Source organism: Diorhabda carinulata, chromosome 9, assembly GCF_026250575.1.
Source record: "Diorhabda carinulata isolate Delta chromosome 9, icDioCari1.1, whole genome shotgun sequence".
NCBI lineage: Eukaryota > Metazoa > Arthropoda > Insecta > Coleoptera > Chrysomelidae > Diorhabda > Diorhabda carinulata.
In genome coordinates this window covers 10704085-10761908 of record NC_079468.1, presented here as the reverse complement: position 1 = coordinate 10761908, position 57824 = coordinate 10704085, and the positions used below count along the sequence as shown (strand labels likewise).

At 30.1% G+C, this 57824-nt stretch overlaps 1 protein-coding gene across 6 annotated transcripts; it reads right to left on the bottom strand.

Annotated features, from left to right (window-relative positions):
* Positions 1-24728: 24728 nt before the first annotated feature.
* Positions 24729-55410, bottom strand: LOC130898245 (E3 ubiquitin-protein ligase TRIM71). 6 transcript variants are annotated; one of them, XM_057807376.1, is made up of 14 exons: positions 55133-55405; positions 51080-51133; positions 48752-48805; positions 47861-47914; positions 45306-45362; positions 42850-42906; positions 42735-42791; positions 42623-42679; positions 40536-40592; positions 36601-36666; positions 36154-36201; positions 35483-35539; positions 33410-33717; positions 24729-26463 (listed from the first exon to the last, which is right to left on the bottom strand). In XM_057807376.1, exons 1-14 carry the CDS (start codon positions 55235-55237, stop codon positions 25149-25151), a joined length of 2346 nt encoding a protein of 781 aa, XP_057663359.1. In that variant the 5' UTR covers positions 55238-55405; the 3' UTR covers positions 24729-25148. The 6 variants fall into 6 exon arrangements, with proteins under 6 accessions (XP_057663359.1, XP_057663362.1, XP_057663361.1 ...); XM_057807379.1 differs by lacking the exon at positions 40536-40592 and having other exon boundaries at positions 55133-55410; XM_057807378.1 differs by lacking the exon at positions 48752-48805 and having other exon boundaries at positions 55133-55404.
* Positions 55411-57824: the final 2414 nt, after the last annotated feature.

Sequence of the window (57824 nt, the reverse complement as noted above, 5' to 3'; positions counted from 1 at the left end):
TGTAGTTCGCCATAACCGGTTTATTGAGGCGTATGCCTACCAATTTCCGTTATTATATTGATCTGGTTTTTCAAGTGATGTGATAGCGCTTTCATCTCTTTCGGCGTCGTCTTGATCCAAATTTCCTGATTTTTTTTGATAACGCTTTCCAAACCCTTGATTAACCCTCTTTCTATTTTATATTGTGGGTAAATATTGTGGAGTTTTATGTGCACTTCTTCTTCTGGGTTAGGATGATCGACTATCAGGAGGTATTCGATATCTGTATTCTTGATGAATAATTTGGGCCGTTAGTAGATGGTAGTCGAGTAAATGGAATTCTGAGCTTTTAATTGGATTTGTTAGTGTTATTTGTATCGGGTCGTCTGTAGAATTGATAAGTTCTGTTCATGCTAGGCCATTAGCCACTGTAGTTAAACGAGTACTCTGATTTGTGTAATGGTTCGTGGTTCGATTTAGATACAGTGTAATTGTGTATTGTTACTATCGTAATATTGACTATAGATACGACGGAATAGGGAAAATTGAGTTTGGCATTGAAAAGTTTATGATTATCGAGGCCTATTAAATCATAGAAGGTTTTTTGGAATTTGAAAATACCTTTCTTTTATAAAATCGGGGAATATAGATATGTATAATTTTAAGAGTGATTTTGAAAAATGGAGGTTACAATGAAGGATTTGTATTTGATATTATTAGGGAAATACATAGAAGCGATATTGGGATTAAGGAAAAATTTGGTAGCACCAGTGTTTATAAGGAGTTTAAGGGGAGGGTTTGAGATAGTATGTAGGGAAGCTCTCTTCTATCTTGGTAGAGTGCAGCTCTATTACGTCGCGTCGTTGTTTTCGGAGTTTTCCTGAATATTTTCTGTTCCCATTTCACATATCGATCGTCCTCATACAATTCGTAGAATAGGTTTTCTAGATAGTGATCGTTGTAAGTGTTTCATCTTCGAGTCCGTTGATGTCATAATCATAGCTTTTGTTGGTATATTAAATGTTGAATAATTCTTCGAATGCAAATCTTGGTGGGTTTTGTTGTTGTTGAGTTCTCCAAAATTTCGGTGCTTGGTTTTGGTTCTGAGTTGTAGCTCTGGTACTAATACTCATCAGTGTCGGTTTGTATGCTTGGGTTGCTCCAGGTCAATTTTGTTGTTGAGGTCTACTGACTTGTTGGTTATTGACGGGGAATCTTGATGGTCCAGAGAATACTTTCTGATCTTTTGAGGAGAAATGGTTGACCTGGCTGGTGGTCTGGAATTAAGCTGCTGGTGATGAGCCTGCCATTGCGGTCCGAAGATTGGCGGTTGCCATTGTGGAGCCATAAGGTGTTGGTGTCTTGTGTTTTTGATTGTTATTTGGGTGTCTGCTGGTCGTTGGTTGGGTATTTATCGTTCTCTGGAGGAATCTTATATTATTTTTCTCCTGGATATTCTGCATTGCCGTTGATAAGTCGTCAGGTCGCATTGCTCTGATAATGTATCCTAAGGTTTCCCGAAGTCCTGCTAGGAAAGTTGCTAATCGTTGATTATGTAAAAAGCTTTTCATACTTGCCTTTATATTATAGTTGCTGTTGTGAAGTTCTATATAGCTGGAAATTGTATTCAGCAGACCCATCACTTCGTCATAATATCGCTGTGGGGATTCATTGGGTCATTGACGCAGCTTTACTAAGTCTCGTATGAGAGAGCTTTCATTAAGTTAGTTTTGTATCAGTATATGTTTTGTATGTTTCTATTGTATACATCCATAGATTGAGTTGACTTCTTTAAATCTTCCTGTCAGTTTAGTCCTTGGAATAGGAGATGATTTTGGAAGCTTTGAATGTTGTTGCTGTCCCAAAAACGGCTTTGCAGAAGGGTGGATGTATTTATGAAATTGTAAAACTCATTGTGCTTTCCATCGTAAGGGGAAAGGATATTGTTTGGTGTTTGGTATTGAATTTAGGCATTCTATAGGTTTCAGAAGTTGTGAGTCTGGGTACGTCAAAATTTAGGATTGGTGGTCTTAGTTTTGAGGGGTTCGAGGAGTATGTGCTTGAGATGCATCGGACATATAGGTACAAAAAAGATATATGGAAAGTTATAATTGCTTATAGGCTAACGATGGTGCTGAAGTGCATTCCGGTTATAACTATTACTATTTTCTATCTTCTCCTCCTCTCAGAACTTCTGGATTGAGTATTAATCGGTTATCCAAATTTTTTTCCGCTTATACTTTCGTATCTTGTAGTACTTTAAATTAATTTCAAAGTTTTCCAAAGGTTTCTATTTTATTTTTATTAACTTCTAACAAATTAAATTTGATTTCCACTTACTTATTGTTTCTTCTTTTTTTGATGGACTTTAATGTTATCCAAAGGTTCGTTATAGTGGTCAAACGTCTAATAACGAATAGGATTACTAACAGCTTCTTTCAAAAAAAAACTTTATTTGATCAGCAAAACGACACTAATAATAATTACAGTTTACAATATTAATTATTAATCGTTCTTATATACAAAGAAAAAATAAATGAAATTATAAACTAAAAATATTTAATTCAGAAAGATCATCAGTTTAATAAAGTATTTGTTGAATTGCGGATCAGAAACTTATGGTTTGTTATGACGGCTCGAAGTTCAATACTATAAATGAACCGTAGGTCAGAGAACTGTAACTGGTGTTAGAATTAAATATATGTTAATGGTTATGTATGGGGCTCCTTTTATGGGATTTTCTGTATTAGTGTGTATAGTCTCTAATTCATCTCGTTGATTCTCGATGTTTTTATTGGGGTCTTTAGCTTTGTCGGGTTTAATTGTTATATCTGATAAAATTTTGATTTTTATATTGTCGTCATCAGCATTTGTATTGTTTTTAACTTTTTTATATATAGTTTCATAATCATACTCTTCGAGTTTTAATCGCCATCTAATTAATTTAGAGTTTGGTTCTTTTATAGAAAATAACCACTGGAGAGTTTTATGATCGGAAACGATTTTAAATTTCTTTCCAAATAAATAAGATCAGAAATATTTTGTAGCCCACACTATGGCTAATATCTCTTTTTCTATTACGCTATAATTAACTTCTGCTGGGTTTAAGGTACGTGAAGCGTAAGCAACTGGGAGGTCTTTGCCAATAGGTCCTTGTGACAATATGGCACCTACAGCAAAATTGTCAGCATCTATAATGAGAACGAATGGTTTAGAAAAGTCGGGGTATTGCAGAATTGGATCGTTTGTTAATATTTTCTTACAGGTTTCAAAAAAATTTATAAACTCTTGGTTATGTGCTACAGTTTTACCTTTCTTTAAGCAATTACTCTTAGGTTTCGTTAGTTGAGCAAAGTTTTTAATGAATTTTCTATAATAATCTATGAGATCTAGGAATGATTTGATTTCTTTAGAATTTTTCGGAATTGGAAAATTTTTTATAGCTTCAATTTTCTTGGGGTTAGGTTTTATGCCGTGTGTTGTTATAACATGTCCTAAAAATTCAACAGATTTACGTAGAAATTCACACTTGTTTAGTTGGATTTTCAGATTATTTTCTTTGAGTTTTTTAAACACTTGCTTAAGATTATCAATATGTTCTTGTAAGGAAGTTGAGAATATTATTATATCGTTCATATAAACAAGACATATTTTGTTTTGTATATCTTTCAGTACGTTATCCATCACACGTTGGAAGGTGCGGGGGCGTTTTTTAAACCAAATGGCATTCGTACACACTCGTAATGTCCATTTTCCATATTGAAAGCGCTTTTTTGAATGGAGTTTGGATGTATTTCAATCTGGTGGAATCCAGAAGCCAAGTCTAGCGTTGTGAAATACTGACTTCTTCCTAATTTGTCTAAGATATCTGAGATGTTTGGATCTGTCATTTATAGTATTTTTATTTAGTTTTCTTTAATCCGTTAATATCGGCCATTTTGGTTTTCCACACGCGTCCATTTTCTCTGAAACGATCCAGACAGGGGCAGACCAAGGACTTGATGAAGGTCTTATTATTCCGTCATCTAACATTTGTGTTATTTGTCTTTGTACCTCGGCTTTGTAGGGATACCATCTTTTGTTTTTATTTCATGTTTCACACTATAAGTGAAAGTTAATTTTTCGTTAGGTCTATGTAATACTTCTGGAAATTGAAAAATAGGTTTTTTCAATTCAATTTTTTCTTCCTGATTAAGATGATCTGATCTGATTAAAGAGAAGTCATATTTATAATTGATATTGGCAGAATTTATGTTATTTGAATCGAATTCTGGTTCTATTTTTTCATTCAATATTTGTTCTATGTTGAATATTTCGAGATCTTCGGTTCGAAATAATTCAGCTTTTTTTCTTATGGAGTCAGGATAAAAAGGTACTATTACGCATTCGTTTATAAGGTTTCTTATTTCTAAAAGTATTGCTTTATTTATATATAAGGCATAAAGAATTCGGTATTTTCTTCTAAATCGGTATAGATTCTTCTTAAAACTAAGGAGTTAGCGGGAATTTCAATTTTTTGTATAGTAAAGAGGTATTGTGATAGTAGGGCTAATTAAATAACAATTGTTTAGGTCTATATTAAGTTTTAATTTTCTTAAATCGCGTAATCCTAAGGTTCCGTCAAAATATTCGTGGAAATTATAAAGAATGAATTCTGGTTTTTCTAGTAAATTAAATTCTTTTAGCAAGGGTATTTTTGCTTTTTTTATTACAAAATTCGCATCGACCGTATACTGGTTATTAGCGATTTAGTAAAGATTAAGTATTTTATGTATGAATAATTGTTAAATTAAATTTATGATAGAGATCTGTTTAAGGTAAGTAATATTGTATTTTAGTCCTAAAATTTCATGTATTGTTCCGAGTGGTAGATTTGATGATGATCTTTCTGAGTTAAGATATGGACATTCTGCGATTATGTGTTTTATAGTCAATTTGCAATTGCAGTTGCTACATTTTGGTTCAGGTTTCGCATCAAATAAGTAGCTGTGCGTCAGTCGCGTATGGCCTAGACGCAGACGTGTTAGAAGAACTTCATCTCTGCAATTTTTCGTTAGTATTGACCATGGTTTTATTGAGTCTTTCACTTCACGAAGTTTGTGTGTGGATGTTGACCATTTGATCTCCCATTCATTAAACACTTTACGCTTTAGGATTGTTTTAATATCGGTAGTAGTTAAAAAGTTTACGCACTCCGCACTATCACTAATTACAGCTTCCTTAGCCGTCAGGTCTGCCTCTTCGTTTCCTTTTATTCCAATGTGTGAGGGGATCCAATAGAATACTATTTTTTTGTTGATGGGAAGATTTGGGAATTTCTTGGAGAAGCAGTTTTGGAGGGTTCGATTGGAAGGATTGGATTTTAGTTTGGCTGCATATGTAAGGCTCAAATATATTCTTCTATCTCCCAAGGATAGTTCCCCTGATTCGCAGTACAGATTTTCCACTGGTGTTGTTTTGAATGCACCTGTTATCAAACGTAAGGCTGAGTTGTAAAAGCTGTCGAGTTTTTTCAGAAGCGATTTGTTTGCTGTTGAATATACAATTGATCCATAATCTAGTTTTGATCGAATAAGTGTTCGATCTGCGAGTCTTTGTAGTTGAAAAATTAAAACCAGTTTTTTGTGACCACAGTTCTAAGTTATGGATAAAAGCCTGACTTTGTGAGAAGAGGTTTTTAATATTTTTTCCTTTACAGTAAACAACCAAGTCAACTGCGTATAGTCGAGCTTTTACTGATAACTTTAAATTTTTCAGGATGTCGTTGATTGCGATGATAAAGAGCGTGGGACTTATGATTGATCCTTGGGGTACACCATTATCAAAATATGTTTTTTCAGAGGTGGTGCCGTTGGTTTTAACTTTAAATGTTCGATTTCTCAGGAAGCTTTTGATAAAATCCAGGCAGTGACCATGTATGTTGAATTCGTATAATTTTTTTATGATGTAGTCATGCCCTGCAGTGTGAAAAGCTCGGTTAATGTCAAAGAAAATAGCTAGACAGCTGTTTTTTAGGGCAAATACTTCGTTGATTTCACTTTCCAAGTCTATTATGTTATCCAGGGCAGATCTATGCTGTCTAAATCCGGTACAATAGGGTTTTTTTTTTCTAGAGTCCAGAGCAGTCTGTTGTTTATAATTTTTTCCATTAGTTTGCACATAGCACATGTGAGTGATATGGGTCTATAGGATTCAGGATGGGTTCTAATGGTTTGTGGTTTCAGTATAGGAATTATTATGGATTCATGCCACTTTTCAGGAAAGTTATGCTGCAACCAGATGGTATTGAACAGGTTAAGGATGTATTCGTGAGCAATTAAGGGAAGATGTTTCAAGAAGACAACTGGTATTTCATCTGGTCCTGGTGACGTTTCTTTCAGGCTTGAAAGAGCTTCATCATATTCTTGGGTGGTAATGGGTAAATTGATGGGTTCGTTTTCATCGAATTGTATCATTATCTCATCCTTTTCTTCTCTCTCATGGGTAATAACGGTACCATCGTAATTGCGTGTGATGGAGCGGTTTTTGTAAGTGGTAGTATTGAGACTATTTTGAAGTTATCTGTGGTTCTGCGTCCGTCTTTCTCTAGTATTTGTATATTATGGTGCTTGTAAAGTCTTGATATTTTTCTCACTCTTTCCCATACATCCGTCATGGGTGTTTCAGAATTTATTGTAGAGACGTATTCTGTCCAGGATTTGAGTTTAGCAGTTTTTATTGTACGTCTAGCTTCGGCTTGGGTTTTCAAGAATTCGATTTTGTTTGCTGATGTATTATGTCTTTTATATCTATTGAAAGCTTTTTTGTTGCTCTTAATTGCTGATTCGCAGTCGTTATTCCACCACGGCACAGGATTGCGTCGCTTCAGACGTGTAGTTCTTCCGATTGAAATGTTTGCTGCTCACTGACAAATACTAATAAGGTTTTCTAAAGCTTCGTCTATATCTGTTGTAATTGTGTAAGTTGTTAAACTTTCTGAGATAATTGTTTTGAAAAGAGCCCAGTTTGCATTTTTTAAGTTCCTCTTTGGATATAAGTCGTGATTGTGATTTGGTTTTCTATTGTTATGAATGACGATTGGATAGTGGTCACTGTTGTAGGTATAGTCCAGCTGATCCCAGGAAAGAGCTGGAGTCAAAGTTGGATAGTGAGGTCAATACATGAACCCTGTGCTGATTGTATGTTAAATCTAGTTGGCTTTCCATCATTTAAGATGGAGAGATTTTCGTCATCAAGAATATGTCCTAGTAAGCGACCTCTATGGTTTATTGATGTTGATCCCCACATGGTGTTATGGGCATTGAAGTCCCCGATTATTATTCTAGGCTGAGGAATTTGTTCCAATAACTCATTTAATTCTTTAGCATCTACTTGATATGCTGGAGGGATATATATATATATATATATATATATATATATATATATATATATATATATATATATTTACTTTTGGATTAGTGTGTATTTCGATAGCTGCGGCTTCAAGGGTTGAAAGGATCGTGATTTCTGCAGTGCGGAGAGATTTTTCCACAAATATTTCTACTCCTCCGCTAGCTATTTCAGTATTTATTCGGTTCTTGTAGAAGTTGTTAAATTGCCTGAGCGGTTCGTTGTTATTGTATTTGAAATTGGTTTCTTGAAGACAAATAACTTCACATTTCTGTTTGGATAGGATGGTTTGCAATATTGGTAACTTGTTATAAAAGCCATTGATATTCCATTGTAGTATAGATGTAAAGTCCATGAGAATACGGGAAGAAAAATATTAAAGTAAATTATTGGCTCAGTTAGTTAATATTTGTGTGAGATGATTCACTTTCTGTTTCTTAGAGGTCTGTTTCTGGTATGTTTATTTGTAGGTGAGAAAACAGTTTCTTCTTTAGTTTAGTGTAAGAAAGGGTAAATTTTTGTTAGCATGTCTATTAATCCAGTAAAATCATTTATGTAGTTCTTTATTATAATAATTGGATCAAATAAACCGTAGACATTTTCAAAAAGGTCAGATATCTAGTTGTGGTCCAATATAAAAGGAGGATTCTGTTCTGAAATGACTTTTCTAATTGGTTCCATGAGAATTTCTGTAGAGATGTCTGGTTTATTTTTAGGCTTTTTACTTGGCCTATTTGGTTTGGGGAAAGAAGGTTTCTTAGGGTTCTCTGGTTTAATTCCTTCTGTTTGAGGGGGAGGCGTAATTATTTGCTCGTAGTTGCGTTTGGTGCTGTTTTGCGGAATTTCTTTTATGTTTATGGGGGTACATTCTGGAAATGAGGTGTTATAGGGGTTTCTGATGGGATCTTGGTGTGTGCTTGTGGAGTATTGGCTTTGGAATTTTGGGGCTGCTGAGAAGGTTGGGTGGGATTTTGTGGTAGTTCAGTTATTTGGGGTTCTTCATAAGTTTGTAATTGGGAGTTTCTACAGTTTGCTGCAGTATGACCTGGTTTTTTGCATGTAAAACATAGTAGACGTTCTTGGGATAGGTAAATTCTGTAGCTGGTGTTCTCGTGTGTAATCATTAGACAGTCGAGTATTTGGATTGTGGATGGTGAAATAAAGATTTGTCTTCTGAAGCTGTAGATGTGGTTATATTCCGGAATTGTGGAGTTAATTTTGTGGAAAGACATTGGTGAGAGTGTATTGAGACCTATTTTGTTAAGTTCATCGATTAGAGCTGAATGTGGTATGGTGGGGCATACATTTGAGAGTATAAATCTTTCGGAAGGTGTTATAAGCTTTCGGGCTTGGATCGAAGTGTTGTTGATAATGATCAGCCCTTTATGAAAGGTCATGAAGCTGCTATAGTATCTTCATTTGCGAGGTACATGCATATTCTATTGTTTGACAGCCTCGATGTGAATAGTATATTTTTTGGACCGATTAGTTCTCCAAGTAATATCAGGTAATCTTGAATTTTCAGGTTATCAACAACTGGAAAAACAATTGCTTGTTTTGTAGGAAATTGTGGTTGACTAAGTATAGATGAGTATGTTTTTGTAGGGTTTATATTCTGAGAGCTTCTGTAGTCAGAAGTCCCAACATTTGTATTTTGCATCATTAATGTTAGAAATATTTCCGCTTTGATTCGAGAGTGCGGACCTGTTATGGCACAGGCCACTTCATATCAAGTTGATAAGAGCTGGTTTGTTTTTTTTTGCGATTTCTTCTTCCAAACCGATGCGGTGTAAAATTGATAACACAGTGTGTAAATTTTTCGTTAGGTCTATGTAATACTTCTGAAAATTGAAAAATAAGTTTTTTCAATTCAATTTTTTCTTCCTGATTAAGATGATCTGATCTGATTAAAAAGGAGTCATAATTATAATTGATATTGGCAGAATTTATGTTATTTAAATCGAATTCTGGTTCTATTTTTTCATTCAATATTTGTTCTATGCTGAATATTTCGAAATCTTCGGCTAGAAATAATTCAGCTTTTTGTCTTATGGAGTCAGGATAAAAAGGTACTATTACGCATTCGTTTATAAGGTTTCTTATTTCTAAAAGTACTGCTTTATTTTTTACTTGTAATAAGCTAGGTAAGATTTCAATAATTTGATTGTTTATATAAGGCATAAAGAATTCGGTATTTTCTTCTAAATCGGTATAGATTCTTCTTAAAACTAAGGAGTTAGCGGGAATTTCAATTTTTTGTATAGTAAAGAGGTATTGTGATAGTAGGGCTAATTAAATAACAATTGTTTAGGTCTATATTAAGTTTTAATTTTCTTAAATCGCGTAATCCTAAGGTTCCGTCAAAATATTCGTGGAAATTATAAAGAATGAATTCTGGTTTTTCTAGTAAATTAAATTCTTTTAGCAAGGGTATTTTTGCTTTGTTTTTTGTTTTTTTATTATCAGTACATGTTATTGAGGTATGGTTCCAGTGAAATATTTTATTTGGGAAACTTTGTTCAGCTATATGTTGTCGTAAGATGGAACTGTGGAATCCGATATCTAAAGTAATTTTAAAGGTGGGTTTGATATTTGAATGTAAGGTAATAGATTCATTTGAAAGCTATTTATGTTTGATACTGATTTTTTTCAGAGGCTGGTATAGGAGAATTTTCGTTATAGTTGGAATATAATTCGGTATTTCGTTTGAATTATCGAAATATTGGTAATTGTAATTATCTTCTGGAAAATAAGAATTCGGATCGTAAATAGAATTTTCATAAGAGTTTTCTTCTAAGTTGTGACCATCGTTGACATTGGTAATTTCAGTATATGTGAATTGATGTTTACGGGGGTTAGCGAAAAATGGATTTTGTCTAGGGAAGATTTTGTCTGAAGAGAAGGTATTCTACTGGTTGTAGACATTGGTATAGGTTTACTAGTAGGTTTTCTGGGAATTTTCTAGAGAAAATACATTTTTTGGTCTTCCGAAAACTTGTTTATTTGTAAGGAAATGCTGGTTTACGGGTCTTGACTTTATTGGTTGGCTTGAGAATCTTGAAGGTGTTTCTAGATTAGTATTGTGGTTTGGTTGACTGAAATAATTGGGTTTGTTATGCAATTGAGTGCGAGGATAGGGAACATTTGCCAGCAAAACAGTGAGGGCTGTTGATTCGGCTTGCTCCATTGAAGCAATTTTGGTTTGGAGTGCTAACGTATTATCGGCCTGTGTTTTAATAGAAATTTTAGATATAATATTAATCTATCAATAAATTCTAGTGATGTTTCGTTTTTATTTCTGCACAAAAAATTAAGTTGCTGCAAAAGTTCATTTCTATCTGTTTTCTTATATCTACCCATATTTTTAAATCGTGTCTACATAGAAGAAAATCACCGGCTTCATCTACTAATTTGGAAGTTATAGATGCAAATACAAACTCTTTCAGACTTTCAGCAATTTCTTTAGCTACTGTAATACTCATTTTTCTAACTTTTGGAACTTCTTCTATATTTAATTTAGACAATGTATCTATTAATGATTTGATATTTGACATTCAAACCTAATCTACTCTTGATCAAATTTTACTGCGAGACACGAAAGTAATTTTTGTAAAAGTTGAAAAAAATTATTTTTCGATATATATAAATACAATTTCACAAAAATAAAGAGTTGGAAAGAAATGTATCACTTACAGTTTTCTTCTGTGTTGCGAATCTTCCTGCCAATTGGATGTAGTTCGGATCTCAGGTAAACAGCTGAAACTGAGGACTTGCACAGGTTTCAGGTACAATTTTCTTTTCCAAACACTGGTACTAGTCTTCTGGGATCTTACTGAGACTGTGCCAATCCAATAACTCAATTCACCAACTTGCTTTTTTAAAAACAACTTATTTAGCAAACTGAGAATTTAATAATTTAAAGTTACAAATAGTTACACTAATCTGACTAACGTACTAGACGAATATTAAATTAATGAACTAAGAATTTAAAGTTATAAATGGTTACACCAATCTGACTGCTGTACTAGACGAATATCAGTTGAATGAACAAAATATTAGTTTCACAGGCTTCTTTATAATATTAGTTCTTATACCATAATAATTATAAAATTAGATAAATATACTTATGGTTGAAACTTCAATGGGGTTGAAGTGGAATCTATAAACATATTCAAAATTTATAGCAAGATAACTTAATGAGGTTAGAGTTCATAATAATAAATAAGTAATTGATAATGATGCGCCGCTGTGAAGAGGGTTGTTTTGGATAACTTAATTTTAGCGAATGAATGAAAATATAAATAAATAGGCTGGCCTTGAAAATTTATTTCGGGATTGTTACAATCAATTACATTATTTCCAGGATTATCTATATGTGTATTATAGGGATCTGAATTGGAATTTTGAGGATAAAAATCAATATTCTGACATTCTACATTGAATAATTCTTCAGATAGAAAGTTTCTTCTAGATTGATTGTGGTTAGAATAATTTGCGAAATTTGTACCGTTCCTGGTATAAGTACTCGTTGGTGCTCTTTGGAATGTATTACGTGTAGAAACGGACATTGGCGTTGGATTCGGTAAATTTTGGTTTGGTATTTGATTAGGTTTAAATACGTTAACATTTCTATTTTGATTGAAAGTTTGAGAGTTGGATGTAAAATTTTGGTTACTTAAGGGCTGTGATTGAATATCTTAGGGACTCATCGGGAAAGAGTTTTGGGCTCGAAAGGAATTAGTATTTGAGAAAAATTATTATTATTTGGAGTTTGTACATTGAAATTATCTCGATTATTGAAATTGTTCCTATTCTTAAAGTAATTTGGGTTTGTTTATTTACATTGTTATTTTGAAAGTTTTGAAAATATTATCTTCAACCAAAACATATTGTAAGGATTGGTTTAGAGTCAGGCTTCATACAACGTATTGTTGTTCCAAGCGGCTCTCTGAGACCTGACAAGAAAGTTTTCAAAGCTAAATTTATAGAAGTCCTTCTTTAACAATTTATTATGATGTGTTGTTTCATATAATTCAACGTAACTGCAAATTTAAAATTTGTAGAATTCTGTCTTAGAAATGTTGAGGTCGCTAGTTATTTTCTTGTCTCATCATAACAAGATCACGATTTAAGCAGGCCTCGCCTCTTTGATCTGCAAAATTGCTAGAAAGGGTCCTTAAGTGATGTCCAAGAAGTAAAGTTTTGAATATTTACGACCAGTTTAGCATTACCACGAAGTTTAGAAATTAAGGAATTATTCATTCTGAGAATGATTTGGTTGTTCTCTATTATAAAAATTATTAATTCGCATACAGATAAGTACCTATTGAGTTCATTAGGGTTATCGTCGAACTCTGGTACGTAGTTTAAATACTCTGGTTTGAAGCTGCCACATTGTTACAATTATATTTGGATTTAATATTTCTGTTTTTTAATCTATTATTGAATCTAGAACAGCTTACTTTCTCTGGTATAGAAAGATCGATTAAGTTATCAAAGTCAAAATTTGAGCATTTCCCTATCTAAAATAGGGTGAACAGTATCTTTTTTTGGGTGTGCACTCGTTGCAAGGCTGAGCAATGTTTTTCTCAGCTTTCGACGTTAGACGTTGTGAAAAGTCGCAGTCGTCCTCAATTGATGAGATTCTCGATTTTTTGGGAACTACTCCACTGCGAACGCCTTCACTCACGAATTGCGACACCGGGTTCGATTTGCAATCAATAGTTAAAACGAAATTGTTATGTTCGATACGCGGCAATTGTGGAACTCCAATCTGACTGCGCCATTTAAATAACTTAATTCACAACTTTGATAAACTATTTATTAACATAAAATATAAATAAAGTAAGTGATTTCAATTTCTCTTGAATATACTCGTAAAGTACTAATTCCATTGTATATAAAAGCTGTATGTATTTATATTTATGGTCGTCACGTTACACAATATAAAAATAATGATAAGTTAATGGTACAAATGTCTAAGGGACTTTTAGAACCACTTAAATAAGATGTTGAGTCTACAATAAATCTTAACGAAAACAATAATAAGTAGAATTTGAAAAGGTAGATTAATGATTATTCACAGTCACATTAATATGACAGAAATTAGGTAATCCGAGATAACTCGCCCCGCTCGTTTTGTGAATAGAAACTGTTTAATAACGAAGAGAATCACGAAAGGCTCTTCCTCTAGCGTAGTGATTGCTTCAATTAAAAGTTACTTTTTAAACAGAAACTTTATTTGAGCAGCAAAATGACACTATTAACAATTAAAATACATTATACAAAAATAAATAAATGCAATTATGTACTCAAAATATGTAATTCAGAAAGATCATCAATTTGATAAAGTATTTGTTGAATTGCGGATCAGCAACTTATGTTTGTTATGACGACTGGAAGTTCAATACCGTATATGAATCATGAGTCAGCGAACTGTAACTGGTGTTAGTGAATATTTAGTATATAAGTAGTACTGGGAAGTAGCGGCTTTTATCCAGAAACATTTCTATTCAAAGACAAGGCTCCGACTTATTCTTGTTGATTTCTGACATGGTTGAGAAGATTTCGACCATGAGGATAGTATTTCGACTATGAAGAACGATATATCTGCTGATAGTCTATTATTGAAAATTAATATTACCCCTGATATCGACAATAAAATTTAATCTCTAAAATTGTATATCGAAAATAAATTGAGAATGAAAACTATATAGATATTATGAAAATAAGTTATCATAAAACCAAGTCAACTATCTAGGTCTCACAGAAAAAGCAAAAACTCTTCACTGGGATGAATATTGTCAACTGGTGTTTGAGATCTTGAGAAGACATTTAACCAAAGTGCCCATATTAGAGTATCCAATACCAGAGAGGCATTTTATTCTTGTCACCAACACAAGTAACGTGGGAATTGGAGAAGTGCTCACAGATCCCAGAGGGGCAAGAGAGAGTGATATGATACTTCTGTAAAGTTCTTACGGAACCAGAACAAGAAAAAACCTTTTAGCCTGTGGAGCAATTTTACCAATATTCCTATTTAAGGAACTTCTTAATCTAGACTGATAATTCAGCACTTAAGTGGTTGATGCAGTTCAAGAATCGAGATCGTTAGATGGATTTGACGACGTATAATTTCAAGATCGAACTTCGAGCTGGTATGAGTCACCAAAATGCTGAACTGCCAGACTTTTTTCACTTCAACAAGGTGGAATCTGCAGTTTCAAAAATTACAGTAGTCAACAAAAAAAGATCAGGAAAATGATTCTTACTAAACATGATTGGGCAATGGAAAGAAGAACATCGACGATCTACATGAAAAGAAGTATCAAGATTTTCACTAGCACTCAAGGCATATTTGGCCTTTGAAAATTCTAGAAAAATATGGTTCTGATAAGAGATCAAGGATTGCTAATGAAGTGAGAGTAGAAGAAGCCTTTCAGCGAATTCATATGGGATTTTATTGTAAGAAGACTTTCGACGATGTGAAGGACTGGTGTAAGAAATGTAAGACTTGTGCTACGGGTAATGGACCGCTTTGCTAGAGAATGAAACCCATGAAACAGTGTAATGTGGAAACTCACTCACACACGCCTACGCCTATATGTGGGAAGCACTGAATATTCACTTATTTACAAGTTTATGTTTTTGTGACCTGTTTTTATAGAGACACTTGGGTTATGAAGTATGACAAACGATTTAATAGAATGAGAATAGTTTGTAATTTTAACTGGAGAGTGGATTCAATTGTATTTTTAATATTATTCAAAATAGATTACAGTAATATGAACCAGAGACAAAGACTAAAAAAATTGGATTAAGATTGTCACTGGTGGCTTTTTGGAGACTTTATTCATTACAATGCTGTGAAGCTGAAATTCAAGCGTAAGAATATAGAAGAAATTATTCAAAACCATCAACTATAACAAAATCAGTTCATTGCAAATACACCCTCTACGGTTGACTACATAAATCAACAGTAACTCGCAAAAAAGCAATAATAGCATTGTCTTCAATACAGAAACTTTAACACTTCCATGGATATACTACAAGATTAGTTATAGGGTATGTTTTAAAAAGATGAAAACTCAGTTGACCCATATATAGACGGCTTTAAAATCGCCCAATACTACGTTTAGAAAAATACGGTAATTTGTGCCGACTAACAAGTTTACCACAAACAATTATAATGCATTATAACCAAGAAACTGAATTTATTTCTATTATCTATACAAACTCATTATGATATTAAATATGTTGAAATAGCTGACAAAACATAGAAAAATGCTACTTTGGCATGATATAGTAAAGCAATATGTGGGGAATAAAATCATAGAATAGAATGTAACCAAATCGAACTCCTACTAAATTTGATAACTAACCTTCCTTTTTTACCACATACTATCGATTATCTGAATTATGAAAATAAAAGAAAAAACAAGTAACTTTCAATTAACTTCAGCTATTTTACAGATTATCATAAAAAAAATGTACTAAACTTTTTAAACAGGGTAATATTATAACAATAGAAGAATAGAAATTGCTATATACGAACAACGTAAATAATATATAAAATTCAAATACACTTTATAGTTATCTATTATCTCTTTGCTTATTAATTAATCATTACTCTCAGAAATCAGAAATGCAGAAGTATGGCGTGACTAATCTTATAATAAAATCCAATAGAATACAAAATTTGTAGAGTAATAATAGAAGGAATAATAAAATAAACTCGGGAACAGTTTATATAGACTAACAGAAGGCTTTCCACTCAGTGCCTCACAGATGGCTTATAAAAGTCCTAGAAGTCTATAATGTCCATTCTGTGAAGATAAAGATAGAAACAAGGTACATACACGTAAATACATCAGTGGAGAGCAGACATCGTTTTGTATGGGAAAATGCAAAACTGCCTACATACAAAAGAATGGTAACTTAAAGATGGGCCTATTGAAAGAAGAAAAACCAGGACAATTCATTTATGACTTGATTCCACCACCATATTAGTCCTCTCAGGCCTATATAATATAATAAAAAGAAAATATACTTGTAATTTGACAGAAATATCCATAAACTTTTAAATTAAATTAAATTTAAAGCAAAATTAACTTTGAAAACCTCCCCGCAGCAATAAATAATTATGTAATATCCGCTACTCATTACTCCATTGAAATCTTTAAAATAGTTTGATGTACTTAAACAGATCAAAAAGCAACAAACTGAAAAATAGTTCATTAAATTCGAAAAGTATCATTCCAAGGTTAGTGAAAGCAAATAAAAGAATTAGGTATTAAAAATTTTGATCCGTTTATTACAAAGCCACTGGCCACTCTAAAGATTCCTGCAAATTCAATCCAGTTTAATTTAAGTGAAATTTATAGCACTATTTTGTAAGTTTTAATTTAATTGCGTATAATTTAAATGATATCTGCTACATATTTTTGAAATGTAACAACTAAGGAGAAATTAATTTTTCTTTAAACCTTGGTCGAAAGTATGCACTTTCGTCAGCTTCGACTTTGGCATCATAGCGCTTAGGGCCGAAAATTCAACTTTCGGCACATGAAGTGTAATGCGCGTGTATACTTCTCAAAAGGAGTAAATCTTAAACTTCAGTCCCTGCACGGTAGTACGTACTTTCGATCAGCTATGAAGTAAATTCGTATACATTACAAAGAACAAAAGTTGAAATCTCGGTCCTGCGCGTCATAATTCCAGAAAATTCAACTTACGGCACTTGTAGCATTACACACGGTTTCTACTTAAGACAGATTTAGACAGGTACTAGGGTTGCCAGAATTTTTATTCAGGAGAAAATTCTAGAATAGGCAAAAAATACGGGAATTTGGTTATTTACCCGAGTCAAATAAATTACAAAATTATATACCGACATTTTTCATTTTTTTTCATATTTTTCCAAGAAGCAAGTTAGTTTTAATCTATTTTAATTGGTTTCAACATATTTATAAAATTCAATACAATTATAATCGTAATTAAAACGGTCATCAACTCGCTTTTTATTAAACTAGAGGTACATTTATTTCTTACATCAGTCCACTTAGTACCTTCTGTGAAAAAACCTTTTCCACGAAACAGTTTGAGTTAGTTAGAAGGATAGAATTCAGAAAATGTCAGGGATTTCGGTACTGGAAAACCCTGTAATGACTTTCTTCAGATTCAATCGCTTCCATACTCTTGCAATCAGAAGTTGTATTAACAATATTCAGACTTTTTCTGATTATTTGAAATTCTCATACAAGCAATACACATTTATTTATTAAAATGTGCCGCAACTTTTTGAAAATTATTGTAGTTTATTTTAGATTTAAAGCTTAAAAAGAATACCTTGGAGATTATATTATTTTCTGAAAAATCGCATCATAACAAAAGATTAATTAAGTAAAATTATTGTAGAACTGTAGAAATTCGTTTTTTAGTAATTCTTTTGCGTCAGCAGTTAATCCACACATTATGTCTCTCGCTTGACTGACAAAAAACTTGTCGTTGATTCTTTATTGGATCTTCTTGTGAATCACATGAATTTCAGTTTGCTCCTCAACAATTGACAGAGTGTCTGATTCAATCTTCTTCATTGTTACTTCTACCGAAAACATAAAGTTATAGACAAACGACAAATATGCCAAAGTCTTTTTCTCTTCGTATTCACTTGTGATTAATTTCTCTGTTGAATGAGGACAATCATTGTGGAACTCCAGGAAATGAGATTTTAGGGCAGGCCATATTTAATAATGCTTTTAACAGCAGGACGAAGAGATCTACTAGAGAGACCAAAAATTTAGTATCAAACGTTCAATGTCCACATCCAATTCATTGCAGCATTTTGGAGAATATGATAGGATCAATCAGCTTTAATATTTTTTTTATTTTTAGTCAGCAAATATGTATAAATTGAAGGCGTTTTGCTGAAGTTTACATTCGTATTATTAGCAAAAAAATTCTGATATTCTATTTAAAGATAATTCATTTTTCTCTAGCGTATCTAATAATAATTTAGTTACTTCATTTGCCGATTCCTTCCATGAAACCGAGAAGACGATTTTGAATCCGTGTATCGTAGTCAAAATATCGTATACAAATTTGAAACATTTTTCTGATTTTTCAATTCTATTCTATTATTTTATACTTCTGACCAATTTTTGAATCACTACAGATATATGGCAACAATTTGTGTGAACAATCCATTCTATTATAGCTAATTGAATGCCTTACCATATGATAAACAAACCAATGCTCTATTGCTAACAGCCATGTGAGATTTAGTAGAACAAGTTTTTTTACATCACTGAGAACCCGTGAGTTCACGCATTTCTACCATGAATATTTTTTTACAAAATAAACTGATTGAAGATTAAGTGGATTACAATTTTTTTAAACATGTGTTTTTGTACATATTTCATGATTCTGAACCGAAGACCCAAAAAATAAAAGAAAATTGTTCTAGTATCACAAAGTTACCTAATTAGAAAACAATAAATCAAAAAATGTGAATTAAGTATTTTTTATAACGCCAAAAGAAAGTAATAACGTTAACGTTTGAGCACTGACGTGCATCGTTCCTTTTGAAATCGAAGCCCAAAAGTTTTTCCAAATTTCCTTCAACACTGCGGAGGATCTATTAATAAAAAATTGTGATGTATGTATTTTTAATAACGTTAAAAAAATTCATAAAATTTACGTTTGAACGCTGATGCACATCGCTTGTTTTGAAATCTAAGCCTAAAAATTTTTTTTACTATTGCAAAGGAACTTATTAAGAAAAAATTGTGATGTATTTTTATTTAATTATTACATAATTCACATACGTGTCCATAACTATTTTTATTTTTTTGTTTTATTTAACACAGTATACGCATTTTTTTGATAATCATCTCTGCTTGAATGACGTATTTCAAGAATTGGCGGTAGTCATTTGTGCTAAAATCTATATCTAAAATAATATTTTTAATAATAATTGCAGCGTAATATACTATATAAACGTTTGATTGGAATAACTTTTGAATGGGATAATTAAAATCTATTACTTCGAAATTCTAGACATCTGCCGTTTGTTGAACATGTGCTATTATCCTTTCAAAGTAATATTTTGCTTTTTTACTGCAAAGGTTCAAAAAAAGTAACTACATTCTCTTCCATATTTATATAAAGTAAACTTTAGGGGCCATCCATAAAGTACGTCACACGAATTTTAGGACTTTTGAACCTCTCCCCCCGTCCTTGTCAAAGGTTGTCACATTTTTATAACCCCCCCTCCTGATGTGACGTCACACATTTTTCAAATTTATGTATGTAATTAAAAATAATCGAGAGAAAACAGCTATTATCATTTTTTACTTATTTTTATTAAATAATAATCTAATAAAATCAACATAAAGTCCAACATTTCATAAAATTTTTTAAATTTTCAATTCACATCCAAACTTTGCGTTTTAGTATTTTAAATTTTAACATGTGACGTCACAAAAATATTGACCCCCCATGCCCCTTGTCACACGATGTCACACTTCGGTGATACCCACCCTCCCCATTAACGTATGACGTACTTTATGGATGGCCCCTTATGCATTTTTTTGACGTTATAAAAAATAATTACATCACATTTTTTGGTAATAGGCTCCTTATTGCAAACGAAAAAAAAATCATAAGGTTTATGTTTGAGGCTCGTTCGTTTTTATATCGAAGCTCCAAATTTTCTTCAACTATTGCAAAGGAATTTTTTTTGATGTTATTAAGAATACATTACAATTTTTTGTCAATAGATTAATTATTAAGTGTCCTTTGCCATAATTGAAGAAAATTTGAAAACATTTGGATCTTCGATATCAAAACAAATGATGCGCGTCAGAGCTTAATCGTAAACTTATGAATTTTTTTGACGTTATTAATAATACATCACAATTTTTTGTTAATAGACTAATTATTCAGTGACCATCGCAATAGTTAAAGGAAATTTGGGAAAATTTTGGTGCTTCAATTTTAAAACGAACGATGCACGTTAACGCTCAAATGTTAAATTTATGACTTTCTTTGGCGTCATAAAATTTTTTGGTGTGATAAAAAAATACTGTTATGAACAAGTTAGCGAGGTTTGCGAGTTCTTAGGCTAGCCCTGTTCAGCTACAATGGAATTCAAATATAAAAATATAATTATTGTCTGACGTACTAAAAAAGGCATAAACAACTTCACAGACAGAGTGTTACTAGCTTACTATGAAATTGACGTAAATACTCAAACCCTTTGCATATTTGAAAAAGAAATCAGTTGGCTATAAACCCAGAAAATCCAAAACATTTGCCCGTGAAGAAATTAATAAGTTTCTGTTGCAAACTCCAAACGATCATTATCACAGGCATAAGGTATGACATCAAAAAATGTTAATCTAAGATTAGATATTATTTGTAACATCTCTCAAGTTGCTTTAATTTTCGGAATCTCAGGAGCTCTGCGGAGGGAGGAATTATGTAAAATGAAGTATAACGATATGAATAATACCGAAAATGTTTTAATCATCACAGTACCTGATACAAAAACTTTTGTTCAACATCGATTTACTGTTATTGGTGAAATATCTGACATCAGATTAAACTTGGTAAACATTTATAAAAAATATAAAAACCAACGACCCACAAATGTCATCAACAGATCATTTCTTTTCTCAGTATAGAAATGGAAAATGCAAAGCCCATGTTGTAGGTATCAGTACCTTTTCAAAAATTGCCTCACTTATGGTAACATATTTGAATTTACCTAATCAAAAAAACTACACTGAGCATACATTTCGACGCTCTTCGGCGACTCTAATACTGGATTCCGGGGATGATATAATTCAATTAAAGAAGCACGGTGGTTGGAAATCCAACACAGTTGCAGATGATTACGAAGACCACTCAATAACAAAATGGGATTCCGCAGTGAAAATTTTAACGGGAAAAACTAGTTCGACTTCAAGCAACATTGTAAACAACAATCTACCAACAATCCAATAAGTACAAATACAACTATAGACAATGTTATTTCATTGAACTCGTTAAATGTTGCCAATTCAAGTACCAATAGTAATGTAACTTCTTTTTCAAATTAATAATGCTCACAGTTGTACTTTTAATATTACTATTAAAAAATAAAAATTAATAAAAGTTTTGTCGAATTTTTTTAAGTCTACGGACGTAGAAAAATTTTTGTATGAAACTAATGAGTAAAGTAACTTCTTTTCACTCGTAGGAATTGCCGTCAAACCGTCTACTCGTGACAAAAAGTATTACTTTACTCATTTGTTGCATAAATATCTATTTTCTACTTCAATTTTTGATAGTAAAATTATGTAGCATATTATATCATTACATGTCTCTTCTATTAATTTTTTTTCGCAAAATTTAAGTTTACTTTGTGAAAAAATATTCGTGGTAGAAATCCGTGGATAACTTCAAACGGGTACTGAGACCACCATGAGCACAAGAAAAATCTTTATTGTATAAGCAACAAGATGCCTGATACGGATTTTCTTTGACTTTTTTTAACCAAGAATAGCTATTTTCCCAGCTTTGATTATACTTTTTTAGCCTTTTAGCTTTCTTGGAAGGTATCACACTACTACTAGCATTTTTATCACAGTCACTATCGCTATAACTCAAATCACTGATATTGTCAATAAATTAATGAATGTCGCTTTCAATAATATGGCGTGTTTACGCAACGGTTGTCTCAAAACAATGACCGATCAATTAAATATTTCTGTCATTAGAAATAAACAGTAAGAAAGAAAGATATATATTATGCATCAAACAAAAAGGGAGAAATAGTTTCATTGTATTAGTGCGCCGGGCAGGAGGGGAAGCAATCAGTGGTCGGTACAGGCAGCAATTCACTTACGTTAAAGACGATAGATTTCGATAAAATGCTTATTACTACAATTGAAAGTAGTGTGGAAATTTTGAAAATATGTGTATGCGAAGTTGCGAACGTTGTGTGCGTGAGTATTTTTGTCTAGCTTAGATCGATCGATTTATTAATAAAAAAGAAGCACGGTTCAAATACGGGACAAAGCCAGTCCCCCCAAGACATTAAGACATTAAGACAAATAAGCTTAAAATACGCGACGCCTGGGAAATATGGGAGTTTGGCAATCCTACTTGGTACATACCGTGCAATTAGTGCTCTGTATGAACGTCAGACATAGGAAACTTTCTATTAACGTTACTTTTACTCGACGACACATGTATGTGACAAATTTTGTCTCATCAAAAAATAAATCCAATCGTATGAAAGCCGGATTATCTAAAATCGGTATGACATAATTCGATGAAATCATAAAGATTTGTACCCACGTTATTCTTGAGTACAATAAGAAAAGTTAACATGTTACAAGGAAAAAATGAGTTATTGACTAATAAATGTTAGTGTTGATGTACATATTTAGGTCTTTCTCTCTATCTACTTCAATATTGGAGTCTTTGGAGAACTGATGTTTGCAAAAATTTTCGTCTAATTTTAGATGGGGGTGGGATGAGTTAGCACAAAACCAATATCATAAAAAATTTTACTCAGAACCCAATAATGATGGTAGTCTATTTTAAAGTTAATTTGAACCAATACAGCTTCACATTGAAACACAACCAACAAAAAAATGGCCTGACAAAACTCACGCTCCTCTATACCAAGCGATTTTCGGCCAATTAGATTCAGAGATTTGTAATAGAAACCAACGAGGAAATTGAAGCGGGGTACAGTTATATGTATAGCCAAATTGAATGATAAAATTAAACTAAATATAGATTTATTCTAGAAACTATAATAAGTGACATAAAATAAACACAAACTTTTTTATTATTACTATCGAATCGACCAAGCTTTAAATAAAATTGTAAGGATGATAGCCAATGACTCTTACCATAGAAAGACCTTACTCACGGATCTACAATAACCGATCATGCTCTATTACCGATAAGACAACTTCTTAGATAAACCATAAAATGTTTTCCAGAGAGGCTGTGAAAATGTTGTTTCCTGGTGAAAATAATGATGTTCATGAAAAATTTAAATTTACTAATGAAACAATTATATATAAATAAAATAAGTATGTTATTTTATTTTACTAAATAGAATATGCGAATCATTACAGTACTAATTACTTGATTTGTTGGTATAAACTACAAAAAATTAGGAACCCTGTAGATATTTTCAAAATTTAGTTAATCACCAAATAGAAACATGTATATTTAAACTTATTCCGAATTAAAACACTCAACCTATTTTTAGTTTTGCCCCGTGTATATGAATAAGTGAATAGTGTGATATCTTGTTCCTCTACCACTGAGGGCGATCCGAATCGCTATAATTATTTGGCAGCATTTCGAAAAAATATTTGCAGATAAGTGAAGGGTATTGTGTACAACGTTGATATGAATTACTTAATACGAAAAATAACACTTGAGATTAGGTTGGTCATTCTTAATGTGTTGAATAAAGATGGGAGACAATTTTATGTAGGTTATATACACTTAGGATATTGTCAAGACCTTCGTTGTGAGCATCTTGGAATTCATCGACTATGTGTTTTTAAAATGAATGGCTACTAATTTCAGTTCTTCCATTTTTTGTAGGTTTGTGAAATTATTGAATTTCATTGTTATACACAAAAAAATAAATTCATAAAATGTGATTATAAATATGGTGAAAAAGGAAGTGATAAATGGAAACTAACTTATACTAGCTATATGAAATAATATACTCATTAACCTCGTATTTGTAAGAAATTGTTTGAAACTTTATTCCAAAATATATATTCATAATTGTACAAAATTCGATTATAAACGCATAACCTACCATCTCGACTGTATTCAACATGTTGAAATAAATCTAAAAAATATATTTTACAAGTAAGTTTTGAAAAAAATGTACATTAAGTATATTGTTGGCGATGAATAAGTTATTTAAGAAAGCTATTGATCGATGCAGTTAAAATTCGTTTCGCAATATTATGCTTTTTATTTTCAAGACCAATCTCAACTTAACAGTCTAGTCTTTTGAATATTCAATTAAAAGTATTCTTATTAGAGCAAATATAAAAACATTTTAGAAGTAAATGGTTGAATATATATTATCAAGTATATCCACTTTACTTCAGAAATTTATCACAAAATGTGTCACTATCAGTAACAATTAATACTACCACTGCTAAAACAACATTTCTTATATATACATTCCCTCTCCATATTTGAATCAAAAATTATGAAAAATTTTATGCAGTGAAGGGAGATTTCATTATATCTAGCTACCTTTTAAAAATATATATTTCAGTCTTTTTCATTTGTATTTATTATTATTTTTTTAATGAGCTGTTTGTGACAAACGTGTAATTAACTCCAAATATTTGAAATATCATAAACTTTTAAATGCATCGATTTTCACTAAAATTAGTTTAGTTACATTCTACAGCCAATATTTTTGCACAGTTTTTCAAAGATTATTACATTAAAATAACATAAGCGTGTTACGTGCTTTTTATTATTTTAATAAACACTGTACATTTATTATTTTACATATCCTGAAATAGAATAATCGATACATTTAATACGAAGTATCTAAATCTGAATAATTTTTATACGGGAATGTATTTTTTGTATTCTCAATAAAACATAGAAAGTCAACAAGCAAAAAATAATGAGAACGTATAATAAATACCTCCGCAATTATATACCTATTACTAAACACTTACTTTTGAAAATATAGAATAAGTAGAAAAAAAAACATTAAAAATAAACTAAAACATTTGTACACGACTATTTGCAAAATCTACAACTGTGATGCGACCATCGGGGTTCAAACAGATGCCACTAGGTCTATCCAATTGTCCTGCACCTGTTCCAAAGCTTCCAACTGCCCAGCAAAAGTTTCCACTAAGATCAAGTACTTGTATCCTGTTATTTCGCGAATCTGCTACTATTATTTTCCCATTATCATCACATACTATACCTTGGGGCCTTAGAAATTGTTCATAGCCTGATCCTTCCTTTCCAACATATTGTACTTCATTTGTTCTTTCATTGATTACTATCAATTTGTGATTGTTGAAATCTGTTACAATAATATTACCATTTGGAGCAAAGCAAACACCTCTTGGAGTGTCAAAAATTTTCCACCTATATGTATTAACTTCATAGCCATATTTTCTCAAAAATCTACCATTACTATCAAATATCTGTATGCGATGATTCCTAGTATCTGACACAACAACGTGTCCTTGTTTGTTACAAGCCACATCCCAAGGGTAATTAAACTGTCCATGTTCAACACCCTTTTCACCAAACATCGAAACAAACGTACCATCCATTTTAAATACCTGTATACGATGATTATCTTTATCAGCTACAACAATATGGCCTCTGGGATTGATAGTAATACCAGCGGGCCTATCAAATTCCCCTGGGCCCGTACCTTGCCTTCCAAATTTATAAAGAAAAATTCCCTTAGGGCTGAAAACTTGTATTCTATTATTACTTCTATCAGTAACAACTATATGTCCCATAAAATCGCAACAGACACCCCATGGTCTACATAATTCACCATCTTCCTTTCCCTCGGAACCGAATACTAGAGATGGTACCGGATTATGTTCAACGGCAATGTGGTTAGCACCATAGATAGTTTGACTCATGGGCTGAACTTCTGTTACTCTTCTAGGAATGGTTAAAAATACCTTATTCTGGGTATTAGCACCATTATTTAATATTCTGGAGGAATTATTTATGCCGATACCACCTATTGTGGATAATAAACGAAATACAGTATTGTCAGGAGGAAGAAATAGTACATCATCATCTTCGCAAGGTGTTAATTCTGGCCGTACTGCTCTCAACTGTCTCATTTCATTGGTAGCTGTATCATTCAATTTTAATAAATCGATTGTATTATTAATTTTTGACGATTCATTTAATAAATTGGAGATTCGCATAAGTTCTGTCAAAACATGGCTGAGATTCTCTAATTGAGACGTGAGTAGTCTGCCTTTAATTTGTCGAGTTTTGTCTATGTTTTGTAAAAGCTCAGCTTCTCTGTTGTTTAAAGCGTTCATGTAACTGAAAAAAAATATCAATTTATGTATATATGTATGTGTATGTATATATATATATATATATGTATATATATATATATATATATATATATATATATATATATATATATATATATCATCCTTATAAATAAGTGCAAATTTATACAGAGAATTAAAACACTTAAATCAAATTAGTGGAAGCCAAAGGTAGTTTTTGTGTGTTTTTAATCGAAGACAAATTAGGAGTAATAACCCCACATGCAAGAAAGACAGGGAGAGCCTTCCGGCACAAAGACAAAAACATAAGCAATCTTCATCCAGTGGAACTGGACAGATTCCTGCACAAACAATAAATTAAAGGAATTCTACAGATTGATAAAAAAGGTAGAAACAGGGCTGCAATAACTTTCTGAACCCCAACTTATGCAAATGACTTACATAACAACGAAGAAATCAAAAAGTAAGGATATGAAATGTTCATACCAGCCTCTTTATTGACATATAAAGGAGTAGTGAAAGGAATCGGCGCTAATCTATCTGAAGAAGAAATTGTAATAAGAGCAAATGAAGAATCGGACAATATATATAAAGCTATAGAAGCTCGAGGAATAAATCGTAGTGTAGTGGACAAGGTATCCCAGTCAATAACGTATGTACCAACAGGTTCCTATATTATTACATTCCATGGAAAAATTTCCCTAGATATGTAAATTTATATTCAAATAAGTAAGAAGTAAGAACATATATAAGATGAGTTGTACTATGCTTAAAATGCTACAGGTTCAATCACACGACAAAACAATGCAAAGGAAAAGCTGGATGCCACAAATGTGGAAATAAGAGCCATGAAGCAGAGAGGTGTGAAATTAAAAATAAATCTTGTTTGTATTGTAGGAAAGAGCACAATACACAGAATGTTCTTAAAAATGTGGAAGAATATGAGGAGCTAAGGCAAAAAAAAATTCAAAACTGATGAGCTATCAAAATATCTCCTTCTATGAAGCTAATAAATTGATTCCCAGAAACCAAAGATAGACCGAATAATGCGCAAGTAGAACCAAATTATATTAATTTCCCTCCATTAAAATCCAAACAGTTAGCATCCCTCAAAGACACCTATTTTCTTCTACACCTAATCAGCCAAAAAACAATTATAATACAGTCACTAGAAGCCCTAAAAGACCAAGACACAACGATACACTCAATTAAAATAAAGTAGCTCACAGTAACTATTTGGTGAAACACCAACTTTTCCCTTACTCCCCAATAATAAACAGACAACACAGAAGCTCCAGTTCTAGAAGTAATCAAAATAATCCTCAAAACCAATGCGACAACCACTCCCCTATAAGAATATCCACCCATTCGCAAAAAATAAGAAATCACCACAAACATAACAAACTACTTTAAAGACATCAATATCCCCATAGAAGGGTTAATTAGGTACTCAAATATTATTCAAGAAAATATCAAAAACAGAGGAGGAAGCACCTCCACAGAAGCAGGGGAGGAACTTCCTGGATTGGGTGAATATGATGAGATGTTTTAAATGATCTACCGGATATCAACATCCGTCTGGGTCATAGCTAAATATTAAGTTTTCTTTTTTCAAAATTCAAAGTATTACTATGGAATGTGCATAGCATAAACAATTACAACCTAGAGTATCTACTGCATCATATAGACCCTGAAGTAGCTATCCTACAGGAGACCTTTTTAAAAAATAGTATCAATTGGAAAGTTTATCCATACATTACTTTTAGAATAGATTCTTCAGATGGCCACAATGGCATTGCTATTATAGAAAAAAGGAGTCTCTCTCCTAAACCTTACAATTTAAACGCTTCAAATAAACCTTATGGTACAATCATTTAGGCTATATCAATTAGGAAAATTCTAGTAATTAATATTTATAACCCTAATAAGGTAAGACTAAACAAAATGTTTTAAAAGATATTTGTAATGAAAATAATAATTTTGAGCAGACAGGGGAAATAGTGATCATTTTCCGATAATAATAAATAATAATAGAATTTACAAAAAATCATTATTTACCATAGGTGAACAACTACTTTACACCTATAAAGCAATCATTTAACTTCAAATTAGCGGACTGGAGCAAATATAACTTGTTAACAGGAAATATGATAAACCAGACAACTGATGAAAACTATGGTAATATAATTAAAATCATCAAAGAAGCCATGGCAGTTTGTGTACCAAAGAAGAAGGGAAGGAGCTAAAAAAGATGCAGCCTACCATATGGTGGGATTATGAATGCAACAAGCTGATTAAAGAAAGAAAATCAGCTTAACAATAATATTTAGATAACAGTAGAAACGAAAATTATATAAACATGAATTTACAGGTGGCCCGAGTAAAAAAGTCCAAAAGACCTTAAATCCAAAAAAAAAGAATAGCTTTATTCAATTTTGTAACACTATCAGCAGAGAAAATGACATAAAATATATTTGGAACACTGTTAGGAAATTTAATAATAAAAAACAATTACATCAAATAATTTTGTTAAGGACAACCTCGACAGCTTTGTCAACCACATAACAACCCCTGACATACCTAATGAACATCAATATTATGAGATTGATAACGAAGATGAAAAGTTAACTTTAGAAGCACTAATTGTGGTAGCAATAGAAAAACTAAAGATACTGCTCCAGGTGTGGATCACATTATTTATTCTCAAATAATCAAATAAAGAATTTAGCAATTTCATGTAAAATCAGTCTTTTAAATCTATGAAAAAAGTAATATCCCGGATGATTGGAAAACGCAAATAATTTGTCCTATAGTAAAATCAGAAAGAAACCCAGATCAAATAGAAAATTATGGGTATATTGCATTACAATCCTGTGTTATGAAGATATTTGAGAATCTAATTAAAAATAGGTTAGAATATGAACTGGAAAATGAATCGATAATTAATCAAAATCAAAGTGGATTTAAGAAGGGAAGAAGTATCTAGGACAATTTGATTATGCTAGAAACTAAAATAATTCTATCCTTTAAGAAAACCAAAAATTTGCTAGCTGTGTTTCTTGATATTAAATTAGCCTATGATAATGTGAGAATACCCTTTTTATTGGATAAATTGGCAAAGCTGAAAATTCCACAAAAAACTATTGATATAATAAGCTACTATTCTAGTAGAATTATTAATATTAATGTCCCGAGTGCATGTCAAATTGTCGATAATTTAATTTTCTCGAGTGCGCGAATGCGCACTCGAGGAAATTATGAGACAATTTGACATGCACGAGAGGGCATTTTGGCAGACTATTTCCTGAGAAAAATTTAATTTAATGCGAAATGACAGTAGCGAAGTAACAATAAGAAGTGGTGGAAGCAGCATAGAAACACCATCGTCGGCCTCCAGTAAAGTTGTATATTCTAATTGCATTTTCAATAATTGTTCCTTTTCTTAAAATATAAAATTAAAACCAAATGATGTTTATTAATCCTAGACGAAAATTTGGCACTAGTGCAAATTATCGATAATTTGCACTAGTGCAGTATTATCGCTGAAATTTGATCGTTGCTAGGTAAACATAAAATATTACAGCTTTTTGGTTGGCTTAAATTTTTCGAAGGAAATAGTCCAAATTAAAAATTCCAAATTAAAGATACTTGTAGTGGAAGACTATCAAGACCAGTATGTAAAGGATTACCTCAGGGCTCGGTCTGTTCATTAGTTCATTACTATACAACATCTACACAAATGATATGTTTGATCTGAAGACAGGGGGAGTAGAGTTATTGGCATTTGCTGACGACTTAGTCTTAATAGCGGAATGCACCAACATCCACCAAACAAATGGGAATAGAAATTGAATTGGCTTCGATACCTAGTCACACAGGGATACACGGGAATGAGAAGGCAGATAAAAATGCGAAGCAGAGCCTCAATGAAGATAATATCCATCATTTTAGAGAAACTGACTATAAAGATCTATTACCTTTCATCAATAAAGAAATAGGGACCTGTGGAATGAGGAATGGACAGAAATATGCAAAATAAAAGGAAAACATCTGTATAAAACTATAAACCTATGGGCAAAATAAATCAAAAACCGTGGTTTTGTCAAGTGAATTTGGATAGGGCCAGAATCACTATGATGAGTAGAATGAGAATGGGTCATTGTGGCACTCAAGAGCATCTTTGTAGAATTGGAGTGGTCGACTTGCCTCGGTGTGTGTGCGGGGAAGTAGGGAGTTTGAAACACAAGCTATTAGAATGCAGCAGCATTAGAAGTGACATTAGAAATATATTTTATTTTAGTATGCTTAATTGCTTGTTTAGTCGCAGCTCTGTTTTAAGCTTGGAATGCATGCTTATTAATCCAACTGATAAAATTGTTTTGATAATATTTGCTTTTTCAAATAAAACAAACTGTAAAATCTGATAATTTCAGACGGCTGGAAAGAGTGATGACTATGAGTCAGACGCGATAATATTCGCAACTCTAGACAGTTAAATCAAATTGCAGGAACCTTAACTTAGCCTGGGTGTATAATCTGAGGATTGAGCCCATCATCACAAACAAAAAGAAGAAGATTCCAAAAACTGAAGGTAAGCTGAAAATCAGTTTAATAACTTGGTTATAGGAACGCGAGTCAGACAGTATAATTGTGAGTGTTGATGTAGTGATATTTCAATCAGTATGAATATCACCAACGGTTCCAAAAATTTCAACATTTCCTGGACAATTTAAATAAAATTAGCTTTTTATGTATTTTTAGTTTTGCTTTTTAATTTTGTATATAATGGGGACAATGTATTTTCTGATTTATGACACATTATATTGTGTTTGGATAGGATATGTTGTTTTGATAAAGACTTAAACAAAAGTCAAAACGTCAAAATTTTATCTAGTTTTCAAAAATTATTGAAAATTATTTAAGATTTTATTGTCATTAGTTGTAATGAGTATCATATGTAGAAAATTTATGAAGTTATTATTTTCTATTTCTTTTGACGTTTCGACTATTTTTAAGTCTTTATCAATATATGATATTGACTGAAAATTTGCGTATTTATATTAATCAATAGATTCTTCATCATGAATATCAAAATCAAAATAGAACTTTGTTCTAACAAGAAGTTAATTTTTCCTCAGTCCTTACATCTCAAACATGTAGTGGTAATCAATTGAATTATTTGTAGTTTTATTAGAATTTACAAAATAGAACTATAAACTATTTATTACTGATCTTTTTTGTGACATAGGATGACACGAATTGAAGTTTAAATATCTTGAGAACCAAGTTGATTTCGTATATTGAAATAATTCGATAACTGTTGGGGAAGTCCTTGTACATATGGTAAGCAAAAATGTTTTATGTTTCGTTTCTGTTTGTTTTTTAATTGATTGTATTATCTGTTTATCCTTTTCTTGAATGTTATTTATCATTTAAATATGTTGGTTCTCAAGATATTTAAGCTTCAATTCGTGTCATCAATACGATAAAAAAATAGAACTGCATTAACGAATCATGTAATATCAAAAAGACGCAAATTTAATTATAAAGATTCAAAAATTCTTGAAACGGAATCTAATACACGAAAAAGAGAATTTTTACAAACGAAAAAGATATAAATGATAAAAAAGATCTAAATAATTTAAGTAAAATTTATAGCTCTATTTTGTAAATTCTAATAAATTTAATATATTTAAGGCGTGAAAACCAAGGAAAATGAATCTTTCTTATTGGATCAAAGTTCTAAGTTGATTTTATCTTTTTTTTTTGATATTCATGATGAAGGTGATCTATAGATCAATATAAATAAGCAAATTGTCAGTGTCAATATCATATTTTGGTAAAGACGAAACGTCAAAATTTATCTTACTTTTAAATACCATAAGAAAAAACCAATTTTGAAACAGAAGAGACCTAAAATCAAGAACATTTAAGATGCATTAATATATGAAAAGGTCTAAGAAAAAAATTTCTTAGACCTTTTATATGGTTATGTTTTTAAATCGTCTTGATTTTAGTATAATAATTTCTGAAAGATAGATAAACATTTTGACGTTTCTACTACTTTCAGTCTTTATCAAAATATTTTGATGATTTGACTGATGTGAATATATCACATCTGACATTGCCATAATAAAAGTTCAACATTTTTAACGGAGAAAGTACTGAGAGAGTGTTGTCATATGAGTGCTATTTGAGTTGTTTATAAATACTTAAAATATTCACGTCGGTCAAAAAATGTAATTAAATTGCGAGGTTAACGTTTTTCTACACATGAAGAATCGGTTGATGCGTTCAAATCACATGTTTTGGAAACATGTTGCGAAAGTTTTTTGATTTTAATAGCGAATACAATAGCGGAAAACAATAAAGCCACTTAGTTTTTATTTTTCTATCTCAAAACTTAAGTTGCAACCCTCTTGTAAAATAATTATTATAATAATTAAAGTTCTTTAGATCCAATTATTACTACAGGAACCTCAACATGAACAATTTAATATCATGAGAAAATTATGTAAACTACTGTTAAGTCAAATATATTTTATGCAAAACAATTAGACTCCCGTTATGTACAGGATAAAGTTTATTTCAAAATTTATTGCTGCATATTTGAATCAGTTTTATTCAATTTCACAATTCTAATAACATGCAGCTAATACAAACTTGAGGTACAGGTCTAATTTTGAAATCGTCGCGTCGATTTAATGCATTTATGATTATTCTAAAAATGGACAGTCTTTAATTTCGCCCTTTGAAATGTTTGGTTGTCAACTAGCTATTGATTGATCATAAACATAGGAAAACTTGGTATGATATTACCAGGATTCATTTTCCATCAATAATCATGTTCAATACTGCAATTATCAATTTATTAAATGGACAATCAGTTTTTAAATATCAAAGCAAATTCTAATATTTGAAACATTCGATTTGAAAGAAGCAAAATATGTTGATACAATCAGGAAAGTAATTACCTTCTTATCAGTTTTTTAGTCTCCGTAACAGCTGTAATAGATCTTTGTTCAACATTTTCATAAACACGTTTAATGTTTTCTATTGCGTTTTTAATGATACCAATAGTTTGACGAGCTTCAACATGAAGTTTGTGATTCGTCTCTCTGGCTGAATGAATAGCGTCCTGGATATACATGAACTGATGACCATTATGCTCTTCCGTAATACATTCAGTGCATGCTGGAATATGGCACGTGCGACAAAATAAGCTATGAGGTTGACCATGTTTATGACATGAATATCCCATAGAATGTGGACTTCTACTGACCTGAAACATACCAAAGCTATAGTGCTCTTATTATAGTTGAATATATTATCAGCTCAAGACTAGAAATAGGCGATGGTTGTTCTTTCCCTATCATTTCCTTGTTTGAAGGAATACTGCTATCAATTCAGTATACTTTTTAGTTAGTAAATGAAATGTATTTAAGACAAACAGTTATCAATAATTATTATAATCATTAATTATAATCTTATAATTCGATTTTGCTATTTCTGAAGCGTCGCATATAATCCTATTTTCTTCTGCTAGCCACTCAATATTAAAATTTTAAAAGGGTAACTTTTAAAGAAATTGTAAAAAATATTATCGAAAATAAAATTAGATAAAATAATTTCTATGAATATATATATATATATATATATATATATATATATATATATATATATATATATATATATATAAACTAGCCCACCAGTTTCCAAGTCTGAAAACTTTCCATTTATGCGACCATTTGGCAGAGAGTTTAAAAAACTTCACATCCCGTTCTTGGATATAGTTTGAAGAGAATGGAAACCAATTTTCAGCGCATATTTTACCTATATTTTGGTGAAGTATAACTTTTTCTACCATTAGCTATTTTTTGTCCCACAGCTAGTAATAATCACCAAATTTCTTTCATTTCAAATAAACTTTCTGACAACCCAGTTACTGGGACGAAGGAAATAAAATCGAAAAATTCAAAAAAAATTGTCGAACAAAATTGTTTTCGTGTTTTCTGTACAAATAATAATTATGTAATCATAAAACTAACCCCCTAGTCATTATCCTTTTGTGAATACGACATGTTTTCCGATTTTCCCCGGCTAACTTTCCCACTGTCAAGTGGTCGTATAATCGAAAAGTTTTCGGACTGGTGGCTTTGACTTGAATATGTTAGTCGGATTTCGAGTTTAATTTTCATTCTCGATTTGAGAATAATATTATATATATTATATTATATAAATAAAATTTGTTAATGCATTCAAGTAGAAAGCAATTCCCGATATTAGCAAACTTTAATGTTTTATTAAGCGATGATTCACGTCTATGTTGAAACTGATAAATATAATTGTTATCTAGGTGTGAGAATTTACATACACGGTTGTAATTACCGTTGCTGTTTGTTGTTAGTGGTACGAAAGAATATATAGAGCACAAGGCACCTTAATAGTTGAGAGCGATGACACAAGCCTTTGTACTGTGATAATTCTGCGTAAGAGATTACGTGTTCAAACCGGGCAATTACCGTTATATGAACATATATTAATACTTCTATATGGACAGTTTCTATAAGAGGAAGCTGTTCCGATCTAGAAAAACAGAATGATAACGATTTCTCTATCCTCTGAAGCTCCACCTCTCTTTTGCGCATTCTCTAGTATGCGCAATCTGAACGAGGTATCTGGATCGAGATAATATATTTTCAGCACTTGCAGGACATTTCTTCCCATTTTAATTGTTCAATCAGAATTATTACATATATGTATATGATCGAATGTGTTTTGTATTCCAACCGTTTCCGGGACGGTCTTTTCGATACTTGGTCGATAGCCAGAGCCGGAGATTACGCAGAAAATATCATTTAAACGAATTCAATAACCATTCCAAGAATGGTCCAGACTAACAGGTTGGAACAAACCAAGTGCGTTCAGATAATATCAAATGAAAGGGGTAGATTGTTTTTTCTTCATTCATTCTTCAATCAAACTATTTTTATGTTTTCAATATTAACTTGCATAATTAATGATGTGGACATTCGTTTAAAACTTACCTCTAAAGATGATTCCATAGAACGACTACTTAAAGTAACAACATTGTGAAATAGGGCCTAAAAAATCAAGTATTTGTATATACATATTCTTGCATAAATGTAAATTATCTGAATAAATAGTACGATAAGAAGATCTAGGATAGGCTCTTATTTTAAATATAAAATCTACACTAACAGACCTAAAAATACCCATGATGTGAATAAGGCAGGAAATATAGAACATAATAATGCTATAAGATATTTTTTTGTTAGTTTTGTTATAGTACGTTTATTCTTGATCATTTATTTTAAAAATAATGAAATGGTATGAGCAGCTTCTGCGTTTTGTCTGTCCTATTGCTATACTATTACTGAAACTGTAGTACATTTTCCATAATCTCCGATCCCATGTTCCCTGCCTTTTTCTACAAGATGTAACTATATCAACATTATATTGGACAATGCTACAAATTGACTTATATACCGAGACAGTTCAAATTGATAACAATAAAATGTGATTAGATGAATAAATGAAATATTTGACACGCAAATTTAATTCATACGAAAATCAATTAATTAAATGAGTTAAAAGCTTTTGAATACTAGAACTGCATACAGTAATAAGAGAGAAGCAATTTTTCATAGAGTAACTTTCTAGCTACCATTTTTAAAAAAGTTGGTTAAAAACTTACTTCTAAAGACAGTTCCATAGTACGACGGTCTAAGGAAGGAGCCAGAGCCTGAGACACAAATCAAATTATAATTAGTTGAGAGCACATATTGTATTTACTGATAGTAGACTGCATTGCTAAGATATTCTAAAATAATTGACAATTTTGCCTATTTTGGATATAGAATATATGCCTTTAAATACTATTCAATTGAAGTGAATGATAAATAAAATGTAACAACATGAATTAGTAGTTATAACAGTAGACAAGTCCAGAATTTGTTTTTCAATCAGAATTCTACTTTTTAAAAGGAAATAGTTTCAGCGCAGGCAAATTACGATTCTATAATAATAATAATAATCAATACCATTCAATATCATCGGACTATGTAGGAGTTGAAAATGATTATAACATTACATTTTCCACTTTTTTTAGTTTATATAAATAAGCAATTAATAAAAAACATACCTGTGTAGATGATACCCCTAAACCATTCATTGAAGGGAGATCACAAGTTGAACTACAGGGGATATCCTAAACATATTACAAATTTTTAATTTCTTAGACCTTTTGATATATTAATGCCTCTAAATGCTCTTGATTTTACGTTTCTTCTGTTTTAAAATTAGTTTTTTTGATAATTTGTGGAAGATAAAATTTAAAGTTTCGACTTTTCTTTAAGTCTTTATCAAAATATGACATTGACACTGTCAATTTGCACATTTATATTAATCAATAGATCATTTACATCGTAAATATCAAAATAAGAATAAAATGAAAATAGAAAATGTTCTAATAGGAAAAATTAAATTTTCCTTAGTCCTTACATCTCAAATATGTAGCAGTACTTGATCAATCAAATTATTTGTAGTTTTATTATAATTTACAAAATAGAGCTATAAATTTTACTTAAATTATTAAGGTCTTTTTTATCATTTATAGCTTTTTCGTTTTTATGAATGTGAATCATTTCTCATATTCTCTTTTTCGAGTATTAGATTTCGTTCCAAGATTTTTTGGATTTTTATAACTGAATTTATATGTTTTTGATATTTCATGGTTCGTTAACGCAGTTTTATTTGTTTTTTATCATATTGATAACCTTTTAGTCCATTTTCTAAATATCGAGAGAAAGACAGCGTCACAAAAAAGTAATATCAAGCGCCTTGTATTATATATAATACAATATAATAATGTATATAGTCTTTGCTGACTAGCTGGAAAAAAATCAATATATTGAAGTTGCAGCAAATTTTGGAATTTATGTACTTTTTATTAAACTAAAAATCCAAGTTTTCAAGAAGTGCTGTTCCCATCATTAGGGAAACTACAATATAAGTAGAGATTTAAATTTACTTTATTTAAATAATTTTTGAAAGAAAGATGAAAATTGACGTTTCGACTTTTATTTAAATCTTTATCAAAATAGGATGTTGACACTGACAATTTGCGTATTTAAATCAATCAATAAATCACCTGCATCATGAAAATCAAAATAGAAATCTGTTTTTATATCTCAATTATGTAGCAGAAACTGATTAAATACATTTTACTTAAACTATTGAATTCTTCTTTCTAAATATTGAGATATCTGCTCTATGTAGACATCGTCACAATTAGTACAAGGTACTTTATATATAATATTACTTTTTTTTGGTTTCTAGTGCTTTAAATTTTAAATTAGTGAAATAAATCCTTTATGACTTCTACTAATATCGTATTTATTAAAATAATTTGATAGTTGTTGGGAAAAACCTTGAACATATGATAAGGAAAAATGTTTTATGTTTTGTTGTGCAGAGAGCGTCACAAGGCACTCGATATATAATATTGCTTCTTTTGTTTTTTGGTGTTTTAGACTTTAGTTTGGTGAAATACTTGGATTCTGTATTATGTCCTTTATAACTTATACTAATATCATATTTATTGAAATAATTGGATAATTGTTGGGGAAGTCCTTGTACATACGGTAAGCAAAAATGTTTTATATTTCGTTTATGTTTTGTTTTTTAATTTATTGTAGTATTTGTTTATCCTTTTCTTGAATATGTTATTCATCATTTTTCCCGATAATTATTCTCGTTCAATGCAGTTTTTGCTTTTTGAATAACTAAGTCTCTAAATTCAGGATCTGATAGTTGGACAGATCTAGCAGCCAAACTTATTATCACTGATTTTTTTTGACATAGGATGACATGAATTGAAGTTCAAATATTTTGAGGAGTAAGTTGCTTTCGTATACCATTCTGTTCTTATGTTAATGTTAATTTTATATAATGTGACATCAAGAAAATTGATTTTATCATTTTGTTCGATTTCGATTGTGAATTTAAGTATTGTATGATAAGAATTGAGTTTTTTATTTATGTTTTCAATTTGATTTTTTGGTACAGTAGTAATGCAATCATCAATTTAATAAATATCATATTAGTATCATAGTAGTCATAAAGGACATAATACATTATCAAAATATTTCACTAAATTGAAATTTAAAACACCAGAAAATAAAAGAAGTAATATTATATATCAAGTGCTTTGTACTAATTGTGATGCTGTCTACATAGAACAAACATCTCAGTATTTAGAAAAAAGACTAAAAAGTTATCAATACGACAAAAAACTGCATTAACGAACCATGAAATATCCAAAAAACATGAATTAAATTAGAAAGATTCGTAAATTTAAGTAAAACTTATAGCAGTATATTTTGTACATTTTAATAAAACTACAAATAATTTAATTGATTGATATAACTACGCAAATTGTCAGTGTCAATGTCATATTTTGATAGAGACTCACAGAAAAGTCGAAACGTCAAATTTTATCTTCCAAAACTTATTAAATAAACTAATTTTAAAACAGAAGGGACCTAAAATCAAGAACATTAAGATGCATTAATATATCAAAAGGTCTAAGCAATAAGGAATTAAAGAAATTTATATATATATATATATATATATATATATATATATATATATAAATCTCTGTATATATATATATATATATATATATATATATATATACAGAGTGTTTCAAAAGAAGTTTGCTCAGTAAGAAATTTCGCATTTTTCATGATTTTGCATTTACTGGCAACATTGTATGGAAATTTCGTACGAATATGTTTTGGAAGTTGATACATCCAATGGATTTGTTTGAAAACTTTGATAAACAAGATTTTTGTGAAACGTTACAAGAAACTAAAGCCCTCAGTCCTATTTTTTTTTAAACTTTCCGTTTTATCGATGGGGTCTCATTCACACGACAAAACATTTTCAATTCACAGAATGCTTACTAATTAATGATAATAATAATTGATAACTTTATCAAAACTTTATACCAGCATCGGTTATTACTTCATAATTTTCAAAACAAAATACTCCTAAAACGGTACACGGTATCGAGTTTTATTGGTTTTTTGGTGTGAAATTGAATGTTGTTAAAGATCACTTAAAATTTTGTTTAATAAATCTAATATTGAAAAAGGTTCAATACTACTCGGTACGAACCGTGTAACTAGGGCTCTCTATTAAAGTCAGCTCTGAAAAAAAATATTGGATGTATCCAAAAAATATATGTATAATATTTCAATATAAAGTTGCCAGTAGTTTCGACAAAATCGTAAAAAGTGTGTATAATTTAAATTTTTTAAAGAGCAAACCCCAAAGATTTTTCAGTTTTCTATCTTTCCTAGAAACGGAGTCACTGTATATAATATTAATAGATTATTAACAGAACTTTGAACTTTTATCATTCGCAGCTCTCTCTTTCTTATGTATGTGAACCAGTTCTAAAAATTTTCTCTTGTATTTGATTCCGTTTCAAGAATTTTTGAATTTACATAACTGAATTCAGCATCTGATAGTTGGATAGCTGTATGAGACAAATTTGTAAACACTGGGTTTTTGTCTAAAATTTGGGTTCGGGGAATATGGTTAGTTAAAATATTAGTTGTTTTAGTACAACGATATATATTCATGTTTTATAAAAGTAGATATGTAATTGATATTAGGGTATAATCATATAAACAAAAGAATATTCTTGTCTTAAAAATAACAATTATTAGTTTGAATAATCAAAATGCCTCATAGAGATTCATTGTAAGGAAAATATTTCAGTTGTTTAAGTAAAAAATATCTTTCTCATATTTATGTATATTGTAATGATATCTAGAGATCTAAATTTGTAATTCTTGTATCTAAAAGTTGCTAAAGCTCAAGTGAATAATTTATATAACAGTTTACTTTTCTATTACTTTTTATTGAATGTTAAATAGATATTGGGTTTGTAGAACTGTGGTCGAATATTTGACACTACACGTGTTATAATTTTTAATTTTTTTTATTAAAGAAGAATATCTCTATCATTCAGAAAACATATTTTCATAATTAAAATTGAAAACTTACCTCAAGAGGTGAATCCATGAAACAACAACCTGAAGCGACCGCAGAATAGGTAAGAGCCTTAATAAGAGAAAAATGTTTCAATTAATCAATATATATCAACATCAATTTGAATATTGATTATGAAAACCATGAATTTGAAAATTTTTACAAGAATTAACACGATTCAAAACCACTGAAAATCTTAATTAATTATTGTAAGTAAAAATTTTATTATGTTTATACATTATATTGTATTTGGCCATAATTTCAGTCCCAGACGATGAATACATAAGTATTCGAAAGTTCAGATAAAAATTAAAGATAGTCCACTTTGGTGTTTCGTTGCCAGATTCCCAATAAGAAACCGCTCATAATATAGATGACAAAGACTTCTTTACAATTCATATATATATATATATATATATATATATATATATATATATATATATATATATAGCATCTATTTTTACATAAAAATTTGACGTTTTAACTTCTTTCAGTCTTCATCGAAATATTATTTGACACTGGCAATTTGCGTATTTATACATATTAATCAACAGACCACCTACATCATGAATATCAAAATAAGAATAAAATCAAAATAGAAATCTGTTTTAACAAGAAAATTTAAATTTTCCATAATTTTTGTATCTCAAAAACATGTAGCAGACATCAATCAAATTATTGTAGTATCAAAATTTACAACCTATTTTACTTAAATTATTTTGAATTAATAGCTTTCTCTTATGAATGAGAACCATAGTAAAAATTCCCTTTTTTGTGTATATTTTTAAATCTTCATATTATATTTATTGAAATAATTCGATAGTTGTTGGGAAAGTCTTTGTAAATATGGTAGGGCAAAATATTTCATGTTTTGATGTTTCATTTTTGTTCTGTTTTTTAATTGATTGTAGTGTCTGTTTATCCTTTTCTTGAATATGTTATTTATCATTTTTTTCCGAATAATTATTTTCTTTCAATGCAGTTTTTGTTTTTTGGACAGCTAAGCATCTAAATTCAGAATCTGATAGTTGAATAGATCTATCAGCCAAACTTATTATCATAACCAAGTTGGTTTCGTTTACCATCCTTTTCTTATGTTATTGTTAATTTTATGTAATGTGACATCAAGAAAATTGATTTTATTTTTTTGTTTTATTGTGTATTGAATTTTGTTATGATAAGAATTGAATTTTTTATTTATGTTTCCAATTGGATTTTTTGGTAAGACAGTAATGCAATCATCTACATAACGGAAAAAGAATGGAATATTTATTTCATATTATATATATAATTATGCTATAACACTTGATACGGAAGCTCCCATAGCACAACCACCAATTTGTTTATATACACTAAAAAACAAAAGAATCTAATTCCCAAATAATTAAAGTGAAATTTATGCCTCAATTTTGTGAAATCTAATACAACTAAAACTAATTTAATTGATCACTACTACGTATAAAATATGTGAAAACTAAAGACAAATTAATTTTTCCTGTTAAAACAAATTTCTATTTTGATTATTCTCCTATTTTAATATTCATGATGTAGGTGTCCTATTGATTAATATAAATACGCAAATTGTCAGTGTCAATATCATATATTCATAAAGACTAAAAGAAGTCGAAACGTCAAATTTTCATATGTCTTTAAAAAATTTCAAATCAGAAAAGACTTAAAAACAAAAACATTTAGAAACCGCTCGTAATATAGCGGGCAAAGAATTCTTATATATCTATTTATCTATATATATATATATATATATATATATATATATATATATATATATATATATATATATATATATATTTGGAATGAAGCTACAATTTTTATTATATATTTAAAACTCTCGAATAACTACGTATTCATCATCATGCTAAAATAACAGATGAAAATTGAGGTTTCGACCTATTTTGGTCTTTATAAAAATATTACTTGACACAGACAATTAGCGTGTTTATAGATCACCTACAACATGATTATACAAGTAAAACATATATTGTTCACAAAAAATATTTTTTTTGTACGTAATTGTCGTATCTCCAAAATGGTTCATTGTCAAAAGCAAAATCTTAAATAATCATTCTAACATAAATAAGTACCTCTGAACGTGGTCCTATAGAACGTCGACCTGAACCAATTGGGGAAGGGGGCTGAACCTATAAAAATACATTAGTTGCATATATCGTATATTAGGTTAGATACTAAAATTACCTCTAAACGCGATCCTATGGAAGGTCTGCCTGAACCAATTGGAGAAGGAGGACGAACCTATGAAAAAATTATATCAGCTCTATCTACAATAAAATCATTATAAAGAAGTACGTACCTCTGTACGTGATCCCGTAGGAGGTCTGCCTGAGCCAATTGGAGAAGGAGGATGCACCTAAATACAAAAATACATTAGTAAAAATTTTCTCAACATTATGATGTATATAGTCTAGTGAGAAATGAGAATGCTTTCTGAGTATATATTCAAATACATAATATCGAAAAGTAAGAGTATCTAATGAAGGAATGGCTAGAATATATGAAATTATTTCGAAATAAACAAAAAATGTGTATTAAAATAGTTCCTCCAATCAGACGAAAAAGGTTGATACATAAGAAGGTCTATCGAGTCCAAAATATTTAGAAATGACGTATTTAGAAACAGAAAAACACAACTTCTTGAAATATATAGGAAATAGGAAATAGGAAATACTCTAAGATACAGTTAATGGTACTTTGTAACACGTATGAGTCCAATAAAATATCAAATTAAGCGAAAATGCTTAGCTGATGTGTATAATTCATACATATCAAAGATCTGCATGTAATTAAGTATTGTATAGAATCACTTTTCAAAATAATACTCAAATGTGGTAAAACGGCCTATTATAATACATGCACACAATATTTGTAGGACTATTTATAATTCGTATGGTATGAGACATACTGTTGATAATGAAATTGTGCGACTGAGCAAACCTAAGCAAAAGAAGTAACTATCCATAAATATAATTATCTAACATATACAAAAATCATAAAACAAAAATGCATTTTCTACTTGATTATGAATAATTCAATGTCAAATCAAGCAAAACCTGCTTGGGAAGCATATTGCTTATGTTGTTAATAACCGATTCAAGCAAACACTGCTCAAGACTATGATTTTAAGTGTTTCATTTGAATAAAATTTAATGCGCCATAATGTTTTTGGTAAATTTTCTATGTGTAGAATTATATAATAATATCTAGTAATGTGAAAATTTGAGGTCCATCTGAAACTTGACAGGTATTGTAAATGGACGAGGGAGAATAAGGTCTAATCATGGGTCAGCTACCTGCGGCTCGCCAGCCACATACAGTTCTTTTATTTGGATGTCAAACTGCGGCTCTTTAATTGAATACGCAAATATAATTGTTTTTATAAAAAAAATAAAAAATAAAAATCTTTCTGAATCTAGTTAAGAGAATTAGTCATCAATTCTATTTTTTAGCGACTTGTACTCACTTTTTTCGCCCCCTTTCCCGGGATACACGTGCATCTGAAGAACTGTTTCATGATTTCTAGGACAAATCAGAAATCTTAACAAAGATCTATGATTTCCAAGTTTCTACTGCCTTATCACTTGTTACCGATGTGATATAAAAGACACGGCATAAGTTGTATTTTATCAGATATGTCTTCACAAGGTCCAAAGAAGAACTTCTAGGATACTACAGATCTCAAGAAAAACTGGAGGGGAAGATATAGCGAATGATGTGCAAAAATGCCTTGAAGACAATGAGATAAATTTAAATAAATAGTTGCTTCAATAGCAACTGAAGGAGCCAGAAGTATGACAGGAAAAAATAAGAGGTATTGACGTTGAGGTTACGAATTTAGTAATCAACATTGTTGATAGCATCTTGTCAAAAATAATCTACCATGGCCAATTTAAATACTTGTTAAACGAAATAGAGACTCAATATTAATATGATGCGATGTCTTCCCAAAGGTATGATGTTAAAACGTTTTGCTTTGTGCTTGATTGAAATACATTCCTTAATAAAAAGGCACGATTCACCATCAATTAAAGAGCGACGAATGGTTGCAAAAATTTTACTTTATGGAAGATATTACAGCGAAATTAAATGAACCAAATCAAAAATTGCAAAGAAAAGGAAATCCTGTCTCTGTTTCGGTAGAAGAATTGTTTTATTTTTTTGCAGAAGATATTTAGAGCCGAAAATTACATCATTTTCAATTTTTGAAGCAATATAGCCATAAAATAAAATCAGTGGAACTGAATTATTTCAGCACACTTAAAAAAATTTTTTTTCTCAATATTAGCAAAGACAGAGATAAGAACAGATCATTTTGGGAATTTCAATAAAGTTTTTAACTTTACTGTAACCCCTATAATTTTTGCAGATCTCATAAAAAATTAAATATGGAATACAATATATTGACAGATCTTCCGTATAAATAAATTGAAGTATATTTTCTCAAGAACATGTTATTTGTATATCAGGATGTTATGTTAAAATTATGATGTGAGTTCAGCTGATTGCGGATCACAACATAAAACAAAAGATTTTTGATCAGAGTTTCCGTACTTCGTGTTCGACTTCCAGTGAAAATTTCAAATTTGAAGCTCGACAAAAATCTTTTTTATTACTTTAGTTTTGTCTCTAAATTTATAACTTTAGTTTTTCCGTGTTTAACTCAATTCCATTGTGTCAACAAAAGTCTCCAGAAATCCCTGATGTGGTTTTTAAAATAAAATTCATATTAATAAAATTTCAATAATAACGTACCTCTGGAGGTGATTCCATAGAATGGTTGCTTGGAGCTTGTGGAGAATAAGAGAGAGCCTAGACGAAAAATAAGTATTTTACTAATAATAGATGAATAACGATTCGTTTATAGATGTTTCATTAATAATTGAACATTTTGCAACGGTTGAAACAAGATTCGAACTAAATTAATTAGATAGAATGTAGGTTCTTACTGATTTATATTATTTTTCTAGAAAGTTACAAACAGAGCTGCACATTTATTTTGATTAATATTGTTTATTATTATCAGTGACTTTAGATCATAGAACGAACTTAGATTAACATCATTAATCGCATTTTGAATTTTGATAAAACAAATTCTATAGAAAATTATACGTCATCAGTAACCATGGATATTGATTTTTGTATGAAATGAATTAGATAAATTTTGTAAAAAAGAAAACAACACGATTCTCTGTTAACTAGTATGTTTTAATATTTTTATACTTATATTAATATTTTTGGGCCATAATTTCAGTCCCCGATAATGCATATACAAGTCTATAATATGCCATTCGGCTTGTTCCGTTTTTCTTCAAACATTTCGAATATTCCTTAGTTCAGGTGGCTCAGTAATCACTTCTATTTTAATTCCAACATTCGAGATTTGGAAGAAATTCATTTGTTATTGACGTTGATAAATCATAGTAAAGCCAGTAAAATTTTTTTTACGTTGCTTTTTATCTAGTGCTCACAAAAGTCCAGTTATCTTCATTCAAATCCTTTTGTTTTAAGTAAATTTTTCGTGTGGATTCGTATTTTCTATTCATTTGAGGAACAGTACGAATAAAATAGAACTATATAGAAATATACAATGTGTTATAGCATAATTGGTAATGGAAGATCTTGAGGAAACAGTTCTAAGCAAACTTGATATAAATATTCCATTCTTTTTCCGATATGTAGATGATTGAATTATGCTGTACCAACAATCTTAAATATCTTACTTAACTTACTTACTTAAAACAAAGATCAGTGATAATACGTTTGGCTGATAGATCTATCCAACTATAAGATCCTGAATTTAGATGCTTAACTATTAAAAAAGTAATGAAAATAATTATCCGGAAAAAATGATAAATAATATATTCAAAAAAAGGATAAACAGATACTACAATCAATTTAAAAACAAAACTGGAACGAAACATCAAAACATAAAACATTTTTCCCAACAATTATTGAATTATTTCAATAAATATGATATTAGTATAAGTTATAGAGGATATAATACATTATCCAAATATTTCACTAAATTAAAATTTAAAACACCAAAAAACAAAAGAAGTAATATTATATATCAAGTGCTTTGTACTAATTGTGACGCTGTGTACATAGGGCAAACATCTCAGTATTTAGAAAATAGACTAAGAGGTCATCAATATGATAAAACCAATAGAACTGCATTAACGAACCATGAAGTAAAAGTAAGTAAATAAGTAAAATTCATAGCTCTATTCTGTAAATTCTGATAAATTTAATATATTTGAGATGTGGAAACCAAGAAAAAATTAATTTTTCTTATTGGCACAAAGTTCTAAGTTGATTTTATCCTTATTTTGATATTCATGATGAAGGTGATCTATAGATTAATAAAAATAAGCAAATTGTCAGTGTCAATAGACTTAAAGAAAAGTCGAAACGTCAAAATTTATCTTTCTTTTAAAAACTATCAAAAAAAAACTAATTTTGAAACAGAAGAGACCTAAAATCAACAACATTCATATGCATTAATGTATCAAAAGGTCTAAGAAATAAGAAATTAGTTTTTTTCATAATATTTGGAGATAAAATTTCACGTTTCTACTTTTTTTCAAGTATATAAGTAATTAAAATTATTTAAAAATATGGTTCGAAGTGGATGGAACTTAAATTGGAAATATATATGTTAAATTTATTTTGTGCTAATGTCAAAAAGTAATGTCACATAATGTGACAGAGAAGAGCAACATTACATGTTAGTCTACATACCTTAGATATTTAATATGGTTAAAAAATTTATTAATTAAGTTCTATTACATATCTAGTTTATCGTTAACTGAAAATAAATTTTGTTTTATTAAAATCATTTCATTGTTTGTTAATTGATCAGTTTTATGTTTAGTTGAAATTTTGGTGTTTTTGAAATTAAGTTCGTGTTTTCTATTTATTTTTCATGTTTATGTACCTAACCATTTATCCTATTTTCTAGATATTACATACACATTCCTATGTAATTTTTTGGACAATTCAAACATGGAATAGAATAAATAGCATGTGATCTATCCGTTTTTTTTTCAATTTTGTAAATAATGGGCATAGCGTATTTTCTTATCACTGACATACATCGATGTTATGTTTGATCTAGATCATGTTTTGCTATATATGTTGAATTGAATTTTAGGGTTAAATATATTAAAGTATTTAGAAGATTATTAGTTTTATATGGAATTGGAGCTAAAATAAGAAAGTCGTCTATGACAAATGTTATTTGTAATATAGAGGATGTTCTAAGCTTATAAAATTACCAATAGTTTAATTAGTAAGGTTATGCTTACCTCTAAAGGTGATCCTATAGATCGATTACTTGATGCTAGCGAAGAAGATAGACCCTAAGTACGGAAATAAAAATTAATTAATTATCCATTTCTTTAGCGTATAAAGCATTTTTACCTGAATTAAAGCAATAAAAATAAGTTTAATCTTCATTAAAAAGTGAAATGTGACTCATCATTATACAACATTTAATGTTATTGATGTTTGGCCGCTTGTATTAAAATTATTATCAAAAATTACATAAGAAAGTTGGTAAGAAGGTATCTCTCATGACTATTTCTGTTTTGTTGTTTGATTCACTTTTCATAAATTCATTAATTTTGCATTTGCTTAAGTTTCCACTTAGTTACACTAAAATATTAATCAATGAACCGTCTTTGGATATATAATTAAAAGTGTAAGCTTTATGTATTTTTTATTGTTCATGTACATGAAAAATTGAAGATTTATAAAGGTATCTCTAAAATATCATCACAGTATAAACAAATGTATGAAAGTATATATTTATTTTAGAAAGCCAACTTGTGACTCCTCATTGTTATTGCTTTCCTTCATTCAATTTACTTGGCTAAACAAATGGTTTATAGTTGTAGTAACAACTAAATCACCAGACTAGTCATGTGAATATTTTTTATAAGTTTCAATAGAATATACTCCATATTAATGCTTGCAAGATATGTTCAATATTTATAATTGATAAGAATTCTAGAATCCCTAATATAGAAGAGAAAATCTTCGAAGGAGAAATTGAATTATCCCAAATTTCGAAAAAAATGCTTATGAACTAAAATTTTTCATCCTCTTCTATTGAACATGAGAATTCAGATTGAAAAGTAATGGTTTGCTCGAATCAACTACGAAATTTATGTTAATCAAATTTGTTGATAAAGTACCTCTAAAGGAGATCCCATTGACAGGCTGCTTGAAGTTAGTGAAGAAGAATTAACCTAAGTGAAAAAATAAAAATAATAAGTATGGGATAGGAAGTTATAGGTTACAGTTTTGACGTTTCGACATTTATTGGAATATGGTTGAATTAGCCGAAATGCCAAGAATGTATTAGTCTATTTTAAATGTTTTTGTTAATATGCCGTCTTGATTTTTTTATTTCAGGTCTTCTTTCGATTGCAGGGGCTTTTTTGAATACTTTTTATGTTTCAATTTCATTTCGATTTTCGAAAACATATTAAAAATGAATTAAGATGATTATTGTAGGGTTGTGGCTAGGTATGTACTCTTTTTAATAAATATTTTAAGCTCTTGAATAACTATTTTTTCATTCACGGACAAATAATTGGGAATTTTAATGAAATATTAAAATCATGATAGTTGCATGCATACATACATACTGAGTATATACATACGGTTTTTAGTGTGACAATGGTCACACTAAAAACTCCGTTATTATGGAAATCAACCTTATCTGGAAGATATCCTGATAGTTACGTGATACAGCAAACATGAGTTTAGATACATAGACGCTGCTATGAAATAAGCAGTCTATCTATTTTGCGTAGTAAGTTCGCGAATATAAAATCATCAACTTTACATGTTGATATAAAGTTGAGTGTGCTAAAAAATAAAATTATGATTTTTTAAATGATTACGCCTATATTTATTTACTTTTTTAAGATTTTATTTGGTATATCCTATTACGTTTAAGCATTTTGTTCATATTTTAGGAATAATTTTTACTTATGAAAAACAAAATAATTGAATATTAGTTGATAATATTCAGTGAATAACTAAACCACAATTGAAACTGTCGATAATTGTGGCAATCTACGAAGAAATGATCAAGTAAAATTTCAGGTAAACTATGGATAAAGGACAGTTTTTTCTTTTGCCGAAAACATATAGATATTTAAAAACTACATTTCAACGTATCCAAAAACAAGTTATTTTTTATGGATTAAATTCTATGACAATATTTCTAACTATTAAAATTATAGACTACACTCTAATTTTTTTTCTCAATAATTTTATAAGGAGTCTACAGTAAATCTGGGGATCTTGGAGGCCGAAGGAACTCTTGTTCATTTCATCATTGAATTACGAAAAATAAAATCACGAATAATTTCGGTGCAGTGCCAAGGTACCATCTTTTTCCTTTTCCATTAAAATGTAGTCTATCAAGAAATTGACACAAGTGCCGATTTTAAAATTCTGCGTATTTTCTACATTCAGGTTAATTCTCTACGAATAACTGGTGTGAAATAGATTTATGTTGACCTAAAATGTTAGTAGTAACCCGTTTTTCAAGTAGCGTTTGAAAAAATCAGTAAGAGTAGCAAAACTCATATTTTTCAACATACCTCCATATAACTGAAAAAATAATATAGTTGCACTTTTGGTTTTAAGTCTTTAGGTCTTTAAGTCTTTAAGTTTTAAGTTTTAAGCAGATATTTTCATGATATATGACTTTTTATGTGATAATAAAAAAGTACTCCATTTGCGACATACTGTATATATCGCAGGCATATAGTATTAAGATTATAAATAGGCGCCCAGAGTTGATAACGATGCTATAATGTATTGCGACTACCTCACATTCAGTGGCGGCGATACGTTTTTCACAGCCAGCGTTGTCTAGCATTGAGTTTTATTGCCATAACCTCATTATTGTGTCTTTCAATAATCATTCGTTCTCAATGAATAATTTTCTTGGTCTAGTCTTCTACTTATTACAGGATAACTAATAAAATGTAAAAATCTCGAGATCTGCAGTTTTGCAGCCTTTTGATTATAAATGGATTTCATTTTATATGTGTATATTAATCATATCTCAAAATTCCTTTTCATTCTTATGCATTTGATGTTATAAAATTATAAGTATATATTTGTGGGTTGAAGGCGCTTTTTTCATTGTATTTCACACTTAAACTATATTCCGAGTATTGTAATTTTCGTTGTACCTACATAAATAGCATCACAACTATTATCAAATTCAGCATATAAAACTTTACTTCTTTAGCGTATTCATTGAAATATTCTTAGTCATATCTCAACAATTATTTAGTTTATTTATTATTGGATAAATTCAATTGCTGAAAAATCTTTATGCTTCGGATTTTCTGTTTGGTTGTTGCTTTTTCAATAGTGTATTTAATAAGTTAGACTAGTTATGTCCGCCAAACAAACAATTATCAACCAATTTCTTTGGCGTGTAATTGTAAGTTTTCGAAAAATTTATGTATAGTTGAATTATTCGAATTGCTTACCTCCAAAGGTGATCCCATAGACCGGCTACTCGAAGCAAGTGAAGAGGATAGACCCTGAATAAAACAAAACTATATCTAAATTAACATGTAACATTAAAGTGCTTCATATGGCTTAATAAAGTTTGCATGATTCTACGATTAAGTAATTTTTTATTTACTTTTATATAAATTTACGTAGACTTAATTCACATAAATATTTTTCATATTTGAAAATATGTTAAAGACGATATTGTTCCAAAATGAAGAGTAAAATTTTAGGAAATTGATAGATAGAAAAACTAAAGAACAGAATATGAGGTTTGAGATATAATTTTTTCCTGTAACAACACGTATATTTAATATAGTATTATAATAATTTTGATATTGTTAAGGTATAGTTAATATCACAAGATTAAAAATAAAACTACAAATAATAAAGCAACATTAAAATACATGAAGTATCAGAAAGCTTACATACATGATTGTGATAATAATTATTCAATGGAAAACATATAAGATAGTTTTAGAAATAGTTTAAATACAAAATAATAAGATATCTATTCATTATAAATTAGTCCAAAAAATTCTTGTATAATATTCATATATGAGTCAAAATGGTGATTGCATTATCGTAATATAAGAAAAACAATGAAAAATTTCTATATGAGCGATAGTAGGTTAAATTTTGATCGCGAAGTTAGTATTATAATTTATATAGTACATCAAGCCAAAATTGTGTCGGGATATGAAATACGATAGGTATATGGATCGAAATGTTCAGATTCATTTAAAAAGAAATTACTCTGGAATAGATTAAATAAATCGTTTGTTCCTAAATAACCTCGAGAAATTTTATCCCAATACAAGTGTCATTGCTAATGACACAAACAATTCTCGAAACAACGAAATGAAAACGACGCACTAGATTATGAAATTGATAAATAAGTTGACTTCAGCCGGAATGTTACAAAAATATAAAAGATTTCTTGAAATTTGCTTTAGAAAACTAGTTACTAAAATCGCTTAAAGCAATAGAAGGAAAAGTGACAATCTTAAAAAAATATGAACGATATATAAGTCTTTAAGTCTGATATCACACTATTTCTAATACATTTTTTTAGATAACCTGGATTTGATTTGTGTTTAATAAAAACGCACTTGAGAAGTGAACCATATTTTTGTTGCGTGTAGTGTGTGTTTGAAAAGATGAAAAGCTGGAGTGCACTGAACAGATCATTTCAATTGGATATTTCTTCAATGTATTTATGAAAAAGTGTATTAAAAACGTACCAGTGAAAATGATCCACTACCTGAAGCGGCCACAGAAGAGATAATATTCTAAACAAAATAAGGGATGTATATGTATATATATATATATATATATATATATATATATATATATATATATATATATATAGTACACTGATGAAATTATGAGCATGAAAATGAACTATTGTAAGCGTCTCTAATAGTGTTAACAGGTGATGTAATAGACATCAATGACGTCATCCGGTAACTTAAACCAAAAATGTTAAATGGGACCGACCTTATGGCAAGTGAAACATCGTTTGGAAGTTATTTGAATATTATGTTCAATCATACTATTTTTTTTTAGGTTTACGATGTTTTTGATGGTTGAATTGAATAAACACTAAAATTTGAGTCTCGTATTGATCAATAAATAATCAAGAGCAAATTCTTAAAATAATTGTTTAAAATGTGCTCCATATACTTCCTGGCAGTAAAACATCCTGTTATTACACTCGATTAAATTTGTCAGGTGAAATTGCCCTACATTCTACAACAATTCGTTGTTTTCAAACATCAGTACTCTCAGGAACTGTAGCTTAAACTTTAGGATTAAGGTATCTCAACTGAAAAAAATCTAAAGATGTTGAGTTCGGTGACCATCTACAAGTTGCCAAATTCATCTGGATTAACTTCCAGAATTTGAAGAGTTAATGGTTTAATTGCAGACTAAGTGGTTTCCTAGAATATCTGCCCAGACACTGACTTCTAGTGGGAACTATGTATGTTTCTCACAAAACATGTGAGGATTTATGTCATTCCAATATCTGCTTCATTTTGAGTATTAACATTTCCATTGAGGAACACTAAAACAAATTGTCCTTACATATTCGGGCTATTGAGAATTTCAGTGTACATATATATATATATATATATATATATATATATATATATATATATATATATATATATATCACAGAATTGCGGTCTTCCATGGCCGTTTTCTGAAAGTTGATGCACCATATTTAATTTGCATGGGTGAAATTTGTTTTTGGTCAACACCCTGTGTACTACCCTATGACGGACTCAACAAGTAGACGCTACTTGGGCTGTGGAAGAAAAAGAGTACTGCAATTTCCAGAACTATATCAATTTGTTTATCAATACAAATATTTGGTTGACCCGATCGTTTGGCATCATTATGGTACTCATGAAAAAGCTCCCTTAAAAAAGTCCTCTATATAGGGCAATAGCGGGGAATCTCTCATTAAAATGCGTTCCGTTCTATGAAAATTATATCCACATCCACCAATAAATAAGATAGCTGTTACTTTGTTAGCTCGAGCCGGTATTTAATACAATACAATTGTTCATGTAGATACTTGACGTCTTTAAACAATAATTGAACTTCAATAATTCAAAGTATTATAGCATGTAAAAACATAGATTGAAAAACCTCAATTTTTTTGTCAATTAACCATAGGTGGATTTTTCAATCTTTATTAATTGAACGCGGCTCTGCAAAACATCGTCAGTATAATAAGATTAGTATGATAGTATAGTTATCATGAATACATTTCAAACGAGGTATCACTTGCCATAAGGTCCCATTTATTATTCAGGTACCCGGTGACGTGACCGATGCCTATTGAGTCATCTGTTACTACTAGTAGAGAAAATTACCATATTTCATTTTTCGCCCTCCAAATTTCATCAGTCTCAGTATCACCGTTCAAAACAAAAGAGAAGGAAGGGGACTTTTGAGAAGCACTGTATATATTTTAGGTTTCTTTTAATCAAATATTGGTTTTTGAACAGATGATAATTTTGACGTTTCGATTAAATTATAATAGCTTTTTAATAGACAATATTCTCGTTGTCCCGACATAATTTCGGTCATTATTAAAATAAAATTTAAAATTAAAAAAAAATATTGACAAATTGTGTAATTATACCACGAAAAAGACCACCTACCATATGAATATATAATAAAATGGTATAGAAAATTCAAACCAATTAAAATAACACGTGTATTCATGAACTGGAATTAGAAATTTTACTCTGGGTCTTTTTTAGCAACTATAGCTTTGTTTCCCAAAAAAATACTACTTGTACAGACAGGCGATTAAAGAAAGCAAAGTATTAATTGCAATAATAGTGAAATAATAACAGAAATAGACAGGAGCAGAAATTCAAATAACAGGCAAACTATGAACGTACATTGTTTTGTCGAATAATGTTAGGAATTATTAATCAATGAAAATTAGAAAATAAGTATTATTTTTTTAATTAAAATTTTTTGTTCCATTGCTGAGATAAAAGATCATAATATATCATAATCATAATTGATACTTTGCGTAATAGTTGCTTTTTGTTGACACATTTCTAATGGCAATAGAGTTAGGCATCACGGCGATTTATTTTTGCACTCTACCAAATTGTTACAAGATTAGGGATTTGCGATAATTAGCAGTGAGGTTTTGAATTTTTTTTTGACATATCTTTGACATGTTTAGGGCGTCGGAAAGGTCAAAATGCACTAACATATTTCATATTTGTAGGATTAATTAATAGTTCAGGACGAGAAGTATTTCTATGAAATATATTTTGATATTGATGTCATTAGTATTTATATCTCACGGTTGTCAATATCAAGTGATATTCCAAATTTCAATGAAAACTTAAGTTTGGTTGAGACCTAAAGAATAATTTTATACCATAAAACTTTTTTAAGTATTTATGTACCTGAATAGATCAGAATATTTTGGACCAAATCGTAATGCGAATCAGGTTACACTACTCACGATACAATGAAAATTTACTTACTGTCGATGGATCAGGTATGAAATCATTGATGGGATCGTTCGCGCCGATAAGACCTAAATTTGAGGATCCTGGGGTGGCAAAACTTGTTGACGCAATGCAAGACATTTTGATGTCTTTATTGATCTGTAAATGAAAGATATTTTTAATAACAGTAATTCAAATTACAGTGTATTTTTTGGTTCAAAACACATGAATTTAATTTTCAACAAGTAGTCTAAATTGAAATTGTCTAACTCAAACCCGTCATTCTTGACACTTTGAAACTTAAATATGTTAATAAGATATTTGTTTGTGCTCTACACTAAAAAGATCATAGATTTATACTTAGATATAAGAATTAGTTTGAAGATTGTGATGTTGGTGACATATTATGACAGTATTAAAAATTGATTGACATTTTGCAGGAATTAATTTGTGAGAATTAAAAATCAGGTCTCTTCTGATGAAAGTCAGTTCTTGAAAAAGGTGAAAATATTGATGTTTTGACGTATTTCCGTCTTTACCAAATTATAATTTGATTTTGACAATTTGCATAATTATTCTAATCACCAACAACGTGAATATCGGAATAAAAATCTAATTTCAACCATTCTAAATAATTTTTGTGATTAATTATCTCAAAAAGAAGCATTAGTATTAGAACCACTGAAAAATCAAAATAATTATTTAAACTAGAAGTTAAGGATATATGTAATACAAATTTAATGTTTAGAGCGTAGGTTAAAAAGTTAAAGCTAATAAAGTTCAACAAGTTAAATGTGGAAACGCGTGAAATTACAGGAGAAAATCTAGAGCAATATATCCAAGAATTTAAAGTAATATCAAGAGGCAGTGTAAAAAATGTAAGAGACAATTATTTTGTATGTAATATTTTACATACAATTAAAAAGTCAGTATATGTAAATAGCATGAAGTTAAAACAGATTTAAGAGTTAAATATGAAGAACGAAAATAATTCGAGCACTGAAATATAACTTTGTGCAATTGCAAGGAGAGAAGTGGCTGAGAAACCTCCTGAATTGAGTTATGTCTCATGTACTTGATTTTAGAAGACAGATCTGACAATACCAAATCACAGATAATCAAATTTATAGTATGGTATATAGAATATAGAATATATGCCTATAATATAATTCCATTATTCAAATTTCATGTGTAAAATAAGTTTTATGTTACGTGTTAAAAATATTCCCTGCTATCAATAAAATTTTTGCAGTAACATAATTAAGTACATTATTTTCAATTCGATTTTAATAAATGCACCCTTGTGATGTTTCTCCTATGTTAACACGAATATAAATACTACGAGGGTTGCTACTAAGTTTTGAGATAGACAAATAGAAGCGATAAATATTTATAAATGGATATGGCTTCATAATTTTTCAAACTATTCTCCATTAAGATCAATACATTTGCATACGTTTCAACCATTTCGATTCAGGTACCTCCAAAACATGCGATTTAAATGCATCAAATGCTTTTTTAGATGTGGATAAACGTTGAAATTGCAATTTATTTTTGATCTGCGGAAATAAGAAGAAATCATTAAGTTCCAAAGAAGGACTTTATTGCGGATGATCTATCAATTCGATGTTTTGACTATTCAAAAACGTTTTTGTTTGAACTTATGTGTGAGAGCTCGCGATGTCGAGGTGGATAATAATTCGTCTTCTGCGATTGGTTTCCTTGAGTTTTTTGAAGATTTCAGGTAAATAATAGAATTCGGGGAAAACCAGCGAAACACAGTGGCCTAGGATGGTGCTTCATCGAAGTGCTGCTTTTGGTTTAATCCACGTCGAAAATCATTGAAAATTTTCGCATGAAAATGCTCGCGATTTAATTCCATTATTTGGATGAATATTTCAAGCTGTCACAACTCAAATAGCACTCCTATGATAACACGTTCTAAGTACATTCCCTATTAAAAATGGTGGCAATCAGCAATTCATATCAGTGTTGCCATATCTCAAAATTAAGTAGCAATCCACGTAGTAGCATTATAGAACGTTTCACTTTTCAAAAATTCATTACAAATTTCACTATAAATATATAAATACCTTTCGTGCGAGAAAAGAGAGACAAACATTGTCGGATTGCGTAGACAAAGATAAAATGCCAAATAAATAGTGGAAATAGTATACTTGATCTTGGAAGCATTATTTTCTTATCTAGAAGAAACTGAAAATTAAGTTCCTTTAGTCTCTAAAAAGATAACTTGGTTATGAAAACGAGCGTCTGATGTGTAATTGTGTTGGTGTAGTGGTAGCGTAAACAGTATGTTGGTCTTAACCTCAACAACCAGCTGCTCTGGTATCTATTTTTTGCGTTTTTAATCGTTATAAATTTTCACAGCTACGTATTACACCATATGTGGAAGAACGTGGTAGATATAGTAGAATTAGATTGTTATAATCTCTTAATGGAAATGAAGTTTATTTATTTTGCTCTCCACAAATTCATAAACAAAATTAAAAATTATTAATAGGCACACATTTATATTGTGTGCGACTTATTAAGCATTTTCTAATGATGATTTTCTACTATTAAATTGTTAAGGATAATGAAAAATATCTTTCAATCATTTGTTTGTGAAAAGAACTATACAGTTATACATTCTATACATATACAATATATACAACAAAAAAAACTATTTTTTGTGGAAGTTAGAAGAAATGCATTTCAGTAAACAATT

Bases quoted from the DNA above. Each gene is read 5' to 3' on its own strand.
- LOC130898245 (XM_057807376.1), bottom strand. From the start codon at position 55,237: ATGTCTTGCATTGCGTCAACAAGTTTTGCCACCCCAGGATCCTCAAAT. The intron at 33,718-35,482 runs GTAAGTTTTAAA...GGTATGTTTCAG, and splicing joins CTATGGAATCATCTTTAGAG to GTCAGTAGAAGTCCACATTC. The intron at 26,464-33,409 runs GTAATTACTTTC...ATTTTTTTTCAG, and splicing joins ACTAAAAAACTGATAAGAAG to TTACATGAACGCTTTAAACA.